Source organism: Canis lupus, chromosome 22, assembly GCF_011100685.1.
Source record: "Canis lupus familiaris isolate Mischka breed German Shepherd chromosome 22, alternate assembly UU_Cfam_GSD_1.0, whole genome shotgun sequence".
NCBI classification, from domain to species: domain Eukaryota; kingdom Metazoa; phylum Chordata; class Mammalia; order Carnivora; family Canidae; genus Canis; species Canis lupus.
In genome coordinates, this window is record NC_049243.1 from 11,280,720 (window position 1) to 11,352,808 (window position 72,089).

The 72,089-nt window shown below is 35.6% G+C and overlaps 2 pseudogenes; both read right to left on the reverse strand.

The window, feature by feature from the left end:
• Window positions 1–38,303: 38,303 nt before the first annotated feature.
• Window positions 38,304–41,122, reverse strand: LOC100685653 (annotated as a pseudogene).
• Window positions 41,123–56,455: 15,333 nt separating this feature from the next.
• On the reverse strand, window positions 56,456–56,939 carry LOC100685817 (annotated as a pseudogene).
• Between the last annotated feature and the right edge of the window lie 15,150 nt (window positions 56,940–72,089).

The following is a 72,089-nucleotide window of genomic DNA, read 5'->3' on the forward strand; positions in this document are numbered from 1 at the left end:
TGTCACTATCAGTATTCAGCTGAAAACCTCTAAGTATAAATCTCTGTCCAGTAGATTTTAAAAATCACATAATCTATCAGATAGATATATTATTTTCTTGGATAGATCTTTTCTAGAGACTTTTATATCTTTCTCGTATATCTGGACCAGCTGCTTTCTGGGTCTGCTGTATGCTGTCACCTCGGAGGACTTTGTCCTATCCTAATTATCCTATGTCCTATTTCCTAATTATCATATTATTATGCCATGTTATATTACTATACTATAATAATTATTTTAGGTAACTTATCAACATAGTATGAATGGGAAAATTTTTGAAAATGTATATGGCTAAGTTGTTTTTTTTTCATCTTCACCTCACACATGACTGAAAGTTTAACTAGTATTGAAAGCTTATTTGAAAATCATATTACCTCTAAGTTTTGAAGATAGCATTCCTTTATTATCTAGCTTTGTACTAGTGAGAAGACTAAGTCCTTAGGTTTGAGTCAGAGTGTGTGATGTCTGGTATTTTTTTTTTTTTTCCACAGATGTCCTCAAAATCTCCTTTGTATTTTCAATTATTTAGAAATTTCCTGATGATGTACTTTGATGTGGGTCATTTCTCATTCATTTTGCTGGACATTTGATAAGCCCTTTCAATCTAGAAAGTCATGTTCTTTTTTCTCTAATATTCCTTTGGTAATTTCTTTCTCTTGTTTTCTCTCATCCTATTTCTGGAGCTTCCCTTACAAAGTAAGATAATGGAAAGGAGAAAAATAGATCCTAGATCAATCTTCTAATTTTCTTTTTCTGTTTTCCATTTCTTGGTCTTTTCTGTCTGCCTGCTGTCAGGTTTCCTCAAAAAATATAGAGATATATACAAAGAACCTTTAAAGCTTTTTTATTTTCTGAATGTAGCTTCTATTTATACATTCTGTTTTTGTAACACGGATACAAAATTTTCCTCTACTTCGGTGCTTTTGCTTTGTTTTGCTCTCCCTCCTGTTTACTTTCTATTTCCTCAGTGTGGCTTTCCTCTGTTTGTTCACTTTGTTTTGTCATTCATATTAGAGGCTTTCCTAAAGCACGTGGCATTCCAGAACTTCCACTAGTTTTGTTTTGTTTTGTTTTGTTTTAAGTGAGGAGCTAAACACAGTCCAAAAACTCTGGACATGGGCAGGTCTTGTTGAGTAATGGCTTGAAAGTGGGATGTACTGGATTCCAATTGCTGCCATTAACAAATTATCCCCAATTCAGTGATTTAAATATTACCAATGTATTATTCTACATTTCTGTGGGTTAGAAATCCAGCACAAATCCCACTCAACTAATGTCAAGGTGTTGGCAGGGCCATGTTGCCTTCCAGAAGCTCTAAAGGAGAATCCATTTACTTCTTTTTTCTACCTTCTAGAAAGAAACCACCTACATTCCCCTGGCTCCTAGACCTCTTTCTCCATCTTCAAACTTATCAATGGTTAAGTGCATCCGGTTCTTTACATATTCTATCATTTGAACCATCCTTCCATACTCATACCTCCTACTGACTGCTGCCAGGAGAGGTGATCTGCTTTTAAAATTGGGGGCATCTGGATAATATAGAATAATTTTCTTATCCTTATGATCCTTAATCACATGTACAAAGTCCCCTTTGTCTTGCAAGGTAACATATTGACATTATCCAGGGAAGAGGATCTAGAAATCTATCTGATAAAACTACTAAATTAAACGTACCAAGTTGTTGGTATGCCATCATTACAATCTATCTGCATCCTTACTGAAATCTATTAACTTATCTTGATAATTTTGTTTTTTCTAATTTGATACATGCTTTACACCAGAAGGAATACTTTTATGTGTTATTAGAAAAAGAATGGTAAACAATTATAATAATCCATAGAATCTTTCACTTCCTTTTTTAACACTGTTGTAAGAATAAGTGAAATAAAATTCATTTTTTAATGTACCAAAACAATGTATTTCTCAAAATAAAAAGTAGGGCCAAATACTAAAATTCATGTGTTTTCCTTGCTTCCTTGAATTTTCTTTTAGAGCCCAGTGATATAATTAATAATTCAATCCAGTGTTTAATTTGGAAGCAAAACTTTTTGCAAGTTCCATTAATTTTAAACATGAAAAAAAAAAAAAATGGCTAGAAGGCATTGGAAATGCCCCAGGCTCAGACCTAATGAATAAACCCTGTCTGATCTCTAGGGTATTACCTTTGATAGGCTTTTTCTTTTGTTTGGAAACTTTCATTTTTCTTAAGATTCTAAAATTACAAGTTGTCAATACATATGGTACATCTTGTAATCTACAGCATGTAAACAGTAGGCAAAAAAATTTACATGGGTTTGTAGATATTAGTGAAAATAAAAGTAAACGATAGGGTAACTACTAGTATTGAAAGTAATGTTATAGAGCCTTAGATTCATGATAAAGGCAATTATAAGGTAAAATGAGATCTCTACAAAACAAAGCAGTTTAAGAAGAAAGCCAAGACCATGAATTATAGGCTGGAGGAGAAAGTATTACTTTGCTAAGGGACATTAGAAAAATTTATGTTAATGAGACACCTGGGGGGCTCAGCGGTTGAGCATCTGTCTTTGGCTCAGGGTGAGATCCTGGAGTCTTAGGATCTAGTCCCACATTGGGCTACCTGTGGAGAGCCTGCTCCTCTCTCTGCCTATGTCTCTACCTCTCTCTCTGGGTCTCTCATGAATACATAAAATCTTCTTTAAAGTTTTAAAAAAGAGGGGATCCCTGGGTGGCTCAGTGGTTTAGCGCCTGCCTTTGGCCCAGGGCATGATCCTGGAGTCCCAGGATTGAATCCCGTGCCAGGCTCCCTGCATGGAGCCTGCTTCTCCCTCCGCCTGTGTCTCTGTCTCTCTCTCTGTGTGTCTCTCATGAATAAATAAAAAATCTTTTTAAATTTTGTTTTTTTAAAATCATGTTAAATGTCCCTAAGATGTGGTTGGCTCAGGTGTCCTTCAAGTGGATGGAAACCAGGTGGGAACCATGATAGTAAGAATTGATTCCCAGGCAATACCAAGAGGATGTGACTCTGTGAAATCAGTTTTAGGTGATCTATTCACTAACAAGGCACTACCGAGAAACTATGGTGAAAAGAGGAAGGAGATACTCGGGGTTGCCAAAACTCAGCAATTAGACTTAGATGTAGGGAAGAGTATTAGAGCATTAAGTAGGGGAACTGTCATATTATAATAAAGGTAAGGGAATATCAAGTATTCAAGACAATAGATGATTAGGTCTATGTCAATGACACTGATTCCTGCCTCCCATATAGTTGAGACTTGATGGCTAATACATTTCCTACCCAGATCAGCATTTTTTTGTAATAAGTCCACAAGTTCACTTCAGATGGAAGGGTTGGGGAAGGTAGGGACTGACAAAAAAGAAAAATCCATCAATCTCTACAATGTTTATTTTCTCAGGCTTTGAATTAAGGTGTATTTGGATATTAGTTTAGTCCCAATATGCCAACAAGTACACTAGGTTGAATTTCATGATCAGGAACTGAATATTTGAGTCAGGATATTGACAAGCTCAATGGTTCTTAATCCTAGCTGTGTATTAGAATCACCAGGATCTTTAAGAAAAAAAAAATATATGACTCCTGGACCTTCTTAAATCAGATTCTCTGCAGGTAGGCTTCAGCAACACTATTTGTAAAGACTCCCCTGGTGATGCTAATATGCATCTAGGCTGAGAACCACTGGACTAAACAAACCATTAAGAGGTCATTATTTTCTCTAAGATTGTGATCCAAATGATTTTTGGAAACAAAGGTGTTCTTGAGAAATTCTGGGAAAACTGTTTAGTTCTGTAAGTTCAAGCAGAGCCAAGACCAAGGTTGCAAAATTCAGCAGTGAATAAAACTCTGAAAATCACTCTGCAAGTTTCAATTATTTTTTAAAGTTCCTATGCATTTCTATAACATACCCAGAAGCTACTCTGATGTCTCTTTTGCAAGTCCACTGAGGAAAAACAATACCTTTTTTGCAAATTGTTTCTCTTTCTACACACTAAGCAGAAAGGAGGATGGAATCTATTATGTCGATATTTTAAGGAAAAAAGATTTTCCAACCATACACTTTAAATATCTTGCTAATTGAAGCAAAAGTAGTATTTTTTTTTTCTCTTTCTTATATTATCTGGAAAACTACCTTGATTATGGACTCTGCAGGCATAGGAACAGTCTTCATCTAGAGAAGCAGAATTCATGATTTATTCACATCTGTAATGCTAATGAGTCGTAGGTCTATGAGGAAAATTCGAGTCTATCAGTTATTCCAAGGGTACTGAAAGCTTTCTTTACATCTAGCTGTTCATCTCTGTGACATTCCTGGAGGGCGTCTTTTGATAGTTGATTATTATTTGAAGTGGCAGGAGGCAGGCAACTTCAAACGAAGCAGCTTCTTCAGCCAGAACTAATAGTCTTGGGAAGATGCTTCCTATTCAAAATATACCTAAGTTTGTTGATTGTGACCACAGGAATTTAGGGGATATTATGAAACAGTGTATATTAGGGAAAGAAAAGAGTGAAGTAGTATAATCTCTAAAACAAATTAATGTGAAAAATTAGTGCCATTTTCAATCAAAGAGAAATTTGCCAAAAATACTGTTTGTGAAGGATATGACTAACTCTTTTCTTGAATGGAATGAATGAATGAATTCACCTCCCAAAATGTGAAATGGTAGTATTACAGAATAGGGATTTCTCCAAAGCAGAGGATAACCTGGGTAAGAACATAAACCATTCTGCTTCAACTCAAAATGGTCCAATTTTTATTGAATTCCATATTGGTAGTCTACATAGTCTTTAATCTGACAGAAACATTTTGCTACTAAAACAATAACTATAATAATAAAGTTTTGAAACACATTACTGGAAAGGATCCAATTAGAGTTGCTACATATAACCTTAAAATATGTATTGACACCAGGTAAACAGAAGTACCAGTGTCCAACACAAGCTACCACATGGTTAGTGCAGACTGTTCACCTCATACCATGACAAACCTATCCTGCTGGCCTTTTCTGGACTCTGTCTTTCCATCCCACTATTTATTTCCCCTTTCCTTTCTTTTCCCTGGCAGTTAACAATGAAGTGTGGTGTTAACATCCCTGCCATGACTTTGGCCCCACTGATACTCTTCTCATTCCATGCCCACTATGTGAGGCAAGTCTAGCTGCTTTTCCTTTCTCTTCATTCTAGCTCTTTGGAATCCTCGTATCTTAGTTTCACTTGGTTTGTGCAGGTTCAAAAATATTGAAGAGGTCAAGAACACAAATAAATGAGGCTCAGAGCTAAAGGCCAAACTACTACTGAGGATCCGATTTGCCTTGTTTCAGGTACTCACTAAAGTAGCTAGAGAAAGGCTATTTGCTACTGCCTTTGGGTACCTATAGAACCAGCATTTGCAAAATATTTGTGGCAAGTCTGCAGTTGGAAGGGAAGCTAATCATATTATAAACCTTATATCCAGAATGAAATTATTTTGTAAGAGGTCACAATCTGTGAACCATTTTCATCATTGGATCTGGGTGTACATCTGTTTGTCTTGGTTCACTCACAGAATCTGATTTTCTGATGACGTAACGACTCTAAAATTTAAATCACTATTAACTCACTGAAGGACTACAAAAGGACTCAGAGCTGGAAGCCACTCCAAGCAATCATCTACTCAAGCCCCATCTCATACAGATCTACCATGGAAGCATCAAAAGGATAGGGAATAATATCCTAAGAGCTGAAAATGGAAAGTGCTTCTTGAATTTAAGCTGTAATGATCTTATTCCTCTATAATCCCTTACTCTGTAATTTAGCTTTGTTTATTTTCCCTGGAGGATGTGATCAGCAACCATTTCTTACATGTTCTTTCTTATTCTGCTTTTCTTTTGCAGTGTCCTTACATCCTCATCATATACTTGCAAATATCTAGTACGTAATCATTTAGCCTTCTCTTTTACAGGCTAAACTGCCCATTATGTTTAGAGAAACTAATCCTTTTTATTGCATCAAGATATTGATTGATAAACTGAGTTGCTCCTACAGTTTCTAGGAGTCCTTGGCATGCCCATAGTTTCTGTTTTACTCGTGTCTCCTATCTGTACTCTCCTCTGCTTTCAGTGGAGATTACACACTGCTTACAGTGTGTAAATCCAAATTGAATAAATTTTCGTGACCATTGCAAAAGAAATAATTCATTGCAAATGAAATAATTACTGAATTCTGTGTTTCAAGTTGCCTAAGTTCTATCATCATTTTTAGTAAATGTGCAAGACACAGCACGCTGGACTCTGACTTGTCTGTACTTCTATTGATTTTCCACCACCTTTATCAATAGTTTGATATATATCCCTAAATGTACTAAGTTGGCCATGTGTCTGATCAACTTAATTTTGGTTTGGGTGATTCATTATATCGTTTTATGACTGCTACCATTTTAATTCAAGAACTGTATTTTAATTACATAAAACAAGGTATATTTTTATGATCTTCAGGTGTATATAACAGATAAGACATCACACTTGTTCTGCAATCTTCATAGTTAAGAGATTGCCAGCAAATTAAAAATGTTAACGCTAACCAGATTATGATAACTACTGTAAGCACTGTATAAAAATCTGTGATAAATTTTCGTGCACTTAAAATTCAATAGCAACCAGAATTTGGAAATCCTCAAATTGGATTTTTCCAAATGCTTCATGAGGAACTCACATGGTCTGTAAGCAAAGATTAACTAAAGGTCATATAGTATTGTCATACTAAAGAGACTAGAGAAGACATTGAAGATGTGCTTGGCAAAAGCAATTAACTGTGCCCTAAGGCAGACAACAGAAGCCAAGCTGTTGGCGGAGAGGGCTGATCAAGAACCCTAGGGATGGGCAATTCTCCCCCACTAGACTGTGAGTTTGATGGGTAAGGTCCTTCAAAATCCTATAACTTTACTGAATCATCATCATCCACAAAAGATATGCTTAGTTAAACTTTGTAAGCCTTTTTAAAAATAAAAATAAATTATAACTATAATTTATACAAGTTTGTGATAAGAGTTCTTTCTACACATGTGTGATTCTTCGCTCTAAAAATATTCTTAATTAATAAATAAAATCATCTGGGATCTTGATGATATGTGGACCTCAAAACGAAGGATAATGTACCACACACAGGAAAAAAAAAAAGTAACACTGGTTAAACAAACAAACAAAAAATCAGCATCTCTTAAAAATATATGGCCCAGTGAAGCATGTTCTTGTAAATGCTAATTTGCATATCCACCAATTGTCACCCCTTCTGGGAAATAGCCACACCAGCAAAGATCTTCCCCTGGCATTAGCACAGTTACTTTATTCCCTCAGTCCTCCTTTGGTTTGGAACCCCCTGATCTTAGCTCATTACCAGAGTAGAGTCAGCTTTCTCTATCACAAGTGACTTCTATTCAATTGTTGGTAACCCCCTTGTATTACAGGTGGCCCTTTTCATTTTTCTGGTGAGTGCTCCAGAAGCAGTATAAGGATAAAAAGCCTGTATTATACATTTTGTATCTCTAGAACCTCGTGCTATAAGTAGAAAGCAGCTACACTCACACTGAAATGATTTTGAACAGACTTTCATTTATATAATCTTCCTGATTCTTATATTATTTATATCAAATAGTCACAAATAAGCATTGACTGGTGTTTTCTCAACACTTCCCTAAGCAAGTGAGAAATATATTGATAACTAAAATGGATTTGGAAAACTAAGCTGTGCCCAAAAACACTGAGGATCATCCGAAGAGAACGGCACAGTTGAGTCCTATGATAGCCTGTTAACTGAAATAGCAGCAGCGAAGAATAGGCTATACCTCAAATGCACCTACAGTTCCCAGACAGTTTGAAACATTGTACTGTCATGAGAACAGAAACCTCATCCCAATTAGAGTCACTTTACAATATTTATTTTCTCACTTTTTTTCTACTACAATACATACTTCCATTTTTTGAAGAGAGTTGGCAAAGGTGGAGTGCCCATACCTCTTTGGAAGCCTATTCCTATGTAAATGAGAGTATTTGTTTTATTCAGATTCCGACAAACCTTGTCCTCCAGTAAACATTCAAAGCAGCAGAGCTGTAGACTCTAAATCACTGTGTGCCATACCAGGCACTAAAAAAGAAAAAAAAAAAGAAAAAAAAAAAAAAAGAAGTATGTAGAAACTGAATCGTTTAAAATTAGACAGCACCAAAGCAGTTGAGAATATGCTGTAGGGAACAATTTTGCTTTGCATTAGGTAGCAAAATACTACCTAATACTAGCAAAATACAGGATAAATACTTAGGTATCCTAATTTTATGATTTTTTTTTTGCCATAGTAATGACATTCTGAAAATGGGGTACTGCTTTCTTGGGAGTAGGAGCACTGCTACATCTGCTGACCTACAGAAAATTTCTAAAACATGCAAAGCCTAAGGGGAATTCAGTGCCAGGTGGCAGCAAGTATTTCTAGTTAGCGCTCCTCTCAAATGCCTGTCACTGCAGGTGAATAGCCACAGCCATTGACAGGGATCTGGAGGGCAGCTCCAATACAGACAGCAAAAGTTGCCAGCATTCTTTTGAGAATCCCTACTGATTTTTGAATATTCAAATTGTACTTCACAGACATATGCAACTTAAATGAATGGATACTATGAATTTGTTATTACTTTAGCAAGTTGTAATTTTAAATTGTCCTTGTCCTAGTGACATTGTTTACTATGGCTTTTTACAGTCAATAAGGACTTATGTTCAGCTGCCCAGTTTCTAGCATTTTGTTGAGATCTTACGCAAAAGATATGAAAGCATTTCCCTCAAGGGCCTTTGAGTCAAGTTATTGTTTCTTAACTGTTTTTAAAATATTTTTTCATTAAGGTAAAATTCACATGAAATACACTCAACTGCTTTAAAGTACATGTTTCCATGATATTCAGTGATACTCATAATGTACAGCAACCAGCTCTCTCTAGCTTCAAAACTATTTCATCTCCCCATTCAAATGCCCAGGACCCATTAAATAATCACTCTCTAAACCCCTCATTCCCTGGTAACCCCTAATCTACTTTCTCTCTCAATGGATTTCCTTGTACTAAATATACTGTGTTGGTATTTACAGAAATCATAAGTATAGCTTCTGTTTTTGGCTTCTTCCACTTAGCATAATGTTTTCAAGGCTTATCCAAGTTGTAGTATGTATCAGTACTTTGTTCCTTTTTATAGCTCAATAGTATTCCATTGTGTATATATATGCCACAATATCTTTATCCATTCATCCACTAATGGACATTTGGATTGTTCCTACCTTTTGGCTCTTATGCATAATGCTGCTATAAATATTTGTAAGTTCCCTTGTGGACATATAATTTCTCACAGTTATACAGTTGGGGGTGAATTGCTGGGTCATATGGTAATGCTATATTTAACCTCTTGCGGAACCACAAAACTATTTTCCACTGTGGCTGCACCATTTTATATTCCCACCACAGTGTATGAAGTTTCATATTTCTCCACATCCTTACCAAAGTCAATAAGCATCAAATATTGATATAACTAACCCTTATCATTTTGTAACTTTGTAGGTATAAATCAAAAGAGAAGAACTTTCAAAATGACCTGATTTTGTACCTTAAGAAAGTAGAAAAAGAAAAAAAAAAAAAAAAGAAAGTAGAAAAAGAGCAAACAAAACACAAAGGCAGCAGAAGGACGAAAATAATAGAGATTAGCATGAAGATAACTAAAATAGAGAATGGAACAAACAATAGAAGGAACAAAAATAAAACCTATTTCTTTGAAAAGACAACAAAATTTATAAGCCTTGAGTCAGAGTAGGAAAAAAGGAAAGACACAAGTAACTAATGTCAGAAACAAAATCACCACTGAACTTGGAGGAATAAAAAGGAGTATGTGATAATAATACAAACAACTATTCACCAAATTAGATAACCTAGATGAAATAGAAAAACTCCTAGAAACACACAAATCTTCAAAACTGGCTCATAATATGATGGACTATTATTCAACCATCAGGACAAATACCTACCACTTGCATCAACGTGGATGGAACTGGAGGGTATTATGCTGAATGAAATAAGTTAATCAGAAAGACAACTATCATATGGTTTCACTCATATGTGGAATATAAGAAACAGTGCAGAGGATCATAGGGGAATGGAGGGAAAAGTGAATGCAAGTCATCTGTGAGGAGGAAAAACCATGAGAGACTATTGACTATAAACTCTAAACTGAGGGTTGCTGGATGGGAGGCAGGTAGGGGGATGGGGTAATTTGGTGATGGGCATTAAGGAGGGCATGTGATATAATGAGCACTGGGTGTTATACATTGAATGCTACATCTGAGACCATATGTTGCCTATGAATTTAGATAAAAAAACAAAATAATTTAAATCAGGAAAAAACTGGCTCAAGAAGAAATAGAAAATCTCAAGAGACCTATAACAAGTAAAGAAAGTGAATCAGTAACCAAAAACCTCCCAATAAAGAATAGGTTCAGTACCAGATGGCTTCACTGCTGAGTTCTACCAAACATTAAAAAAAAAAAAAAATTTTCACACCAATCCTACTTAAACTCTTCCAAAAAATAGAAAAGGAGATGCATTTCCTAAGACATTCTAGGATGACAGCATTACTCTGAACCAAACCCAGAAAAAAATACCACAAGGAAACTACAGACAAATATCCTTATTAATAGGGACAGAGATGTCCTCCACAAAATACTGGCAAACCAAATTCAATAGCATAAGGATTAGACTCTATGACCAATGGGATTTATCCTGGGATTTATCCCAGGAATGCAAGGATTGTCTAAAATAAGAGAATCAGTTAATGTAACACATCACATTAATAGCATGAAGGGAAAAAATGATACGAAGATCTCAATAAATACAGAAAAGCACTTAAACAAATGAAACACTCTTTCATGATATAAACTCTAAGCAAACCAAGAATAGGGGACTTTCTTAATTTCCTTTTTAGCCAGTTCTTTTTGTTGTTGCTGTTTTTTGTTCCTTTTGTCAATTATTGGCAACTTGAAAGATAACTCCCTTCTATTTAAATATACATTATATTCATCAGTTATTGCCAAGCAGTGATGTTTTAAATAAAATGTCCAAATTCCAAAATCTGTAACTCCTGAAAATAATCATTTATTATTCTTTCTTAGCTGAGGATCACTGTGCTTGGCTCAAGCTTTAGGCTGGGTTCTCTTTGACCTTATATGTCGTTTTCTTTTATCTTTAACCAGTGAATAACACAGACCAGTCTAACCAGGGCCAGTTCTCCTTGTTGAGAGATCATGGTGATTCAATATTATAAATAGAAATACATGCTGTTTCTTAAGGTCTTGGCTCCAGACGAGCACATCTTCACTTTTGCTCAAATATAACTAATCAGGGTGGAAAAAAACTATATTGCAAGCCCACTATCCACAGAGGAGGCAAATGTACTTCACCCCCCCCCGCCCCCCCGTTACACGGGAATATCACATGGCAGCAGTGAATGGAGAACTGAGAAGAATAATCCAATTCACAAACAGCCCATCATAATAATAATGCAATATGGAATAAACAGCACAAGGGAGGGGAGAGGGGGAATACCAGGAATAAAGGGTGCTCTGTAAAGAAATATGTATATGAAAAATAGGCTAATTTCTGCAACATATGATCTCAAAATCTCAGTGGCTTAAAAAATATATAGCTTATTTCTCACTCACTCAGAATCAAGTGTGAATGTTCCTGATCTGTTGGCTTTCTGGGTGGCTCTCATCCAAGCAGTGATTTTGGTATTCAGGCTGTTCTCATTTTCAGGTTTATCCTTCTGTCATCCATCTTGCAGCCTAGAAGGGGAGAAGAAAAGAAGAAAAGCTTTTGCCAAAAGCCTTCAGGTTATTTAACCATCTTGACATGGAAGTGATACACCACTTTAGTTCACATTCTATCAACCAGAACAAGTCACATGATATCATCTACATGCAAAGGTAGGAGCTGATAAATACAATCCCTGGCTGAGTGTGAAATAGTCAACTACATCATTCCTTTAACAGCAGCCAAATCCCTGGTCATCTTTGGCTTAGACTAATGAAATGTAGATTTTTGACCAGAAATCCATCTTTCCCCAAAATGAGGTAAAATGGAAGCTTTTAGATGCATCTAAGCTCCATTTTGTTTTGTCTTCATAAGAAAAATAGAGGAATGTGAAAATTGGTTTAAGTCAAACCACGAGGATTTCTAGGTGAAAAATCAAGGGCCATAATAATCATTAACATCTACCTAATACTTTTGGTTTACTATTAACACATATTATTTTTCTTTATCTCAACTTTTGTGCATTTTTGTTTAGTATAAAACCAAAAGCAACCACTATAAATAACTTTACAAAGAGATACACTCAGAAACACTATAAGTTATAATGGAATCCTAAGACATGTTCTAGTAACCTACAGGAAGACAATATAAAATAAGGTACCAGAACAAAAAACAGCAAACAAAATATCAGACTTAAGTGCTAACATAACAACAATTATCTTAAACATAAGTGGTCTAAATATACCAATCAAAAGACAAGGATTAGCAGAGTGGACAAAAAGAATGATCTTACTCTGTGTCTTACAAGAAACTCACTTCAAATTAGAGGACTGAAGTAGGTTTAAATAAAAGGATGGAAAAAGCTGTACCATGCAAATATTAAGCAAACAAGTAGGAGTGAGTGGTTATATTGATGAAGACCACAAAACAAATTAATAGACATGATGATGCACATTGCATAACATTTAAAAGGTAAAAGGATAAAATCATTGCATAGTAATGCACAATACTAAATGTGTACCAAGCAAACATCAGAGGCTCAAAACATATGGAGCCAAAATTACTAGAGGTAAAAAGAGAAACAGACACATCCACAATTATCATTGGGGATTTCAACACCCTACTAGGGAAGAGTCACTCTAGGACTTAGACTCTTTCTAATTTCTATGGTAATAAACTGTAACCATGAGTATAATGGCTTTTTCTGAGTATTGTGTATCTTCTTACATATCAAGGTTGTGGTTGGCCTTTTCAATAGAAAGGTGAAAAAAAGAGAAAAGATATAATGAAGAAAAGAAGTAAATAGTTTTAAAAGAAGAAGTAAGAAAATTAAGAAGAAAAGATTCAACTACAGAGAATAAGCTGGTAGTTGCCAGAGGAGAAATAGGTGGGGGAATTGGTGAAGTAAGTGATGGGGATTAAAGAATGCACTTGTTGTGAGGAGCACCGGGTGTTTTATGGAAGGGTGAAATTAATATATTGTACATCTGAAAATAATATTACACTATATGTTAACTAACTAGAATTTAAACATAAACTTAAAAGAAAAGCAATTTATTTATTTTTGTCCTTAAAGAATTACTAAAGCAAGGAAGAATTCAAGATCTGTGCTGTCTACAGTTCTAATAGGCCTTTGCAAAAGGCTTATGATAGGGAAAGATGTGAGCCATGCACTGAAGTAATTTAGAAAGAAATAAATGATTTCTAAAGTACAAAAATTAATAATAGTCATGATTGAAGAGATAGATTTAGAGTTTCTTTGCTTTTTTTAATTTTTTTTTTTTATTTAGAGTTTCTTTGACTATCAGCCTTTACTTACAGAAAGCCTGCTTTGTTCTTACTAGGAACAGAATAAAAGTCTACTTAGTTTTCAAAATTACCAGCTAAAAATACATGTATCTTTGTCATCTCATGTTTAGTTTCTGAGGAATTAGAAACGTTCTTTCGCCAAGCACTTATTAAGTATCACTTAGGTGCTATTTTGTCATGTCATTAAGTGTGCTCAACTTAGTGCGCTCAGTTGAAGCATGCAGGGAAAAATAAGATATGGCTCCTGCCTTCAAGATTCACTATTTATTTGAGCAAATAGACATACTACTACATAGGTCTATAATTGAAGTATCAGGAACTTTGATAACACAAAGAAGCATCTACTTCTACCAAGAAAGCAGAAAGGAAGTTACTAGAAAAATAGGTGATGATGCATGTACATCGGTTCTATTTGTTTCTTGATAAAGTATGGGAGAACCACTAGGAGTCCTAGGAATGAGACCCATTCATTATCAACGACTGACCTGTTAACAAGGAAATCATACCAAATAAAGTGGCCTCCTACAGTGTCTTTCTGGCATAAATTTGTAGTGTTTATAATGATGGCAACTTAGATAATAAGAGGATAGAAGTAACAAATAGAAGTGATATTCAAATTTATATATCAATATGGTAGAGAAGACATTTCAATGGCTTTCTCCCTTCCTACAGGTCTGAGACCACGAGGAACAAAAATATTATTACAAAAAGCAAATCTAGATATGAATATACCTCTTTATAAAGCCAAGTATGGGCATATGGTTTCCAGAAAGTCAGAGTAAATTAGAAACATCATTTAAAAAAAAATAAAACTTTGCCATCACATTACTTTACCACATTCTAAAATTATACTAGGTAGAGGGAACACAAAATTAAACAAAATAGATATGGTTCCTATCTTCACAAAATCACACATAATGGAGGAAGCAGAAAACTTAAAAAGCAATTATAATACATTATGTATTATTGCATTAGAAGTGCCCTGACCTCCATAGACTGGGAATAATTATAATATTACTAAAATATGCAGCAGTAAAATAAAGCAATTATCAAAACTAACATAAATAGGACAGAAGTCCCTAGGAAATCCTTCAGAAGACTAAACACTAAAAATGGGGCTCATTCTATGATTATATTCAATTTTTCATCTCTTCCATATGCTTTATATATATTTTAAAGCAGGAAGGTCAATGAGACTTCCCTCGAGAGCACCAGCTAAGCTCTATTTGTACATATCATCAGAGAGGCAATGCTGTCATGCAGATGGCCCCCTGGTCTGGGCAGCTTGACGAAAGTGCCTTTGTGTTCCTAATTAACTAGTGAACAACTGTGCCAATTGCTTTGATACATTCAAAACCTTCTGTTCTCAGACTTTTGATGAGCTGTTTATTCAGGAGCAATACCTGCCTGCTTTATTGGCCCCAGCACACCACTTTTAAAGGGCAGAGCTATAGTGCGATTGACAAGGATTCCTCAGTTCCAAGAAAGAAGATCATCAGGAGGCACTAACCATGTTTAGCTAGTCTACTTTAGATCTTACTGACGAAAGGATAAAGTCTATGACTATAGAGTGCAAATATTTTCTGGCAGTAACTCAATAGATCTAGAGCTCACAGTTCAGTAATGAGCTGCCACACCAACTCCTTTGATTCTGGGAGTTCCCAAATCGGTAGCAGTGTTTAAAGAAGCAAGGTTTCCTGTTTCTTAACTCAACTCTTGAAAAGATTAGTAGTAAATTAGATGCTGACATAGAAAGTAAATTAGAACATCAAATGATACTAGATTAATAAATGTTAAAGAGTTTGCCAAATTATATTTAGCATGCAAAAGGAAAGATAAATGTTAATAAAGCCCAGAGTCCCAGATCACTTTTGTGCATATAAATGTGTGAAATGTATTGGGAGGGACAAATGTTAGTTGCTTTTTAAAAATTTCCGTGACTGAATATAATGTAGACAATCTTGAGGCCATGTGATAAATGGCCTTTTTCATTTATAGGTTTGAAATTTTTTAAATGACATTTTTTCAAAGTTAAAAATTACGAATCCTCAAGTATGTATTTGGAGAGTCTCTTTGTATGTGAGAGAGCTGAAGTTCTGCAACAGGATTAATGGTTACGATGAAGAAGGAAAGAAGTGATACCAGTGTCTAATCCTCAAACAGATTTGAAAAGTAGTCAATGTGTTTCATCTTAATTAAGGAGAATGTTTAAATCAAGATATTTCAACATTGTAAGTATTGACATTTGGGCTAGATAATTCTTTGTTGTGGGGGGTGTTCCTGTGCATTGGAAGATAGTAAGCAGCATCCCTGAAGTCTTCTCACTAAATACCAGTAGTACTCACCCCCATTGTGATAATCAAGAATGTCTCTAGCCATTGTAGATTGTCATCAGGGGAAAAGTTGATTAAGAATCACTAGTTTCAATTAGAGACGAAGGACTTCTAGTCTGCTGTATACGATGGTGCAAAATTGTCTCTGCCTGCTTCTGCCCTCTAAGTACAACTATAAACCTTTTAAAAGACAACAGATAACTGAAGGAGATCTTGGAAATATAGTAAGAGGAAAAGACACTGTTTAAGGATTCCAGAACTGGAGGAACAATAACACGTGGGTGAAACAGGTAAAGGGAATCAAGAGTCATTTATCATGATGACCTCTGAGTAATATATAGAATTGTTGAATCACTATATTGTGCACCCAAAACTAATATAACACTGTACATTAATTATACTGGAATTAAGAAAGAAAAATAAAACCAAACCAAAAATCAAAGAGACCATGAAGCTGTGCCATAACAATTTCCAAGTGTTTAAAGAACAGTGAACACTTAATTCTATATTTGGGAAACTGTCCTTTGGGCATTTCGAGAAATACAGATGAAATAAAGACGAAAATAATTTTTTAGAAGAAAAGTAAAACAAATTATTACTAGTAGATCTACCCTATAAAAAAAAAGTGAAGGATGTTCCTTGCATGGAAAGGAAATGATAAAACGATGAAATAATCTTGAAGAGTCAGGAAAAAACAACAGAAAGGGAAATGGATCGATATAAGAAATTACAGCTAATTATGGTATGAAACATAGAAGGGTAGAGGCATTATTTTAAAGGCATTGCATAGTGCAAATTTAGAGGATAGAGTTAGGTTTGAAAACTAGAAATATCTCTTTGTAGATGTTATAAGAGATATCCTAAGAATGGAGCTTATTTATTTGCCTTCCAATAAATCACCAAAAAATAGAACTTTGGATTTCTTGTTTCTCAGGAAGAACTGAATGAGCCAGAAATCTAACTGAAGACTCCACTAGAACTCCAAAACATTACCCATTTTTTTTAATTTTTTTTATTTATTTATGATAGTCACACACACAGAGAGAGAGAGGCAGAGACACAGGCAGAGGGAGAAGCAGGCTCCATGCACCGGGAGCCCGACATGGGATTTGATCCCGGGTCTCCAGGATCATGCCCTGGGCCAAAGGCAGGCGCTAAACCGCTGCGCCACCCAGGGATCCCGAGAACTCCAAAACATTACCCATTGATTGAGAGATTGGAAAGACATTTGTAGACAACACAGTTTGGTGCAGAATAAATAGGGAAATGAGGTATATAAGTCAACAATTGTCAAGAATAATATAATAATGAACTGCATATTCATCTTTGTGTTTCAGAGATTTTGTGATTGTCTTCATTTCTAAAAAAAAAAAAAAAAAAAAAAAAAAAAAGTATTTTATTTCTCAATCAATCCTGGCCCCTCAAACCCTCTTCCACATTCTGACCATATTACAGGAGGTATACTCGTGTCACATTGCTTTGGCTTAGTTCAGCCAATCTAAATCACTGGTGGGAATCGACAGGGGAGTGGGAAAGACACTAGGGAAATTCTTCCTCCCTCCCTGACTTAGGTGGTTTCTACAGCCAAACCTGCTCCTGTGTCTCTTCTTGATTATAGTTCCCTCTGTGTACTTTGGGTGACATTGGACACTAGGCCCCCTCTTTTTATTGCTCTTGAGCCTAAAATAGTAGTGGTTTCCTGCTGTTGTTACTCTCTGTCCTGTTTGACTCACAGATACTCTTTCACCTGTGAAACTAATTCTTTAATTGAATTCTTTATGTTGTAAACAAATTGATTTTTGTTTTCTTAGTTAGACCCTGACAGATATGCCTTAAAATCATGAATTGGAGAGCAGAAAAACCCTGAGGTCATTTAGTTCAATTCAAATCTATATGTTGTAACACATTATTATTATTTTTGTTGTTCTTTTGACACACATGTAAGTAAAAGCTAAAACGAGTAAGAATTTTTTAGAGTAAAAAAAAAAAGAGAGAGAGAGAGAGAGAGAGAACATGATTTACCATTTGTCTATGCTGGGATAAATCGGACTCTCAAGCCCAAATTCAAATGCCTTGAGAATGGACTCATCTTCTGCCAGGGTCCAGGAACTCTGATGCCTAAAATATCTACATCAAATTGTTTCTAAGAATTTTAGGGATTCTTCATTATTCCCAGACCATCCCATGCCCACATCTGATTGTCTGACTTCAACAAACATAATAGAGATTTTTTGTTATCATGAATTAATTTATCATGATTAGTAACTACAAGCATAATGGTTACCTTTTATACCATTCATTTTCTAAATGGATAAATTAAAGCATTAAGTTTTCAAAATATTTCTAAATGAACTATTTTGAAGCCTACGACTAAATAAACATGGAAAGAGAGAATTTGAGGGCATGAACTGACCCAAGTTTGACTATAGAATCTGGGGCTCCAAATGGCACTGGGACAGGAAGGAGCTGACAAAAGTAGTAGCAAGTCTACCAACATGAGATTAAACGTAACAAGGACATTTATAGACATAGATTTGTGAAAAGTTCTTAGTGAATGAAAGAAATGCATTTAAGAAAAATAAGAAACCTTACAATAAGCTACAAAAAGTGCTTTAAAAGATAGCATTCAAAATGGTCCCAAGATGACTGGTACCTCATGAATAAATATCAGAATAGCTTTTGATACCTTGATGACTATTCATCTCTATGTCCCAGTCATTAGGATCTGTAGGAAAAAAAAAAGAGCGAGCAAGGGTAACAGAGAAACAGATGAAATTCCTTTGGTCATTTCTCCAGTGAGCTCTGTTTTTCTTTTCTGCTCATTTTCTTAGGGACTTCTAGTTCCCCCATATTGCTTCTTTAATCCTCCCTCCTCCGTGCTGCAATGTTTTGTTAGCATTTACTCTGAGCCTCCTCTTCCTGAAAAACCTCAAACCTCCTTCCTTAAGCATTCATTCCCATGCAGTTGCCAGCTGCTTCCTCTCAGAAGCAAATTTTATCAAAGACACTTGTTTCGATGGATTTCTCCATTTCCTCACCTTCTGTTTCCTCTACCACCCACTGTAGTCTAGATTCTTCCCTTGTCACTTCAATTCCACTGTATGGAAGAGAACGGTTATCTCTTGGTTACAAAATTCATTGAGCACTTGAGTGTCCTTACCTTACTGGAACATTTGGAAACATTTGGTGTCACTGACCCATCTCTATATCCTGACGTTCTTTTGCCTTTGTTCCATGATATGATATCTGATTTCTTCTTGGATTTCTTTGAGAGATCTTTTACTTCCATCTGTCTTATTGGTTCACAAACTAGTCTCAGTGCATAGACGGCATGGACAAACAGAAAAGGCAGACCTCTCCAGGCTGGTACGTGGCAGCTTTAATAAGCAAGGGAATTCATTAATAGGGCTTGTCTTCCACAGCAGCAAGACAAGATCCCTGCCCCGCCCACCAGAATCTTAAAAGGGCCTTAACTGGGTTCAGCTCTACCTAAATACTGTCCAGACAGTCTCAACAGTACATTACTATCTCAAAGCTGTGTCCGTGGGGCAGCATATAGCATGGAGCAGGCAAGCTGACTACATATTTTAAAGATGGGAGAAAGGGTGAGGAACCCCTGATTGCAGAGTCCAACTCACAGGTCAATCTGAGGTCATGTTATCTGGATAACCTCCAACACCTGTGATTGCTGACATTACTTCTGGTTCAATATAATGTTTTCCCCCCTTTTCTGGGTAGTTTACTCAGTTATTACCTACTGACTGCTGAGTTGTTGTCTACATACTAATTCATCTTCTCTATGACCCTTGTCCCAAACAAACTTATCATCAACTTTGTTCCTTATTTTCTGTTACCTTCTTATGTTACTACAAAAATTACATAAATTCAACAACCTAAACAGAAACCCATACATAACAATTGACCCCTATTTTGCCCTCTCTCTTCAATGATTGAGCTTCCCAGTTTCAACTTTGGTATCCTGGAAATAGGATTCTCCATTCTCTCCAATCCATCACTCTAGTTCAAGACATTGTTTTCTTTTACCTGAATTTCAGCAAAAATCTCAGCACCCAGCCACCATTATCCAGTTTTGTTCTCCCATCTTTTAAGTTTTTCTTCACCCTACAGAGACCATGATCTCCCTGCAAACATGAATATGATTTAATTTATAAGCCTTATTTAATCATATCTTCATTTTAAGTCTTTTATTTCATGAGTAGGATCTTAATTCAATTCAGATAGTTGAAGTATAAAAAAAAGATAATTGATGTATTACTACACTTATTTGTATATTTGTACAAATATTATAAATACATATATAAATATATATAAATATACTACAGATATTAAATACATTTGAGAAACTTTTATATTTTATGTAAACAAAAACCTTATGATCAACAAAATTAAGTCATACCAACATTAAGAAGTGTGAACTAAAAAAAAACATAATTTAAGTATAAAATTAATTATCAATGCCTTTTTCTGTTTCGTAAAGCAAGTCATGGGAGCAATACTAACAGAAATGATTTGAATCTAAGATGGCTTTTTAAAATGCTGTCATTCTCCATTTATTCAGGCCATTTGATTTCTCCTTCCCTCCCAAAAATATCTTACAGAAAAATTCCCCCAAATCTTTTCTTATTAACTAAAATTTAGCCTAATCAAGCCCAACCAGCTGAGCATCTTCTCTTGGAACACAAATTAAAAGGAGAGCAGGTGTCACTAAAAGTAACTCAAGCCAATAAAAACCAAAGCCAACAACTCATACGGACATGGATATTCCCAGCCTGTCTACATCGTGGACAACAGTGGAGAGAGCACTACAGCTACCCGTTTCCATGGCTCAGGAAGGTGTTTCCCTGTTTCCTTCAGCCCTGCTTCTCAGCTCTGTGTTCCATTTCTAAGTGATTCCCATCTTCTACCTATGATTCTTCTATGCCATGTCCTAAGATTCTCCAATTGAATGCACCTTTTCACAAATATAACATTTGGTGGACCCTAGTACATGGTCTTTGAATAACCTTTATTTGCTTCACGAATGTACATGCCTTCCCCAATTTTGATTGTTATTTTAAAAACATTTCCCAGCATCTGGGTCAAATATTTTTGCCCAAGTCTTTTTTTCTTCCTGGCAAAATACTGTTTATCCAATACATAATACCCCTCCTGTCCTCCTTATACAGTTTCATCTTCTAGGACATGACTCAGTGCACCAATCTTTTACTCCCACCTGTAGACAAGTTAAAAAAGAAATCTTCACTGTATCACTGAAGTCTTTCTTGTTCATTTCCTGTTATCAAGGTCTATGTGATACAGTGGGACATTTATGATTACAGTGACTGGTTTACTGGGTTGTGTACTGGGTACTGACATTAATGGGAAATTTTATATTCTACAATTGCATTTTCTAAGTGGTACTTCCATTGTGGTAAATAATATCAACCCCAACTAATAAGCAATGGAAGGATAAATATAGTACTTTTCTAAACATCATTTTCCAAACTTAAATATGGACATATTATGATACTGTGTTTGTTTTGGAGAAGCTGTTCCAGAGAAATAATGTTCATAAGAACATTTTTTCCCCTAAATTAATAGTTTCTGATCTACTAACAGGTAGGATTAAAGTTTAACTGGGGCTGGGGTAGGTTTGTTCTTTAAGCATTTTTTGTATTATGGATTTAAGTTTTAAGTGCTAACACGTTGTTTACCATGCTCTCTTACTTTTCTTCTGACTCTGCCAATGTATTAAAATGGGATTTCCATCAGTGCAGAAAAGAGCTCCTGCAGTGACACATGATATAATAGGTCTCATGTATGAGACATAAGCATTAAGGATTTTCAAGTGTTTTTTTTTCACAGAATAACTGGCTATATTGAGTGATTAAAAAAAGATGAGAGGTGCTTCCTTAACAGACAACCTACAATATGTAGCATTAGGTTTGAAGCTGGTTGTTTGGTGGCAAGGAAATTTCTAGAGGCTAGAAATATGCCGATGCATGTCCTGCAATGACTCAGTATTTAGAAAAAGTATCATATGTGATAACTTAGGAAGGAGATACTGTACCTACTAAGCTTCATCTTTAAATGAGGAGGTGAAAAACCAGTGGTAGTAGCATGCTGTCTTGTTAATTGCACCTGTTAGGATAATGCAAGAGAGATGAACTCAAAAAAGACTTAACTATTGTGCAAGGAGAATTTAAAGAAAACAGAGAGAATACAGAGTCAAATGACTTTCCAGGTTGCAAGTTTAACTGTTACTCATCTTTACTTATTATATATATTACTCACAAAGCAATTGAATAAAAAAGACCAGTTAAAACTCAGGCTTAAGGATCAATCTCAATATCAGGGTGTAGTTATCACGCCCATTTAAAAAAAAAAAAACTCTTAATGGATATAATTTTCCCAGCAAATTCATTCAGTTGGATAAGTACAACTTAGAGAAAAGAGAAAAACAGCATTCCTCTCCGATGGAAGCACAATAGGCTTAAGTTGTCCAAATTAAATCCCAGGAAAGAGACATGGCTACAGAAGAATTGGTGTGTCTATTGACACATGAGACTCACAGCAGTCAAATAGATATGAAAAGAATTAACTTTTTGAGAGAATTGGATAAATGGACCTAAAATCATAGTTGTTTTTTTTTTAATATAGTTAAAACAAAGGCTGACCTCCCCAAATTCTATGGACAAGAAATAGGCAGAGATGATCAACTAGAAAGAAGTTCATATAATATCATTAAAATATCTCACCTTCTTATTGGCAAGATCAAATCATCTTAGAAAGTTAACCATTAATTGCAGCTATAAATAAATTTAGGTATACATAAAAATTCTTCATTATTTTTGCAATACAAAAATGTATCCTATTGCCTGGTACTTATTGGTAATTATTGATTATTTCCAATCTATATAGCATAAGAATAAATATACACACTTCTTTCTATCCATGTTTTCCTGTAATTGGAGAGGCAGAAAGCTAACAATGGGCACAGATTTAAACATTTTCCAGAATTTAAATCTTTTGTGTTTTGGGCTCACTTTCCACAAGAGATGGTGTAGTATGGAAAATTTTTCAAATGTTTTTCAAAATGCAAATTTAGAGGAAAATTTTTTTAAAAAGGAATCTTTCTATGTTTTAATGAACTGGAGATTAAAGCAATGTTTTTCATTTTCTAGGTTTTTTTTCTCACAAGAAAACATTGTTTCTCTTCAAAGTATGATCTAATTTTAGCAGCAGGTACATTAGAATATTTCAGGTGGGACATTTACGTAAATATGCCCACAATACAAACTTGAATATGTTGCTTCATGTTGCTAAGACTGAATCAGGCTGTGAGCCCCACTCTTCCTCACAGCGGTAGACATAGTAAGAAAACAGGAGACAATAGGGAGGAACAAAACACAAGGCTGTGCATCTCACTGTGTATAAAACCAGGTAAATCTGATCTCAGAACAATGCAAACTTTTGATATGCAATGCTAGCTACTCTAGTAGGGGAAAGCAATTCAGTAATAAAAGTGGAAAGCAACGAAAGGAGTAAATATCAAAGAAATAAAAAATAAGATGTGGTTTATGGTTTAAATAAGAAACCTGTTCAGACTGCATTTTTGGATGTTCAGAAAACAAGTAAGCTAAACACAGCTATATGTTTTCTTGTCAAAACAATGGTATGAAATCTATCAGTAGGGTACATCTGTGGGCTTGATTGCACTTTTATAAAACTAGTAACTTTGAAAAGTGCCTTTGACATTATTTCAAGCTAGAATCTGTTATAAGATCGTTATGTCAATTATGAATAGTTTATCAAGTAATGAATTACTTAGCCATAGACATGGAATCACGTTTGAAAAGCATGTTCAACAGTTTAAAGCAAGCTTAAAAATGAATCCGGAAGAAATTCAGTACAAGTGACAAGTATTTGCAGAACTGAAGAGAAATGTAGACTATATTTAAAAATTTTTAAGTTATACTTGAAGTGTTTTGCTTATAAAAATGATTATATTTTAAAATACAGTTACAAATTATATATTATTAATAACATATGTCTCTATCTTCCCATTCAATATTGCCACATGATAATGAAATCATGAAATTATTCATACATTAAAGGAAAAAAAGAACCAGAGATGTTTATTGGTACCTTCCTTACCATACCCCAAGCACTCTGCTAGACAGGGAGTAATAAGGTAGTATTTATACCACTGGGATGTTAGATAGTAGTAGCAGCAGAAGACAAGTAGACTACAGTGTATGAAAAGTGGTATTAGAAGAGTATTAGAAAATCTATCCCACCGGGTCTAACCACAGACGATTCCTAAGAGGGGACTGGAGTACTAGTAACTTATTCGGTTAGTGATCACTGCTCCCATAGGTCAGGGAGTAAGTGAAACAGAGAAGGGAGAAAAGACCACACAGGCAGCGCCAAAGAGCAGGGCACTGTTCGGGTCAACTAAGAGATTCTATGGTACATCTAAGGTTGTTCACCCTGGTGCCATTACTTGTCCTTGGTTAGGGTTTCTCAAGGACTTCAGGTCTGTGGCATTTCAGCCAGGCCAGCACTTGTGAGTGCTTGCAATGACACATAGCTAGATGGTATGGGGCTCAGGAGAGAGGTAAGGACATGGACAGGACAATATCAGAGTCTGTTACAGAAGTGTACCAAAATGCATGTGCCCCAAAAGAAGAATGCGATTTGGGGAGAACTGGATGTTCCTTCCAAGATGAAATTAAATGATCCAACTTCCAAAAGTTAAGTTGGATTTAGCAAGTGTGATGTAGGGAAAAATACCAAAAACAAACAAAACACCAAGTCAAAGTGCAGCATGCCACCTTCAGAAGATGGTAGTTTATTTAAAACTTTGCTTTCTGTTCTTGAGCTTGCTCTGAAAAAGGTAGATAGAAAAAGGAATGAATACTTTAAATTTTAACACAGGCCTTTCTTTTAGATTCTGTTTTAGTTGGGTATCTTGAAAACTATGAGAAGACTGTGAGAATTTTAGAAAGAGCTCTTCTTTTAATCCTTCATGCATTTTTTCTCTTTTTTTTTCCAAATATGTACTGAGCCTCGTCTCTGTGTCAGACCTTGTACTAGGTTCTAAAGATAAAATGTTTGCTGTCCCTGCGCAACTGGGGAAAAGACAAATCAGTAATTCTCAACATAATCTTTTTTTTTAAGGTGTTCTTTTTTTTAAGATTTATTTATTTATTTATGATAGACAGAGAGAGAGAGAGAGAGAGAGGCAGAGACACAGGAGGAGGGAGAAGCAGGCTCCACGCCAGGAGCCTGATGTGGGACTCGATCCCGGGACTCCAGGATCGCGCCCTGGGCCAAAGACAGGCGCTAAACCACTGAGCCACCCAGGGATCCCCCCATAATCTTTTTATGAGAGAGTGAAGGTCAGTTGTTTTAAGCCATCCATTTGTGATATTTTGTTAGGTTGGCTCTGGGATTCTAACAGGGCATCTAACTCAAACCTGAAGATAGTTGAAGAGGATGGTTGGTATTTGGAGGGAATCTTTCAAGCAAAATGAAGCAAGGTGTATAACTATCCAAAAGAGAGGGAGACAATTTTGCTCTTGAATAACACAATTTTTTTTTTTTTTCTAAGATGAAAGCCTGAAGTGTGGAGTTAAGAGACCTAAGCTAGGGAATAATATAGGGACTATTTAATAAAGGTGCTCGTTCCTTATAAGTCAAGTTCAGGATGTGAGAAATTTATCTTTGGGGCAGTAGGGAGTCATCAAATGATCTTAAACAGGGAAAACACAGAATCATACTTGAAGTTTATAAAAATCACTAGAAGGGCATTATATTATCCACAGGGGAATAGACAGGAAAGGGGGAAATCTGATGGCAGAAACACCAGCCATGGGGTTATTTTAGAAGTCCAGGTAGAAAGTAATCATTAAATAAGGAAGGTGCCAGTGGAAATGGAAAGATGTGGATAGATTTTCTGAGAGACATTTATGAACTGGAATTTTTATAATCGGATGACTGTTAAAGTGTAAAGAATAAGGAAAAGAAAGCAGTCAAGGGGGTGATCAGCTATCTGCTTGGGCCCCTACGTGCTGTGCTATTCACTGATTTAGAACAAAGAGGAGAATGAGCACGTGTACGAGGGAGAGCTGATTTCAGGCTTGGAAATATTGAGTTGAGGTGTCCCTGAGATATACAAGTGAATACATCTAACGAGATTCTGAGTATGTGGGTCTGATGCTCAAAGGAGAGATATTTGTGAAAGAGAGTTGGAAGGGAAGAATTGATCAGGGAAACAAATTCAGATCAGTGCTAATGATTAGTGGAAACTACATGATTAGTGGAAAAGAGTAGCAGTGATGAGGACTTAGGTGAGAGCAGAGATTAAAGACATATTAATGAAGTGAAATATACAGGACTTCCAGGAAAGAAGAATATTTCTAGAAGGAGGTGTGGAGATATTATGTTTTATATGTACGTTAAGAGGAAAGAACCAGTAAACATGGGCAGATTAAAAACAAAGCTGAGTGAGATCCATGAGAATTAAGGGAATTGGATTCAGAAAACAGGTTTGTTGTAAAGAATAATTATGAGCCAATGAGGCATCTTGATACCTCGATGATTCTTGAACTAAGAAACAGCAAGGATCTGCTCACTGACTGTGTATATATATAAAAGATGGCAGGCACCCTCAAGAAGATTATATCTTCATGTGCAAAATCAAAAGCGGTCCCATTTTTCTCTTTAGGAGCATCACTTAATAGTGGAGGTGAAGGATGATACTGGACTGTGAGGGTTGGAAAAAATTTGCAACCTGGAAAGATGCTTAAATAATAGAAATACCTGTATAAATCTTCATAATAGCTTTTCTAACAGCTGGGCTTGTGGTGTTTTATCACATATTCCTGGCCACTAGCAGGCTTTACACAGTCAATAGAGCTGGACTGGCTTTGGTACTTACTACTTCATCCAGGAACTTTACAGAGAGCACCAGGGGCATGGAAGTGAGGCACAGATTCCAGTGTTTAAACATATCCTGCGAAGAGAGAATACACAAGTGAATACTGGGATATAGTTGAAGGTGTAAGATTTGCATGAGAAAGAGAGATGGGATCTGATGGTGTCAAATTTCTCTGTAAGGTAAGAGGTAAGGTTAGTTGCTGAGAATGAGGGTGGCAGTAGCTGTCCATGGGCGGAGGATGGTGAATTCTTAAAATAGGTCATTTGGGACCAAAAAAAAAAAAAAAAAAAGAAAAAAAAAAGACATGTAGAACACTGCAGTGCAATTTTGAAGACCCCATAATAATTCCCTATTGTATTTGATCAGAACTGTAGTAGTTGGTGGAAAGAGGTTGTGTATTACAAAACACTGAATAGTTTGGGATTAGTTTGGGATTCAGCAAATGAGTGGAGTCCTTTGCAGTTCTGATTACTACTTGCAAATTACACTGCTGGTCAAGGCCAATAATCACTCACATGGTTGTTCAGAAACGAATGCCCATGAAATGATTCAGTACGAAAACTGCAGCTTTTCTTTGTTTGTTTTTGTTGCTCTTTTCCTTTATATTCTTCCTTTAAATTGTTTCTCTTCCTTTTTCTTTTTGTCCTTCACTTTTTAATGTTTTTCTTTCTCTTCATTGTTATTTTCAGCAAACAATATGTTTTTTTTAACCTCTTGTAGACTTTACTTTTATTATGTTTCAGATTTACATATTTGACATTTAAAAAAGTCAGGTAATGCATTCAAGCTTACAAAGAAAAGCAATTAACTTCTAGACTTACTACTATCCCAAGTTTCTTGACAATCAAATGCTTCACCTGGTTTGAATCACTGCTTCTGGTATTTATTTATTTATTTATTTAAAGTTTAGATGTTAACTTTCTCTACTAATATAGCAATCGAGGATTTAAATCTCTTGGGACCCCACTCCTCCTCCTGCTGACATAATTCTATCACAATATTGATTACATCGAATTTTATTTAGGATTTCTAAGATGTGATTATCTGAATATTGTTCTGGCCAGAAACAACTTTTTCCCCCTTGTCCAACTTTTTAAATTTCACTGTTAATAATTACCTAGATAATCTTAGGCTGAATTTTCCATGTACCCTAGCACTAACTCAGCACCAAATTTCTGAGATGAGCATACATTTCCTCTCAGGATGGTAAAACCCATCTGGTAATTTGCTAGTTCCATTTGTGTACTATTGCTTTTCTCAAACTGTCCATCTTTCTCTCCCAATGTATTCTGAGAATCTCAAACTCTGACAGCTCTCAGTTGATGTTTCTTTCAACATCAGCTTAGAGATTTTATTTATCTCTTTTCTGTTGTATATTCTACTTTGGCTGCCATCTCTTACACCTTCTTTTGGAACACAACCTATAGTTGAGTCAAAGCAAAAATTACACCCAACAAATTTAAACAAGCAGGAAGGTTTAATTCAAAGCGACTATAATAGTAGAGTGAGACCAAAATTTTGAGCTCAATTCCACTGAGACAAAAAGCTGAAAAGCTTTTAATTGGTGGGGTTGGTGGGGAATTACTAGCCATCTGTGATGGCTAATTGGTGTTACACAAAGAAAAAGAGACTTCCAATATCTTTATGACAGAAGGTAGTTTTACAACTTGGAGGAACGTGCCTGCCTAAGATAGGTTCCTACTCTGCCAGGGAAATGGTGATTACATGTCAAAGAGATGACTCCCAGGTTCTAGAAAAAGATATGCCTCCCTGGTAAAACTGCCAAGAGTCTTTTGAAAGGATTTACATCTCAAAGAAGCAGAGAATTTACAATTCCAAGTTTTCTAAAGCCAGTGCTTTAAGAAAGGAGGTCAGAGACCTAGAGTAAGGAAGAAGCTTGTCTAAATTCTAGTGTTGCTTGGCGGAGATGGTAGGGTCTTCTTAGTTGCCTTACAGAGGGACTTGGTTGGTCTTTTGAAACATTTTTGAAACTCTTTTGAAATATTATGTGTCTCCCACTTAAGTGACAGTTTGTTTTGATGTAGAATTCTAGAATGAAAGTCCTTAACTCCTAAGAAGGCGTTTCATTGTCGTCTAGTTTCGATACTATTAACACAGTATTGTAAGCTACTCTCATTTTATATCCTTAATACAAGCATGGTTTTTTTTCTTTCTTTCTGTAAGTTTTGGTCTTATTTTTGCTCCTATGATTCTGAATTTTCATTCAAAAATATGTTTTTTGTGTGAACCCCATTTAACTCATTACGCCAGGTAAACTGTAGTTTTTATGATGAAAAATTACATCCTTTAGATTAAGGAAATGTTCTTACATAATTTCTTTGATGATTTCCTCTATAGTTTTTCCTGTTTATTTCTATATTACTTGAAGTTGAAACTTGTGAATTATTTTTTTAAATCGTTTTTCTTTCTAAATGTACATTTAAATTTTACTGTTGTTTTTCTAACTTTGTGATGTCTATTCTCAACTTTAGCTACTATTCTTCTCTAATTTTGTGGTAGTTGTGAAGGTGTCTATTTTTTTAAGTTGTTCCCTTCTTTTTGTAAATTCCAAGAGTTCTTTCTTGTTGTTTTTTTTTTTTTCTCATCGCTCTTTTTTGAGTACTAAATATACGATGGTATCTCTTAGCTCTCTCAAGATTAATAGACATTTTGAAGTTTCCTACTACTTCCTACATACTCCGTGTTTTCTTCTAAATTATTCTCTCTTTTACCTATTTTTATCCGCATGCTTGTTGCTTTTTGTTTTGTTTCATTCTTTCATATCATTGGCTTTCCTCAAGTGTTTGCTGATTATTCTCTGCCATTTATATTTAAGTGCGAGGCACTGAAAAGGTGATGCTCAGCTTTTTGTGCATGAGTAAGCTTTGTTTATATCGGGACTCACTAAGGGTGATAATCTGGAGACTTAGCAGACCCATTGGGACTTCTTCTAAAGGCAGGGATCTATAGATCTTCTCTCTTGGACTCTCCAATATTCTTGGTTGGGGCAGTGGGTTATAAGTGAATATAGTGACTTTGACCTTGACTTACTACATTGAATACTGCATCTCATCTCTACTCTTAAGTCTACCCCATACTCCAGACACAAGGGCCTCTCCAGTTTACTCTTCAGATGCATAAACTCTTATTGGAGGTCTGATTCCCTCTAAAGACTTTCATTTAGAGCTAGCTGTTGCTTCAATTAGTGAGACTTTTTCAGGTTTGCTTCTTGTTGATTCTCCTCTGTGGTCCTGTAGATAACCATTGTTTCCTTTTTTGCCAAGTCAGGTATCACTTGTCTGTCAGCTTGCCATCTTCCAAATATGTTCGACATCTGTTTTCCACTCTTTTCTCTTGTTTACTTAATGTTAGTTTTTCTACAAAAAAAAAAATATTTTTTCTGTGTATTTGAAGAAAAATTGTACATAAGCACATGTATTCAGTCTGTGATGTTTCAATTCAGAGAGACATTAGTTTTATAACACACTCAAAACACATTACCCATTTGCTTTTCAGATTGTAGTAGATTGTGAATTGAGATATCTACCACATAGTCTATTTAGGCTATACTGATTTGTTTGAGAGTTTTTTGGCTCAGGATGAAATTATGATTTTTTTTTAATATTTCAGGTAGAAAATATAATTGTAAGATTTTTTAAAAGTATTTCAAGTACTGGCGAGATTGAGATATTCCCACTATGTCTTGGAGTGAACTATAAATAAGAGGGAAAAAACAGGAAAAAATGAATATGTGAGACTGGAACTAGACAATAAGTATAGGTAGCATTTTATTTTATCTATTTTATTTTTTCATAAGTAGCATTTTAAAAGTCCTTAGTAGAATACTTGAAAAGTTTCTTCTTTACAATGATAAATATAAATACGGTAATTAATCTCATTTCATATTTTTGAAAAGTTTTATAGTATAGGTAACTGTATCTATACCTATCTCTCACTATATATAAAGTACACACTAAACCATAATTATTTTTATATACATACATATACTCTTTATATAGTTATATAAGATTTATAAAGGAATGGCATATAGTATCAAAATTTCTACAGTTATAGTTCATACATATCTTAAACAACTGTAACATGAAGGCACGATGTTATTGTACTTGAATTGGAATATTAAGAGGCAGGAGGAAATATAAAGAGAACATTGAACAGTTAGCAATAAAAGATATATTTTACATTTTTTAAATTAAAAAAAAACAAAGATGATTTGCTAGCCAAAAGAATATAATTTGAAGTTTCTTTACTTTTCAAATTGGCTTTTATGCTTCAGAAAAAGAATTTTTTTTCATGAAGAATAGAGTACTATGCTACAATTTGCAATGTTTCATAAAATTCTTACTAAATTTTATATAGTAGGGCAACCCTGTCAAGACCCCTCTCACATCCGAGAGCTTTCCCTGTATCTTTACTTAATAAACTTCTATTCTTTTTCTCACAAAAAAATTTTATATAGTAATGTTATAAAATATATTTTAGTTAAAATTTTATATAAGATTGTACATATCTACTATACACATGTATATTTTCATGGACTATTGGAAATATACATAAGATTTGAACTAATTAGGTTTCATAATCAATACTTTGTCATCCACGCAATTTTTAAAAACTAGGCTACTTGGGAAATACATCAAATGTGTCATATTCTTACATTACCACAATTACATTAAAGTAAAGCCAGAAATCATTTGCCAAAATCTGGGTGCTGGTTTTTTTTTTTTTCTTAATTTTTAATTTTTATTTATTTATGATAGTCACAGAGAGAGGGAGAGAGAGAGGCAGAGACACAGGCAGAGGGAGAAGCAGGCTCCATGCACCAGGAGCCCGATGTGGGATTCGATCCAGGGCCTCCAGGATCGTGCCCTGAGCCAGAGGCAGGCGCTAAACCTGCTGCACCACCCAGGGATCCTAGGTACTGGTTATTTGAATCCTTGTTTTCTATCTCCTCTATCAGCACGTAGTTCTATACATTGTTTATACATTTGTCTAAACAAAATGAAAATTTTGGGTGTCATTTACAATTCTCTTTATCCTTAATTGCATTGTATAGTTTCTAACCTCAAATTACAGTTACAATTAACTGAAACTGTAATACATATGAAGAGAGAAGCTGAAACTAGAGATTTAAATTAAATAGAAAATAAATAATGTTTTTAAAAATTAGTATTTTTACAATAAATATGATACCTATAAGGCTTTAGTAGGAGAAACTTAAATTGTGGTTTTATGGTTGAAATAACTGAAATTCTAGTGAATGGAAAAAAAAATGTAAGGCTATCATGAGAAAAAAAAATTGCTATTTGAAAATCAATAAGAATTCTCTTTGCAGATAAATGATCAGATATAAGCTGAACCAAAAGTCATATTCAGACCAGAAAGCCTACTTAATACTTATTGCTATGTGAGCAGTGCCACCAATTTGCATCACTTCCATGTCATTTTCAGATACCTGATATTGGTCTACTCTTTTGAATCTAAAGATTCAATGTAAAGACAAAATTTGACTTCTAGACATGAAACGTCTGTAAATAAATTTTACTTTATTTTTTGTATATTTTTTATTGGAGTTTGATTTGAGCACCCAGTGCTCATCCCGTCAAGTGCCCCCCTCAGTGCCTGTCATCCAGTCACCCCATCCCCCTCGCCCACCTTCCCTTCCACTACCCCTTGTTCATTTCCCAGAGTTAGGAGTCTCTCATGGTTTGTCTCCCTCTCTAATTTTTTTCACTCATTTTCTCTCCTTTCCCCTATAATCCCTTTCACTATTTTTTATATTCCCCATATGAGTGAAACCATATGATTGTCCTTCTCCGATTGACTTACTTCACTCAGCATGAGAGGGCCAGAGGGCCAGAAAGCAGTGTAAATAAATTTTAAAATGCCCTCATGTCTGTTTCCCTTGTGATCATTCTGCTCTTGTGTACAAGATCATATACATCCTGCTTTTTACTTTTGACTCTGGAAAGGAGCTCATGAGGTTGATGTTGTGCAGTAGCTCATCACTCACAGCACGCCTGGTGAAAGCTGATTGCACAGTATCATTTCCTCCACATATGGCGAAGGGGATACCTCACTTGTCAGAGGCTATTGAAAGTCATCAGCTTTCATCAGTGGATCCTGACAACATGGAAGGAATGATTCACCTGAAGGAAGCAGAGGGCATAGCATTTCAAAAGTGATCTCTAAAGACTGATTATTTCTTGTCCTTGACACCCTGCCAAGGGCTAGATACATCGAACATTTGGGATGTAATGGAGCCTACAAATCACTAGTTGCCTAGAGTCTCCCTGGGCCTACAAGAGGATAGCATGCTTGACTTTAGTTCAGTTTTTATTACATGTTGTAAACTTTTGACTGCTCTGAAATGCCTTGTCATTGATGTGTCAGGATTGGATTGTGACAGGGTGTCTGACCTGATTGAAATCAAGAATGCTCTATTGGATCTTGTAGAAAATAATGGGAAATCTTCTGTTGTGGGACCTGGGGCAGTGGAATACATTTCATAATCATGTCATTGAAAAAACAGAGACTTATTTTAAGAGCATTTTAGTAGGAGTGAAGGGAAGGGGCTTTTCTTGACCTGCAAAAATTATAATTGAGTCATACATTACAAGAATTCAAAAACTATAAAGTTACAAGTTATATACATTTTCCTTTACCAAAAGGGCTAACTTTGATGGTGGAAATTTGTCCATCCAGTACCTGCTGTTAAGTGGTGTTTTGTTGTGATTGTTTTACTGCAGTTGATGTAAATGATTTCTTTAGTACACAAGAGAAAGCAAACAGACTTTTATTAAATGAAAGATAAACTCTGCTTTTGTTATTCCAGTATTCAAAGTGCTCACTTGATAATATTTCAGAGTCCTTTATGACTACTTCATGAAATGCAGTTTCGAACAATACGATCTCACTCCATAAGAATGCTATCACTGATAACTGGTTTACCCCGTGGAGAAGGGATTGTGGATCAAACCGTTTTTTTTTTTTTTTTTTCTTCTCCAAAGATATTTCCTACTCAGAAACAGCTAGTAAACAAGACGATAAGGGCACTATTTTAGCCGCAGTAAATCTTAATCAAAGTACCGGAGTACTGGTGGGAAGGAATAGCTGCAAAGCATGCTTCAGGTTGATTCTCTAATTTTTCAGTAGGAGAGCGCCCACTTGTAGATTAAAAGATGTAGTCCATCACCGCCTGGCAAAGTTGATATTTTGAAGAAGTTAAGTAAACTCTCACATTCCTCCCTTGAGTTTAGAAATATTGGCAAAGCAAATAAACACAGCTTCTATGCTAGTATTTGAACAAATGATCATATTCTAAAAAACTTCTTTGCAAAGAGTCCTTTAAATATAGGCAGAAAGAGTGTGGGTTTTTAAAAATTGCCGTTATCTTCAAAACTCATTCCTTTCCTCATGCTTCTCTGTCTGGCATGTATATGGTATCAAAGTAAAAAAAAAAAAAAAAAAAAAAAAACCACCAGAGCCTGAAAGTAGTTAAAGCAGTAAAAACAGACTTGATTCAGGGACTGTTATAATAAGGGAAAGAGACCTCAGTATAGAACTGGGCTCAATTCTGAATTTAAGGGCAAGAGATGATTTGTAGGTGGGTGGGTGTTTGTGGCGGGAGGTGGTTGGTGGATGGAAAACTACTGAGAAGAGGCATCAAAGTGCCTCTAGGTCAGATTAGCAAGTGGCATTCTTGCTAATCTGACCTAGCAGGATTCTTGCTGAGGACAGGCCAGAGTGAACAGATACAGCTTGGTAGGGGCTTTGTGTAGGGGGGAGATGGTAGACGTGAGGAACTTGATCAGATATTGAGAACGATCAGGTATTCAAGAGTGGAGGCTTCTTTCTAAACTGACTTAGTAGAATTCTTGCTGTAACTGAGCTATTCAGGCCTGGCAAGGATGGGGCTGAGACTGAGGCCTTATCAAGAAGAAAACTCAAAGCTGCTTGACTCAAGTTTGGTCAAGTAGATAGTGTTCATGAACAGTAAAAGACTGTTCTTCATTGGCCATAAGTATATGGGGTATGCCAATTGTAATTTTTTTCTCTGCTACCTTTCTTGTCATAAAGTATCACCCTGAAGTTAACTGACATCTACCATAATTTTCTGAGACCTATAGGCATCTTCTGTGAAAGTCTAGTACCATTTTGGAGAAAGCTACGTATTTATCTAAAGTTTACATTGCATGGTTGAAGCATTTAAGAATTGACTACAAGTTTTTGGAGTAGTGGTTGAGAGGCAGGCTTTAGAGTCAAAATTTTCCATCTTGACTCCATTGTTTGCTAGCTGTATAAACTTGGACAAGTTACTTCCTCATTTTCAATACCTCGGTCCCTTTAATATCAAGCACAGATATCATATCATAAAAGAATGTTAGAGGATGACAGAAAAATTAGGTATGTGCTGTCTCACCATATAATTAATGCCAATATTCAAAACAAAGATGAGTAGATTTATTTAAATAATTCTATTTAATTGGAAATGAAGAGAAACAAGGTTTTTAGAATTGAATAAAACTCTTTAAAATTCTGGACTCTAGAGCCTGTCATTGCAGAGTGCCCTCTCTGTCAATTGTGGTTTTAAATCTGTTACTTATACTTGTGTAGCTCCTCAACATGATAAATTATTCAAAAATATACAACATCTACACTTACTTTAGGTTTGGAGGAGGTAAGGAAATAAGGCAGATGATTTTAAAAGAAAAAAAATGCAAACTTAGTTCAGAAATAATGATTGGGACAATGATTATAAAATTACAGTGATTTATGAAAATGAAGAAAAAAAGACATACAGATGTAAAAGATCTATCAGCTTAGCTAGTAATCTACTTGTTTTTGCTAAACACAAATATAAGTGTGTATTTGGGTGTGTACGTGTGTGTCTTGTAGAGACTTTTGATTCTCATTTTAATTTTCTCATGAAATTGAATTTTCTTGTTTCCCTCGGGAAGCAGTTTGCTACAGTCTTGAATATTTCATTCAGAGATATTCATCCATCTCATTCAAAAAAGTTCACCTATATTCGACTTCACTTTCCTTATTTTCAAATTTGATTTGGCCCATCTTTTTCTATTATACTCCACTGCCAAGCCCTAAAATGCATTCTTCTGAATTGGTAACCAGGACTCACACTACTGCAGTATTACCTAATTAGAAGATGAGAGTCATGTTAATTTAACACACATTTATAGTCGGTGACCCATGCTGCTTTACTTTTTTTTTTTTTTTTTTTTTTTTTTAGTTTGATCAAAAGATGCTGAAAACCGGCTGTTGTTTTTCTTTTTCATGTTTACGAAAGTTCTTTTTTAATTTTTTTTTTTTTTTATTTTATAAAAATCACAGAGAGAGAGAGGCAGAGACATAGGCAGAGGGAGAAGCAGGCTCCATGCACCGGGAGCCCGACGTGGGATTCGATCCCAGGTCTCTAGGATCGCGCCCTGGGCCAAAGGCAGGCGCCAAACCGCTGCACCACCCCGGGATCCCGTGTTTATGAAAGTTCTTATTCAATCTTAGAGTGTTTGTTGTTCAAATCAGAAATTGTGTGAGCAATACCCAGAGGATCTTTAGCATTCTTTAACACAGAATCACATGCTAGGCACTGCTAAAATAATCCTTAACATTTAGTATGAACAAATGAATTTAAATTAAAAAATATATATATATATCAGCACCTATTCTGTGCATCTTCAGTATTTACTGCTGTTCCACATATTGGAAACTGACTGCAACTCTTATTAAGAACACCAAACATGGGATCCCTGGGTGGTGCAACGGTTTAGCGCCTGCCTTTGGCCCGGGGCGCGATCCTGGAGACCCGGGATCGAATCCCATGTCGGGCTCCCGGTGCATGGAGCCTGCTTCTCCCTCTGCCTGTGTCTCTGCCTCTCTCTCTCTCTCTCTCTCTCTGTGACTATCATAAATAAATAAAAATTCAAAAAAAAAAAAAAAAACCACCAAACATGGTAGACATTGTCAGGGGAATGCAGAGCACATTCCAATGCAATGACCGATGGAGACTTTCATGAGGCTGTCCCTTGGATTTCCAACAACACAGATGTCACCCAGTTGTAGGTGAAATGGAAATAAGATGGCTCTGCCAGCTTAGAGAAAGAACCCCTTTGGGGTTGTTTAGGGATGATCTTTTTCCAGTGTAACATGATCCCATCAGTGAGTAACTCCATAGCAAATGGGCATTAAAAAAAAATGTGTATTGACCTTGCCAATTATCTTGTTGTTTGTTACATGAATATTCTCAAAGTTTGGTGGAGACAGGGAGATTGGCACCAAGAAAAAGATGGAATTCACTCAGAACACATATTAGTTTTGCTGAAAATTCAATTTATTTCCTAATTTTATTGAAGAACAAATTGGGAACCAAAAGTGAAGTGATTTATGCAAGGTCATACACAATGAAGTATAAATCAGTCCCTCATTACATCACAAACTCAAAGTATATCATTTTATTTCATTTTGTCTTCTGGTAAAATGTCTTCATATCACATTGAGATAACATGAAAAGTCTTTATCTTCAGCTTTGATAGCTTCCATAGCTGTAAATTAGAATAATCTTCTAAGGGAAGGGATATTTATTTCTTCATAAAAACATTTTTAATGCATCACAAAATTTGTGTTTTGTTTTTCATTCTTTTAATTTACCATCTTCCTTGCCAGCTGTGCTCCCAACCCTCCTATCAGCTTTGGTGATGTCCATATTTCTTCCCATCCTTTCGGAGTCATCCTTTAACTTCTCTCCTTCACCTTGACTTCTAATGAATGAATGAATGAATGAATGAATAGCAGCATTAACATTTGTTTGTTTCCTATGGTATACTGTATGCTCTTTGGGGGAAATAAGGTCAGTCTTATTTATCTTTGAATAAATAAATTTAGGGTTTGCTAAACTTTTTTACACATGATAAGTAAAGCACTAATGGGTATGAAGCAATGGATGAAACTAGAATCTTTTATTTATTTATTTTTAACACATTTATATACTACTTTCCAAACAAAAAAATCCAATATGTAATATGTAAGATAATCAATCAAACTCTGCCTTAGTTCAAACCTTCCTCAGGTCTCTTGTGGTTTTCCTCTGGGCTATGTAAATAGTTTCTTTTTTTTTTTTTTTTAAGATTTTATTTATTTATTAGAGACACACAGAGAGAGAGAGAGAGGCAGTGAGAGAAGCAGGCTCCATGCAGGGAGCCTGACGTGGGACTTGATCTCAGGTCTCCAGGATCACGCCCTGGGTTGAAATTGGCGCTAAACCGCTGAGCCACCAGGGCTGCCCTATGTAATAGTTTTTTAACTGTTTTTTCTTCTACTTAATTGTGCCTCCTTCCACATTGTTCTTATGTAGATATCTGCACTTCTGAATAATTATTATCTGGATACCATTTAATTGATTTATAACCCAATTTCTTCTTCATTTCAATAAACTCATTGGTATTTCCACAATACCAATACCAATTGGTCTTCAGATCAGGTCTTACAGAAAAATAATGCTCCTTATATTCATTCAACCAAGCACGTGCCAGCCTCAAAGAGTTATATATCCTGGTGTCCTAACCTTTAGAAGATCCATATGGTTGCATTTTTTAGAAAACATGTGCTACTGTAGAGCAAGGAACAATGAGGAGCTTACCACCACACATTCAGATCCTAAGTGATATTTCTTACTCTTCTCATGCGCATATTTACATGCTCCTGTCATACTTCCCAATATTTGAAATAGAGTCTATTCATGGCAAACAATCCACCAGTCATAGTGGGAGACTTTACTGGTACATTATTTCCATCTGGTCCTCGGAGCTCAGAAAGAGGAATCACATCCCATCTGAAGTGGAGCCCCAGCTGAATCCTCCCTGTACCAGACAGGACAACAAGCTGTAGACAAGCATATCTGCACTGATAATATCAGTTGGTGGGCAAGCCATGGTCTGCCAGTACTCCTAGATGACAGCCAGCAAGGGTTGCAATTATGGCACATTCATTTCACAGTAGCTATCTAACAAGACCAGAACTTTTCCTATAGCATGGGTTGCTCCAATCATTCTTCCTTGAATCAATCCCTCACACTTTGTATTTCTTACTACTTTAACATTTCCAACAAGGTATTTGGGGACATATTTATCCAGCTCTCCTTTCAAATCATCAAAGTCACTATCATTATTCATGGAGGCGATTTCATGAAGATGAGATGCTGGTATGCTATCTATGACTGTGCACTGTCTTGCACAGTCTACTTGACCAGATAGACTTTTCTTTACATACTGCATTCCTTAAGTCTGGCAAACCTTCATGGTAGGTCAAGAAGTTACATATTAAAGTATGTATCTGAGAACCTAAGTCTCTCAATTTGTGATTACTTTCATTAAAAATTATATCCAACTTAGTTTTTTTTAATCTTTTAAAATTTTATTTATTTATTTAAGAGACAGAGAGAGAGGGAGAGCACATGCAAGTATGAGCATGATGGGGGGAAGGGCAGAAGAAAAGGGAGAAGCAGGCTCCCCACTGAGCAGGGAGCCCGATGTGGGGCTCAATCTCAGGACCCTGAGATCATGACCTAAGCTGAAGGCAGATGCACAACTGACTGAGCCACCCAGGCACCCCAAAAATTATATCCAATTTAGAAGAGAATTTAACATTTTTACTGTATCTTCAACATGATTATCATATCACAGTTTTGTCTGCTTTGAACTATGACTCTAACACTGGACTTGGCACTTGCATGAAACAGGGATAGAATATTTTAGGGAATTATCCATAGGGCCCAGACCCCTTTATAGGCACATTCTTAAGGAACTGAATAATTTGACTGAAGTTGAAATAAACAAAAAGCAAAACCATCCAGGTCACAGATGTAAAAAGGCACCTGAACAGAAATATTGAACAGTTACACTTAGTGTTGTATATCTAGCACAGCTGAAAGGACTTTTTCAATTTCTTGGAGCAGAAGCTGCTGGAGCCAGAAACAAGGGCTGAAGGCTGATTGTGGACCAATGTGAGAGTAAGAATCTCCCAGATGCATTTGGGAGGTGGGAGTGGGGATACTTCTGTGGGCTTTACCTCTAGGTAGCCCATGTGGTCCTCATGTTGAAGACCCCAAAAGGGGGATCCCTGGGTGGCGCAGCGGTTTGGTGCCTGCCTTTGGCCCAGGGCGCGATCCTGGGGACCCGGGATCGAGTCCCACGTCGGGCTCCCGGTGAATGGAGCCTGCTTCTCCTTCTGCCTGTGTCTCTGCCTCTCTGTCTCTCTCTGTGTGACTATCATGAATAAATAAATAAAATCTTTAAAAAAAAAAAAAAAAAAAAAAAAAAAAAAAAAGACCCCAAAAGGATACAGTATGACTCTGAAAATCAGCAGCCCAGGATTAGGCCTTCAGAGTCTCTGGCCGTGGCACCCTTCCTCTACCTTAGCCCAGGTCAGATGGAAGAACCAGGTGAGAGCGGCCCTGGGAAGGTGAACAGTCCAATTTCTCACAGGATAGGACACATTGGTATCCACCAGGACCTGGGGCCTTGCACCCCCATTATTTCTTCTCCCTTTCTCTCTCTTTCTCTCAAAGAAATTAGCCAGGCTTTTAAAATTAAATAAGAATTTTGGGGTACCTGGATGGCTCAGTTGGTTAGATGTCAGACTCTTGATTTCAGCTTAAATCATGATCTCAAGGTTCTGCAGTTGAGTCCTGTGTGGGGCTCTGCATTCAGCTCTGCACTCAGCAGGGAGTCAACTTGAGATTCTCTCTCTCCCTCTCCCTCTGCCCTGCCCTCCCACTTGCATGCCCATGTGTACTCTCTCTCTCTCAATATATAAATTATTAATTAATTTAGTTTAATTAAACATGAGTTTAAGAGCAGGTCTTGGGAAATAGCAAGGAAGAAGTTTGAACAGTTCCATGTTTCTCCATTCCAGTTTGAAGTGAATGGCGGATTATTTAAAAAAAAAAAAAAAAATCCAAGTCCTAAGTGAAAGCAAGACAGAAAAGGAGAAGAATAAGGCAAAATAACAGTGCTCCATTGGTAACTGGCTTTTTTTTTTTTTTTTTTTTTTTTTTTTTTTAGAACCTGAAAATCTCCCTTTTGGATTATTTTTTATAGTTTGGTTTCTGTCTTCTAGCATGAAACTGGTATTTACCTTGAGGCCAAACAGCTCCTTTGATGTCCATGACTGCATGAATATATCTTTTCTTATGCAGAAGTAAAGCATTGTGTTTAAGCATGTGGCATACTGATTAGCAGATAGAAGGTGCTAAATAAACAATTTCTTGACTTAAATTGAACAGTAAGCTTTTGGTTTATTTTGAGATGCCTTTGGGATTTTATTTATGTTGGCTATATAAAGTAATTGAAAAATGTAAAAAAAATATGATCTACCTCAGAGTTGCTGGAAGGATAAAGAGCTAATATTTGCAATGACTTAGTTCATCTTTGGCATGCAGTAAGATCTCAAAGTGTTTATTACTTTTGGTGAGCTATTATCAGTAATGAACCCACAAGTAATGGTACTTCTGTTTATATGTGTACATTTTGGTTTCTATACGTATACATTCATATCTGTGCACGTATTTTAAGATAACTCTAGTATCATGATTAATATGTATCTATAAATTCACTTAAAATTATTCTTGACTTCATCTTTGAAATTTAAAGCATATATTTTTTAAGACATTGTACATTATTACTGCATAATGTGCTTTTTAGGGAATTTTTGAAGAGCTACTCTAATCTTTATAGCTTTCAATATTTTAAAATCTATCTTTAAAATGTGGGATTATCCCCTTGAGTCTATGAGAAAAAGCTCAGTTTCCAAAATTGAAAGAATGTGTGTCATTTCTATCTAGAGCACTGGCACATGTGAATTTTACAGGACTGGGAAGATTAACTAGGAACTCGGTATGATGTAAAGGCATCTGAGAAGCAGTAGGAGATGATACTTGACCTTTTGAGGCTTCTCAGGGGATTGAAGTTAAAGCAACTCCAGGTGGTCTTCAGAATCACTTGACATTTCCCGTAAGTGACTGGGCCAAACAAGAAAAAAGCCAGAGAAAGTCAAGAGTTACAATAAAGTTCCATTTCACCAATTTATGGAATATATTTATTTAAAGTATCTCTTTGGTTCTACAGTTAGTATATCCAAAGTGCCCGACAATACCCAATATGGTACTTGTATTTAATCAGTTTTCATCCTTGTGTCTTTTGTCTTGTAATAGCCTCCCCCTCAGAGCTCTCAGTCAATTCCAGAGTTTCAGCAATTGCACTGTGTTGGTTACCTAAATGCATGTTGCCAGTCCCAATGTTTCCTGAATTCAAGATCCATTTATTTATTTAGTGCAAGGGTGGGGGAAAGTCTGAGAGTGAGAGAAAAAATCTCAAGCAGACTCCACGTTGAGCGCACAGAGTCTGAGCTCAACATGGACTCAAGTCTCACAACCCTGAAATCATAACCTGAGCTGAAATAAATAATCAGATGCCTAATCAACTGAGCTACCCAGGTGCCCCAAGATCCATATTTTTGATACCTACTTTATATCTACATTTGAATAGCCTATCAGTACCCAAGACTCCGGTTCTCCATTTTTCAAGATGAATTAGCATCTACTATTTGATGTGCTCTGTATTTAACTCTATAGATACAAAGATGAAAGAACAATGGAACCACTTTGTAGGAGAGCTTGTCTAAGCCATAGGTTGATTGTTTTTTTTTTTTTTTGTTTTTTTTTTTTTTTTTGGAAAAGACCAAATAAACCTAATTCACAATAGGAGTTAGAAAGGCTTTTCCAATATACAGGGGGAGTAAACTGCCTCCCCTGCTTTGTGACCATTTTGTACCATACACACTCTCTTATTATACCATTTAGCACATTGATTAGAGTTGTTTCTTTGTACCAGGAGTCAGCGAACTACAAACTACAGGCTAAATCCAGCAGTGGACTGGATCACGAAGGGTGAGTAGTTTACAAGTTGTTAGAAAACCTGATTTTTACTTACTTGCAAAAAAGCTCCTCACCTGAATTTATTGTTTCTGATAAAGAATATCACTACCCTCTGTGATTGCCAAACTAAAAACATAGGATTCTCTCTTATGTTCCAACTGACTTAAATTGTTTACTTGCAATGTCATATAGATAGGGGCTAGTCTAAGCTTTGTACACTTAGTAATTTATATGGTGTGTGGGATTTACTTAAGTAAAGAATTTCCAATTTCCATGCATTATTCAGTATAAGCCTTGGAGGGGATATACAAGTGAGAATCTGTGACACATAGCCTTTATGGTAAATCCTATGTCCACATGCTCCTTTCTGTTTCTACTTCCTCCCTCTCTAGTTCAGACCTTTATTATGCTTCATTTGGTTGTCTACTATTGTCTCTTATATTGATTTTCTGAGGCTGACATAACAAATCACTGTAAATTGGGTGGCTTAAAACAGAATTTATTCTCCATTAGTTAAGGAGGACAGAAGCTTGAAATCAAAGTGTCAGCAGGGTTGGTTCCTTCTGGAGAATCTAAAGGAAGAACCATCCCATCCCCTTCTCCCATGTCTGGTGGTTGTAGGCAATCTTTCACATTCTCTGGCTTATAGATACATTATAACAATCTGCTTCCATCTTCATATCACTGTATTTGTGTCCTCTGTCTTCTCCTCTTCTATAAGGACTCCTGGTAAGAGCATTTAGGGTCTACCGTAAATCCAAGATGATTTCATCTTGAGATCCTTAACTAATAACATCATCTGCATTCACATTCTGAGGTTCTGGGTAGACAGGATTTTTTTTTCATCTCCCAAATACAATTTATTTTATTTTATTTTATTTTTACTGGAGTTCAATTTGCCAACATATAGCATAACACCCAGTGCTCATCCCATCAAGTGCCCCCCTCAGTGCCCATCACCCTAGTCACCCCCACCTCCCCGCCCACCTCCCTTTCCACCACCCCTTGTTCTTTTCCCAGAGTTAGGAAGTCTCTCATGTTCTGTCTCCCTCTCTGATATTTCCCACTCATTTTCTCTCCTTTCCCCTTTATTCCCTTTCACTATATTTTTATATTCCCAAATGAATGAGACCATATAATGTTTGCCCTTCTCCGTTGACTTATTTTACTCAGCATAATACCCTCCAGTTCCATCCACGTCGAAGCAAATGGTGGGTATTTGTCGTTTCTAATGGCTGAGGAATATTCCATCGTATACATAGACCACAGCTTCTTTATCCATCCATCTTTCGTTGGACACCGAGGCTCCTTCCGCAGTTTGGCTATTGTGGACATTGCTGCTATAAACATCGGGGTGCAGGTGTCCCGACATTTCACTGCATCTGTATCTTTGGGGTAAATCCCCAGCAGTGGAATTGTTGGGTCGTAGGGCAGGTCTATTTTTAACTCTTTGAGGAACATCCACACAGTTTTCCAGAGTGGCTGCACCAGGTCACATTCCCACCAACAGTGCAAGAGGGTTCCCTTTTCTCCACATCATCTCCAACATTTGTTGTTTCCTGACTTGTTAATTTACCCCATTCTCACTGGTGTGAAGTGGTATCTCATTGTGGTTTTGATTTGTATTTTTCTGATGGCAAGTGATGCAGAGCAAAGCTATAGTAAGAGATGAAGAGGGACACTATATCATACTTAAAGGATCTATCCAACAAGAGGACCTAGCAATCATCAATATTTATGCCCCAAATGTGGGAGCTGCCAAGTATATCAATCAATTAATAACCAAAGTTAAGACATACTTAGATAATAATACACTAATACTTGGTGACTTGAATGTAGCACTTTCTACAATTGACAGATCTTCTAAGCACAACATCACCAAAGAAACAAGAGCTTTAAATGATACACTGGACCAGATGGATTTCACAGATATTTACAGAACTTTACATCCAAACGCAACTGAATAGACATGTTTTTTTTTGTGAGATACCATTCAACCTACTACACTTCTCAATCCATTAGTATGCCTTCACTTATTGTGTCGCCAGAATATCTTCATTATGCTGAGTTCCAGTCTTGTTACTTCACTGCTCACCCATATTCATAATTTACCCAAGCTCCTCGCAAAGGGCATAAACACCTTTTCTTGCTACTTAATAGTTCTCCATTGCTTCAGGATCCATCCTTTCTTTCTCTGTGTTTTCTTCTAGAACTCTAAACTTGAGCTAAAGTAGCTTACTTCCTTTCTCAAAAAAAAAAACACTATGCTTTCCTGCCTTCTGTCTTTTGGTCATTCCTTCTTTTAACTAGAATGCAAGACCTATCAAATCACTCTTACTAAAAAAATATCTATAATTCTTTTAGCCTCCAAACACAGACAATTTAACAAATTAATTTACTAATTATCCTCCCACCAGGAAATTTTATTGTCCCCTCAAATGTATATGGGATGTTATTTCTCCCTCACTCAAATAATAACAGAAAAACAATTTATTTTCCTTTACATAGATCCTTTTTGCTTATAAAACACACACAGATCTTTGATACTGACTCACATTCACTCCAAATATTATTGAAGTCATTTTTATACTTACGTAGTTTTTCTTAGGTTTAGAGCTAGGTGAGCGCAATGACTGTGTTTTGGTCATTTTATAATTTTGCAGTGGTTAGCATAGGGTTTTAGGAATAATATAATACCACTACACAGAAATTATTGTTCTCTGAGGGATCATGCTAAACTGGTAGCATATAGCCTTAGAATTATGGGACTAATTGTTAGTAGAGATCTACCTCCTTGAGGATTTTGTCTAGAATAATACTAATGTCATTTTTAAAAATCTCAGAATATTATAAAGATTCAATCAAATAATTAATGATAACACCCAATTTATATTACATAGCTAAAAAATAGAGTTTATTAAATGTGATTATGGTAGATCCTTAGAGAATTGTTCCTGAGACAATCTCCCTGTACTCACCATGCAAAGGTGTGTCCTTTTTAAGGGAATAGAAATTACCACTAAACTGTGGTTATTGTTCCAATTAAAGTTATCACATCCCTCCTTATAGGATATAGGAACTGAAGAAAAATAAATAATTCATACAAATGCCTTCCTCAAATATTTATTTCTCTAATCTACTTAGGGAGATGTGTCCTTTACTAAGACAATGACTTTTGCCAGAGAATGGTCAATAGAATTAGTCCATTGGTTGAAGTTGTGGATAGAGTTACCTGATGGCCATATTTCTCTCTGAGATACAAAATAAAAGTTGCTAAGAAACCTTCTCCAGTTTGCTAAGGCAATAGCCAGATAGTCTCTGCCAATGCTTTGGTGCTTCCTCTGTAGTTGGCTCCTAATTACAAAGGAACAATGCCAGGTTGGGGGCTCAGGATTTTCAACCAGAAATATTCTCCTCTCATACATAGTGGTGAATACAGTGTAGATTTTAGTTAAATATATTCTGTCTATTGAAATTGAAAGAAAAGGGCAAATATAATCCTTTTAACAGGTTTATGTTCCTTAGTATCCTGGAATATTGCTTTCATTATAATTAAAAGATTCAAAGTATAACTTTATCGAGAAATAGAGTCAATCTAACTTTGTCCTAAGAAAAAAACACAAATAACTGAGGTAACATAAGCATGAACTAATGGGTATAAGCATAGTGCATGAATGTTGGAAAATGGAAACTTCCAACCTTCCCTCCTTAATGAAAGAAGAAACATGGATAAAATAAAAGCATTTTGGACATGATGCCACTTGATATCTTTTCCTATAAGGTTTATAATGTAATATAGAGCAAGGATAAGGCATATACATTCTAAGGCCAAGTTTATTTGTAGGAAATGGGTTGGAGTTTAAAAATAAAAGATAAAGAAATATATCACACATATTGGATGTGTATCTTTTCAAAAACATGGTATTGCTTTGCTATGGCAAATATGTTTAATGGATTTCAGATATTGTGTAAGAGAGGACCAGCTATTGCCAACTATAGCTCTTATTCATGTACACTTTTTTTTTTTTTTTTTTTTTACCAAAGGTCATGATTTCTTCCCTTTTCCCCCAAATCTACAAGGCTCTGTGATATTTACCTGAATGCTTCTATGAAGAACTATAAGTTGAATCACACAAAATTAGTTGTAGGGAAGAAATTCCATGGGTCTTATCTAATATTTGGGCTGTTGTCAGAGTAAAGTACAATTTCATTGGAGAATAATAGGTGGGGAAGTATCTAAAATAGGGCAAGAACAAAGGTACCCAACACTTCCTGTCACCAGAGCCATTTGAGAAGCATTTGTTGTGTCACAGTGAGCCACAGAAGCCAACCAGGCTAAAAACAGGTTGATCCCTCTGGTAAGTGCTGGAGATGTGCCATGAGAGACAGAAAAGCAAGGGATCTGTCATCCATGTCATATTTTCTGATATCATCGAGAATCTCTGAACTTTAATGTGGTGTCCAATGGGTCCTAACCATATATGAGCCAAGCCCTAGATCCTATATACGAGCCGGAGTGCATCTCTGCCCCCATCTCCCTGCATCCTCCCTGTGACTTATGGCCACTAAATTCATAGAAAAATTGAGGTAAGAAGCAAAATGACACTCAGAATTGAATGTCAGTCCTGAGCAAGATGGGATGTGAGGCAGGCAGCAATGACATCAACCCTAGCACTGCTCAGAAAGTGGAATCACCCAGACATTTCACTGGGAAACTGTACTGAGTGCTATTCAAATATATAATTCCAGCTACTCTTAAATGCTCTCAAAAGCTATCAGCAAGACTAGGACCTGGAGAAGACCTTTACTAACTACTAAAAGAAAATCTAGAATCACATTTCTGCTTGAGGGAGAAGAGGCAGCTCTGTAACTGATTTGGATGGTTAGGACTCTAGATACAGATGTCCAGCCTGAGGTCCTGGACTTTCAACCAGATCAGAGGTTCTGGATGGGTAATGAGGCAGACAATGCAGTCTTTCAGTATACTTTGAAGTAACTATGTCTAATTCCAAGTAATCTTTTCTTTTGTCTTCTCAGGTTCAACAGAACCTCTTCAGTTACTCCCATGGCCTGTCTGCCATAAAATGGAAGACCTCTCATTTCAGAGAATTCATTTATAATTAAAATTCTCAGTCTGTGATTCCTCCAAGATTCTCCATAGTGCCAGCAAGCCTAGTCAATGTTCAAGATCTATTCTCTCAATGTCTACAAATGGCAGGCTGAGACAGGAAGACTCCTCATAATTCCCATTTCACAGACTCTTCTATGTAATCAGGAATATGTGATAGACAAGCTTTAGGTGATCCTCTGGAAATATATTATTTAATTAAATCCTGATTATAAAAGAAGTACAGTTATATTTGCATCCTTCTGATTTTTCCAATTCATATCATTCAGGGAATTATAGATCATTATTCCACTTTAGTTTTGGTGAGAAGGTAAACTTTCCTCAGGAAAGTCCAACATGAAAAGTTCTCACTGGAAATAAATCCATGTTAGATACATACAACTCCTTTAGCCATCCTTGTATCTCCCATTCCTCATTCTCAAGACTGCATTATGACTATGGATTATCACTATTCAACATTTCATAATTACCATTTCATAAGTTCCTATTTAATCAAATTAAATAATTTGTGTTTATTTATATCTATAGTAAAAACATAGCTGAATAAACACCACACCAGAGTTTTGATGAAACCCACCAGTGAGTTCTACCTAGTGAGGAGGCATGTGTATTATTTCATGATGAAAGCATTGATTTGCAAAAGGCATCATATGAAAAAATTTTAACAAAACTTCTCAGAAGCTTTATAAGTCAAGAGGATGTAATTTAATGAACCTCTTGAAATATATCATTGAATTATACCCTGAAAATTGTTTTATATCATTACCAATTGTGCTTATTATTTTTTTTAATTTACAACTAATCTAATTATGATAGGTTTAGGAAGAAAATCATAAGGATGAAGATAAGTTGGGTCTTTGTCTCAGCAAATTTCTTGATGCTGGAGATTATATTTTCCACTTTCTTTTTTTTTAAAGATTTTATTTATTTATTCATGAAAAACAGAGAGAGAGAGAGAGAGAGAGAGAGGAAGAGACACAGGTAGAGGGAGAAGCAGGCTCCACGCAGGGACCAGACATGGGACCCGATCCCTGGACTCCAGGATCAGGCCCTGGGCTGAAGGCAGTGCTAAACCACTGAGCCACATGGGCTGCCCCTATTTTCTACTTTCGTACAAATTCTTCTTATCCATACATAAGGCCTTGAAAAGACTGAAGTAAACTTATTTCATATAGGAGACATTGGGCTTATTATATTTTTCCTGGTTGATTGCAACACATAACCACTTTAAAAGGTACATATTTATCTTAAATAATATTGTGTTAGAGAAATATAATTAAAAATTAAATATCCCAACTCAGAAAGCCTCTCCACAAAGGTAGTGGAGAAAGAGAATACTTTGTTAATGAATAAATATTAAATAAGAATGTGATGTGCAAAACAAGTAGTCCATTAAGAGACCACAAATTGAGAAAGAATGTCCGTCCCCTTACATAGGCAAGCAGGTATAATTCATTACATATATGGATTCAAGAAAGATAGTAACAAGTCCTCAAATAAGAGGATTCAACAGTACAATTTATTAAACAAATACATCCTAACTTTACCTGGTAATTGTGGTGACCATCAGTGTTAGCTAACTGACTACTAAAAGGAAAACAAGTATATCATATCTTCAGTGCAGGAGGTAGTTTTCCAACATGGAGCAAGATACCCACAAAAATTAAACTTCTACCTTCCCATAGAAACTGGGAAATAGTGACATATCTCCCTTGATGTTTACATTTCAAAAAGCTGGCTCCTAGATCTTTGAGAAAAACATTACTAGGTCATAAAGTTGACAAAAAAACCTGTCTAGGTTTCTAAAGGTTTACACACATTTCAAAGAAATGAGAGGCATTTAATTACATGTTTTCTAATTTAAATGCTATAAGAACATTGGAGGAGAAGGAGTAATCTCTTCCTTTATTTGCATGGTGCAGAATTAAGCCACTTTTAATCTTTACTCGTCAGTACAGTCATTTCCATGGCAGCCCATAATACTCAAATAAGAAAAGGCGTAGTTTTTATCAATTAATTATAACTTAGGGTTCCTTTCAAAATTCACTAATTTTCCTTAAGTACTACCACCAAGGGTGCCACTGTAAAAATGAACACAAAATTAACGGAAAAAAAAAAAAAAAAAAAAAAGCCTGAAAGGCAAACAGGGTAGCCATTTTCTTAAATGAGGCAGCTATAGCATGCTCTGCAAGAGACTTCTCCAGAGTCATGGGCCTGGCATATTTCCAGTTCCACCACTAGAGTACCCTTGTTCAAATTGTTCAAAAGCTATAAAACATAGGCTTGATCAGATTATTTTTGACATTTGGTTCCTTAATAGATTTTGCTGCCCAAATACACATACATGCTAACCTTCCTCTAGTATCTCTAAAGACATTGCTGTCACCATCTTAATATCTTAATAAATATCTCTGAAATGTTTTCCTTTTCAATTTTCTTGGAAGGCATGATAGATATTTTTACTCTCAGAGCACCAGGGGTTAGACTTTCACAGTGGTACAGGCCCAACACTTAGGACCTGGTTTTCATGTTTCTGACATTTTTCTCTATTATCATTCGTGTATTTTCTTGTGGGTTATTGGGAAAAGAAAGCTCATGTTGCAACCAGGATACAGAAGAAGTAAAGAGGGAAAATTCAAAAGGTCAATGGAACATTGGGCAAGTGTTTTCATCAGAAAAAAGCAGACAATGGATCCTTTTAGCAGGGCCAGAACTGTCAGTTTCTTGTGTAAAACATAAAGTAAAAGAATAATACTCTAGAGAAACAAACCTAATGGTAGAGAGGGAATAATAAGAACATACCATTTAAAATGCTCCCTGAGGGAAAAATATAAATACAAAGGTAAAAAAAATGATGTTCAAAGAGCTCTTTATAACTTTTATTTTAAAAAGGTAAAAGTGAAAAACAATATGTCCACTTCAAGCTTGTTTCTGACAACACTTAAAGAATAAAATGCTTACTGAGGAAGTATTGAGCACCTGCACACTTTCCTATAGTGGTCTCATTCACCTTGAAAATGAGGTCAAGTTACCTTGACAACTAGGCGCAGCGTTCTTCCAAAAGAGGTGCAAGAGAGCCCATTGTTTTTTTTCTCATACCTCAAAGGTTATTTAATTGAATATGGGAGAACACTTTAAAACTCAAGCAATTTTGCTAGTCCAATGAGGAAAGTTACAACAGATACCACATAGTTAATTGTGTTTTCCATGGTTTTAGGAAAAAGTAGAAATATGTTGTTAATAAGAAGATAGCTAAGATTGCAATTTTTTAAACTAAAGTCTAAATTACTCATTTACAAAATATTTGAGCATCTATGTTCCAAAATATATGCATTCTAGTTTTATAAATATGTATATTTGAATATACATATAAGCATTTATATTACATAATATATGCATTTATATTATATATACATATATATTTACATTTATCACATAATAAATATACATATATACATTGATATTACATAATATATAATATAAATATAATTATATTATATTTATAATATAAAAATATAAAAATATTGTATAATTATGTAATATAATTATAATTATATAATTTTATGTATATATTTAAACTTCTATAGTGTCTTTATCTCTAATATGTAGTCACTTCTAATTATATAAATAATTACAAGATTGATTTTAAAAATCTAAGATGTAAAAATACTAACCTTAAAAAATGTATGATTAGAGGTGAAATTATGCAGAAACTATAGATTAGAAAAATGAACAGAAAAGCACTACACTGTCTGCTGTTGTAAATACTTCAGACTGCTTAGTCTGGTAAGACTATGTGTCAAAGACCTTGTAAACATTTTATTATTTAACCTTTGTAACATTTCTGAAACAGAGGCATTATTTTTTTCAATTTTACAGTAGGAGGAAATGAAATCCAGTGAGCTTTGTTATACCTAATAAATTCTAAAATAATTTTAAATAATATGTGTTGAATCCCCTGCCTCCTCACCAAAATCTTTGTACAACCTGTCCTCTTGAGAACGCAGTTGGCATTCAGCATGGCAACAAACACTCTTCCAGCAGAGAGTCAATCTCCCGTTCAGAAAAATCTTATATACAAAAAAAAAGAAAGAAAAATCTTATATAAACAAGAAGGGGTCAGATTCTTTAGAATTATCTTTATTTTGTATAGTTTAACAAATGCCTACTCTCTTATCTGGTCCTCATTTGCTAATGAACGCTATTTTCCTTGTAGCTCCTCTGTCACTTCAGGTTGTTCCACTCCTCCAGGGCCTTCACAGGGGCCTCTCCCTCCACCAGGACAGCTCTTCCAGCTCCACAACTCCAGACTCCCACTTTTATCAATTACTAGTCATTGTTCTAGTCCCTATCCCTATTCCTAGTTAATTCTTAGTCCCTATCATTCCTAAATCAAGTGTAATTTCATCAGGTAAGACTTCCCTAACCTGCGAGAGGGATTAGAACTCCCTTCTGCCTTTCATAGTATGCTATACATTTCTTCAAATGGCTTATCAAAATTTTCAGTAACTCAGTTGATATTTATTTATTTAATGTGTGCCTATTCTGGGCTAAAATGTAAGTTCTATGAGGGCAGGGATTGAGTCTATCTTGTTCACTGCTGTATCTTCATTATGTAGCACAGGGCCTCGTGTTGGCTGAAAAGTAAGTAGATGAATAAATAAATAGGTAATCTAAAATTCAATCACAAAGTTCAAAGTTTTGACTCCAGACTGTATACCTTTAACTGGTAAGCTGGGCTAACTTCTAGAACAAAACCACTTAGCTCATATGGATTTAAGAAGCAGTATCTAATTCTAGGCTGAGTTCTAATTGCTTCCGGGAGATTAAAGTACTAGGAACAAAGCTTTGATTTCAAAATATCTTTATGTTAATGATCACCAATATAATTGTTTTTGGTGAGACAAAAACTACATTAAATTAGTCAATGCACCATTATTACTACCAAAAAGAAGGCCAAAGGGGTTCGCATTCAGCCTGACAATACTCTTCCAGCAGAGATTCAATCTCCCATTCAGAAAAACTTGATATAACCCAAAATCTGGGGTCAGATTCTTTAGAATTATCTTCATTTTGTATAGTTCAACAAATGCCTACTGTCCTATATGGTCCTCATTTGCCAATGTTAGAACAAGAAATATATATTTCTCTGGTGCCTGGAAAGATTACATGTGACTCTAACCACTCAGGCCAATATGGTTGCTGTGGCTCCCCATGAAACCAGTGCGTGGACAGACATTGACCGTATGCTACATCCCAGGTTAGCATTTATTTGTATGAATTACTGCCACTGCCATGTGTATGAAGACTAACATAGCAAATGAAACAAGAAAGATACAAAAGTCTGTTTTTTTATATATAATAAAGCAAAATACAAAGGTATGAAGATTGATGTAGGCATGCTCAGTGGTAGAAGATGTGACTCTTGATCTTGGACTCATGAGTTCAAGGCCCACATTGGGCAAACAGATTACTTAAAAAAAACAAAAACAAAAAGATTGATGTTGAGTCCATGGAATAATTTTAACTGTTTCTGACAGCACAGGGTAGCTTATTTAGAACAAAGGTTTTATCATCAGTTTCAGTTGGAGAGAAACTTCTCAGAACACCTAGAGCAATGGGACACATGGATGGGTCAGCAGTTGAGCATCTGCCCTCGTCTGGGGGTGTGTCCCGAGTCTGGGATGGAGTCCCACATTGGGCTCCCTGCAAGGAGCCTGCTTCTCCCTCTCCCTATGTCTCTGCTTCTCTCTCTGAGTCTCTCTTGAATAAATAAATAAAATATTTTTAAAAATCTAGACTATTAATGGTATCCACTTAAATGTTTTAAAATGTTAAAATATTTATAATTATTACTAATTTTTATTGCATACTGGTTATGATAATACAGGACAAATACATGGCACAAAAGAGTTGTTTTATTTTGTGTTTAACGTACATTTACAACATAGTGACATAGCTTATGTGATGTCTGTAGCAGTTATCAGTGTCACCTCACAAATTCAAATTCTCACTTCAGTATATTTGTTCCCAATGATAAGGTGACACTTCCACATCTTCTACCTTATGGTGAGTATGGAGTATGATTTTAAACTTTGTTGATAGAGGACGCTGGAAAGACACTGCGAGGGTAAGGGAGCTTCTCTTTCCTGGTTAGAATAAATGGTATTTTGTTTTCTCTTGCTCTTGCCACACTGCCAGACAAGGGTAGGTAGGTGTGTAGGGACATTTGGCGTTGCTCTGCTCCATCTGTGCACCCAGAGCACACAGTTCCTTGGTGACCATGCAACCCCAGTCCAGAGGTTCCTTTTTTTTTTTTTTTTTTTTCCACTTGCTTTATATCTGTAAACTAGCTTTAACTCAGACAATCCAACAAACTTCACTGTTCAAACTAGGTCTTAACACTATCCTGGCAGGGGTGAAATATGTCCTAAGTATGTCTATTTTTTGGTACATTTCCTTAGCTCTAGGAGAAGATGAAAAAGCCTTTAGAACATACTCTTCTCATCTTTTTAGTTATGACTTTATCATAGCTTAATAATTCCTAATATAAAATTTTCTTTATTTGAATTGCTGTGTGGCTTTATCTCCTAATTGGACCAAGACAAATACTTACTCCATACAATATAATGAAGAACATCTTAAAAACTTGCAACTTTTTTTTACCTGTAAATGATTACTATATATATAGTCATATTAAGTTCTCTATCAAAGATCCAGGTCAGAATTACTAGCTTGTAAATAAAAATATTACACACATCATGGTCATATGCTTTATTTCACCGCATCAAAGAGAAAAGCTATGGCTTTATATATAAATAGGTGTGTCATATTTTTTTTTCACTGTGAGAATTCTATTATTTAGAGACAAATATAAAAACTACCCCTTTCACTTAAATAGTGACTTTGTGAATAGACACATATTAAAAACATTGAGATTCAATTTCTGAATCTGTGGCCCTTACTTATTATTCTTATCAAATACCAAGGAGAAAAAACAACACAAGTATTTTCTTATAAGATATTTAAAGGGGTAAATTTTTATTGAAACTGTATTAAAACAATGGATTTATAATGCACTTTTAGTTATTGGAGCAATATAACTGCCTCTCTATTAGCTATCGTCCAGGAGCTGTTCTCCTCTAGCCAATATACGACTTGGTAGTGGCAGAAAGACCTTAAGTTGGATACATGTGGGAGACTAAAAGCCAACATTGAGATAAAATCAGTTCTTGCAAATTGAACAAGAATCGAGTGATGGAAATCCAGCCAGACAGGCAAAGCATTTATCTGGAGATTACAATGGTGAGTACTAAACAATAATGGGTCATGACAGGTGGACAGACAGGCAGGCCGTCACACTAGTGTCCAGGAATACCAGCAAGAGTGTAAGGGTTAGGTTTAAGTAACTTAAAACTAAGCTAAGTCAGCTAAGTGCTAAAGCAAAGATTCTAGAGAGGATTACAGGGACACCAAAGAAATTGGAGAGAGGTAGCATAATTCCCACTGCAGGGCTAAAATTTTCATAACAAGATTGGAATATAGAATCTTCAAGGACGGATTGATACACAATCCTGGGTGAATAGGGGAAATGTACAGGAAATCCAAACCAGGACCCAACATGAGATTAAACAAGGGACAGAAACTCAGTTACTTGATACAGAATATAGGATGGCTTCATCTCAAAAATCAAATGTGGAAGGAGAAGTCACCACAAGAAAAAAGTGCAGTTATCAAAAAGTTGCCTCGGTGTGGAAAGGCAGACCTGCTGGCTTGGAACTTGTAAATTTCTCTGACTAAAATCTTTCTTGATCCTGGGGTTGGATTAACTCTAGCTCAGAAGGCAGCCTGAAATTAAGTGCTTCCAGTTCTAGTTGTAAGGGATGACAGTGAATGGGGGCAGAGAAATAGGGCATTAAGTCTTTTATTTTTATTTTTTTTATTTTGATTTATTTTTCCACAAGAGACACAGAGAGAGAGAGAGGCAGAGACACAGGCAGAGGGAGAAGCAGGCTCCATGCAGGGAGCCCAATGTGGGACTCGATCCCGGGTCTCCAGGATCAGGCCCTGGGCTGAAGGCGGCGCTAAACCGCTGAGCCACCCAGGTTGCCCTGGCATTAAGTCTTTATTATAGAAATAATGTATTTCTATTTTTTTTGTATTTCTATTTTTTAAATGAATGTTTATACATAACAAAAAATTAGAAAATTAAAAAAAAATAAACTTAAATAGATACATGGATAATAGTTACAGCAAAGCGTATGCTCTAATAATGGAGTAAAAGCTGCTTGGATCTCCATGGTACCACCAACTTGGGAGATTTTAGTTCTAAACAAGCAGAAGGATGATACAGTCTCTTGCCATGATTAAAACTGTATAAACCACCATAGATGTGCTCCTCAAATAGTTTGCCAAGTATCTTTCTAGGGCTACTATAGCTACTGCGTGAATGGATTGGCCTGAGTGGTTATGTCCTTAATGTGCACACCATCGAGAAGTTGACATGTCTTCTCACACACTGGTAACTACTCTAATTCATTTAGAGTCTTCAGAACATCTATTACTTTTCCAAATACTGTATATTTCATGTCCAAATGTGACTGCTTGCCATAGGCGAAGAACTGAAATCCACTGGTGTTTGGGCTATTGTTAGCCGTAGGTACAACACCTCTAATACTGTGCTTAAGAAAGTTGCTATATTCATCCTCAAATTCCTTGCCCCAGATACTGTTACCACCTCTTCCTGTACCTGTCAGATCTCCTGTTTCAACTGTAAAACCCTTGATATGTCTATGAAATATGCAGCCATTGTAGTAATTACTGGTACTAAGAGCCAAAAAATTTCTCTCAAGTTTTGGGTGTCCTCTCACAGAAGCCTTCTATTTTAATATCACTCACATCTGTATGCAGTGTCACTGACATTTTTCTTCTTGATGGTTTCAGGAAACATTGTTGCTAATTTCTCACAGTCTTATCAAGAGAAGTTAGAAAATGAGTCTCACTTCGGGTTGCACAGCTGTTGTTAAAACAGAAAAAGATGTAATCTCAGATGCCCGTGATTCAAAATTACTGTCTTCAGGCTACCCTGCATTTCTATTTTGAAGTCCACTGAAAATTAGAATTCACCTATATTTATTATCTCCATATGTGGGCAGTGTCTCAAAGTATTAAATAACAGAAGACAATCAGGTAAAAGGAAAGAAACAGAGGGATTAAAAAGAAGCATGCTTGACTTTCATAAAGTCAATTATTTGATTGCTAAACATTGTAAGTTAGCATTATACAGAAAATTCACTTTGTTAGGACAATAAGGTACAGCGGAAATAAGAGGAAGATATGGTCTCTGGTTTTATACCACAATTCTCCCCTACATTACTGCATAAACTTGTACAAATCACTTCACTTCTCCTTGCCATAATTTTATCTATTAAAGATGGACCTTTAAAGGAGAAGGTGTATGTTCCAGGTATCCATTGCTGTGGAACAAAGGACCACAAAACTTAGTGGTAAAACTCCTTCAACCATTCAACTGTGTCACACAAATTTTGTGGGTCAGAACTTCCAGCAGAGATCAACTGCATAATTCTACTGTTCCATGTGGCGTAATAGAGGCCACTTGATGATATTCAACTATTAGTCTTATTGAAAGGTGCGAATTGCAAAGTCCCATATCATCATTTGGAGGGTATATCTGAAAGGCTGAGCTCAACTGGAATTATCAGCAAAATGCCTAAATGTAGCCTCTTCAGTATGGCAGCTGCACCCTCTAGTTAGATTTCTTATATGGTAGGTCAGGGTGTCAAGTGAAGAAGGTGGAAGTTGAGTGATATTTGACAATCTAGAACCACTCCTGCCATGCTCTGGTGGTTGAAGCAATCTCAACCACATATGTATTCAAGGAGAGGGATCATTAACCCTCATACCCATAAGAGAAGTTTCAAATAAATAATTTGCTTCCACACTTAAACCACTGTAGTACATGCCCTGCTTATAACAGTGTTGATCTTCCTCCATGATGCAAGAACCTCCGAATGTCTCATTCTGCTGTATTCCGAAGCTCAGGTTCAAGATCCAGAATCACCATTTAAATCATATCTAGCTATAAAAATATCTTGGTTTTGTGTTTTTTTCCCCCGCTTGGATAACTGATACTCTTAGACTGTAGATCTATGGAATGAAGAGACAATTGATCTGTCCCCCAGCCACCTAATGTCCCAAGATGAAACGGGCACAGGGTAACCTTAGTAAATATTCCTTTTCCAGAATGGAGAAAATAAGACATAGCAAATCACTATCATGTAGCAATTCTTAAATAGAATCTGGCAGATGTTTTCACTTCCCAATTGAAGTTTAGTCTTGGTCTTTGGGTATAATTCTATGTAGCTTTTGGCTTTGGTCCTACCCTCTAAACACTTCCTTTTCTATAAAATCTGTTTTCCATAAAATCTAGTTTTCTTAGAATGCTTCTTGTATATAGAATTTTGATTATCTCAGGGCCTTAACTTTTTTTTCCCTCTTTCTGTCCTGTTCAATGCTAATATAATTCCTTTGAAATCTCATGAATGTTTTGTGTGTCAATTTCTAATCTGCTCCATTAGACAAAACTAAACCCATAAATCTTTTTGAGGTAAATCTTTCTCTATCTTGATTTCCCTATAAAGCTGTTGTTTGTGCACTAAGCACTGTGGTCTGTCTTAGAGTATATAATATGGTATGCCTTATTTATTTTTATTTCTGAGAGGGTACATTTGATGCAGCCTTAAATCCTTCTGAAAGTCTTAAAGGATCTTACAACCACAGAGTGTGTTCTACTGACAGTGCATTAGCTTTTAACTCTACCCTAAGACCATCTCTTAGAGGACCACTCGCTGGTTGGAACAGTTGTCCTAAGCCCTTTACATCCCCTCCATGTTCAATTAGTAGTAGATTATTTCATCTCTCTTTTCTCTCATTTTTAAAAAGACAACTGGAAGAAAAAGGTAGCACTTTCAACCCTTAGTCCAGAGATCATCTTAACTAGATTATCAAGTTTATTAAATATATTATATATTTTCTAGATTACCTGGGTAGAAGTAGTGCCAAGCTTTCTACCACCTCTTAGTAGTTTTTAAATTTTTTTTTCAATCTCCTTTAAGTCCTCTAATCCTTTTAAGGCTTGTCAGACTTTTGCCTGTTGCTGGCCCCCAGACAAAAGCCACACATTTTAGATTTTGTAATGTTAGCACAGTGCTTCCATGGACCAAATTCTCTTTACCTACTAGTGTGGTAAAAATCAAAACAAGACAAAAAAAACCTATCCAAAAGTTAGTTGTTTGGGGCACCTGAGTGGCTCAATCAGTTAACCATCTGCCTCTGACTTAGGTCATGATCTGAGCATTCTGGAATCAAGCCCCACGTCAGTCTCACAGCTCGGTAGGGAGTCTGCCTCTCCCTCTCCCTCTGCCTGCCACCCCTCCTGCCTTGTGCTCTTTCTCTTTCTTTCTCTGTCAAATAAATAAAAATAAAATCTTTTAAAAAGTTAGTTGCTTAAACCAATAATTATTTTATTATATCTCATAATTTTATGAATCAGTAATGCACCTGCACTGAACTGGGCAAGTGTCCTCTTGCATGTTTTGATGGAAGTCACTCAGTTGGCAGTTGTGCTGGAGTGGAGGATCCAAAACAATTCTGGTCATGTGATGCTTCATTGGGAATGGCAGGAGGCTAAACTCAGCCTCCAATGGCGGCTTCTCCAGCATGCAATCACCTCAGTGTGTGGAGCTTCTCATGGGGAGTATCTCAGAGCTTTAACAGCAAGGGCTCTAGCTACCACCTCTTGATGGGAAGAGTGAAAAGAATGTGTGGTCCTGGTTTAAAAATGCCAAAATTAGGCAAGATGATCACTCACATCCTTTTTGTTTCTAAAATATTTGTTTCAAAAGCAACAATAAAAGTTTAGAATAGATCTGAAATAAAAGGGAAAACATTTTAACTTTTCACAAGTTATAAGCATCTAAACCTGCTGAAGCATTAAATAGTCTACAGCATTCATCTCTCAAAAGATTTAATTCCAAAGATAACTGTAGGTGATAAAGACATTTATAGCTGAGATCGGATGGAAAATATCTAAAAATATATAACTTTATATCTATGTTTCTATAAAAAATGGCTACATTGCTTATTACCTCTTGTCATGAAATGGTTTTCTCCACTAAAGCCTATAAACAAAATCAAAACATTTCATTCTTAAAGTTGTATTTTCAGCTATTTTGATAATATGTAAAAGATTATTGCCAGGGAAGTTTTAAATGCAATTTGTTACTTAAGATAAAGTTATCCGAATCAATAAGTGATATTCTCTTCTTGATATGGTTCTCTGTGGTACCTGAAATAAAATAAAGCCATAGAAATGGGAATAATCTTAGAGATCATCTTGACTAAATCTTTTCAGCCACAGATGAAAGAACCAAGCCCTGGAGGGACTATGAAGCTTGTCTAAGGTCTCTTAGCTGGTTAATGGGTAGAGTCAAGGGCTTTTCCTATGACCATGATGCCACTTGTGACAACAGTGCCCTTGAGAGAAATAAGGTTCTCAAATGATACTATTCCCTTGCAGTTATTTTTCTTTAACACCTCTTTCTTTATCTGTTGTACATAATGTTTAGATCAACCTTACTGAGTTGAAACAAATTCTAATCAGACTGAATTAATAAAAATTTACTGTTTTGACATATTTTAAAAAGAATAATAGATGATGTAAATATATATACATGTCTCCAAAAGAGGCGCTGGTAAAGAAAAAAAAAGTGTTTACTGTTATTTCATCCAGTATCTAAGGAGTCATGGATTTTCTGCATAAGAAGCTATCATAAAGCCTATCTGTACTTTTGTCCCAATTTATAAGTATCTTGTGAACCATTCTGAAATACATTGTGAGTTTGAATACTTCTAGTGACAGGAGCTCATTATTTTTAAGAAGAAAAGAGAGAATTTTGGTATGATAATTATAAACATTATTATATACTACGTTTTAAGGGACTGTCTCCAACAATATATGTATATATGTCTTATTAAAGATTTAAAGATAAGATTTGGTCTGGTTTGGTTTGGTCTATATGCCATCACAGAATATGTCACCATTTTCTTTTAAGATGAATATCTTCAAATATTTGAAGAAAAGCATCAAGTTGTGACTGTTTCATAATTTAAATACACCATTCTCTCCATTGGTAAAGATTCTAAAATAGAATATATGCAAAAGGATGGTGATTAAACTATGCTGGGCATCCGACTAAGAGGACAGCATTATGAATTACATCTATTTCACCTCTACTCTATTTCTCCCTATTCCTCTAACAGAATGCTTTTATCACTTATATTTATTTTTTAAAGGTTTTATATGCCTTTATACTTTGCATATAGGTCTATAAAACTAAGATTTATATATTTTTTAGAATTTATTTAGAATTATTTAGAAAAATATTTATATATTTTTTAGAAATATATTTTGCTGAAATTGTACATTAGGGAGGCAATATTTTTCATGATAAGATTTGAAAAGTGAAGCCTTGTAGATTACCCACAAGTTAGAGATATGTGGCAGAATGAGAAGTCAGAGATACTTAAAGCATGAGAAGAACCCAACCCACTGCTAATGGCCTTGAAGGTGGTGTGAAGAGGCCACAAATCAAGGAATGCAGGGACACAGGAGTTCCCATTCAAGATTATAACATAGGAGTTTTCATGGACAAACTGAATCTACAGCTGTGCATGGAACAATTTCCTTTGAAATAAATCCAGAAACTAGCTGAGAAACTCCTATACATCAGGTGAATGTACAAGAAAAAACAAAACAAAACAAAAAACAGCAGAATGGGTCTTGACACATTCTCGATTACTGGGAGCCACTAAAAGTAAAGAAGGCTGCTTGGACAATCACAAAGGTTTGAGAGGCAACCAAGAGTTAGGGCCAGGCTGATTAAGTTTAGGCAGTATGCCTCAGATATTAAGATCCCACAGATTATACAGTACTGACTGGATGAAATGACTGAAAATAAACTGTTCCAAACTGGGGAAAAGATTGCATTTGTAGGACCATACTTCTAATCACTTTGATGATTTTTTAAAAAATAAGTGGGTTTTCCTTTTGACTGAAGAAAAGTTGTTTTAAATTGGGAATAATGCAGTGTGCTCATAAAACCAATATACGAGCTAGTCATCTGTGAAAGTTATTACTTTGAGTAAGTAGGTGCTGGCATTGTCTGCTCGCTTGATGCTATGAGCATTCTGGAATCACTGGATTTACTAAGATTGTAGTACTGACTGACCTTTGTCCTCATTGCATTACCCCAGGACGTTAGGGAAGTCAAGAATATAGTGGATTGAGGGATGAGTCCAGATAATAATAATACTTTCAGTTACCCTATGTTAGTATGTTTCCCCAAGTCAACTGCATTCATTCTTGGTATATGTGTCCTTTATACATTTCTCACATGCTTGAGAGTTGTTTGTCTATGGATCTGTTATCCTACATTATCAAAGTTCCTTAAGGATAAAGATTCTATTTCATATATCTTTGTAACTACTCAAGTGACTCTAGCTAAGTGAAAAGCAGTAATTTTATTTTTTTATTTTTATTTTTTTTGAAAAGCAGTAATTTTAAATAAAATTATTGCATTTAATTTTTTAATGCTTTTGTATTATTTAAAGTCATTTTAAAAGTCTGTTGCCCAGAAGTGGACATATAACTTCATGTGAGATCTGACCACTACATGATATTATTGGATCATTTTCTCCCTTTGAAACCTCAAATACATATTTTGTTTCACTGTCATAAGAGTAATATGCATGTATAGTATTTTTAGTATTTTCTTACTTTTTATTTTTTTTTAATATTTCAAATTTTTATTTAAATTCTAACTAGTTACCATATTTTATAATGTTAGTTTCAGGGGTAGAACCTAGTGACTCATCATCTACGTCTAACATCCAGTGTTCATGACAAAAGTGCCTTTCTTAACACCCATCACCTGTTTAGCCCATACCCACCGACTTCCCCTGAAGCAACCCTCAGTTTGTTCTCTATATATAGTTAAAAGTCTCTTTTATAGTTTGCCTCACTCTCTCTCTCTCTCTTTTTCTTTCCCCTATGTTCATATGTTTTGTTTCTTAAATTCCACATATGAATGAAATCGTTGGCATTTGTCTTTTCTCTGACAGGCTTATTTCACTTAGCATAATACTCTAGCTCCATCCATGTCATTGTATGGCAAGATTTCAGTCCTTTGATTGGCTAAGTAATATTCCATTGTAGATATATACCACTTCTTTTTATGAATTCATCAGTTGATGGACATTCGGGCTCTTTCCATAATTTGACTGTTGTTGATAATGCTGCTATGAATATCAGGGTGCAATGTGCCCCTTCAAATCAATATTTTTATATCCTTTGGGTAAATACCCAGTACTGTGATTGCTGGGTCATATAGTAGTCCTATTTTTATCTTTTTGAAGAAACTCCATACTGTTTACCAGAGTGGCTATGCCAGTTTGCATTCCCACCAACAGTGCAGGAGGATTCCACTTTCTTCACATCCTCACCAATATCTGTTGCTTCATGTGTTATTAAATTTAGCCATTTCCAACAGGTATGAGGAAATATGTCATTGTGGCTTTAATTTGTATTTCCCTGATAATGAGTAATGTTGAGCATTTTTTCATGTGTCGGTTAGCCATTTGGATGCCTTCTTTGGAAAAATGTCTATTCATGTCTTCTGCACATTTTTTCAATGCACTATTTGTTTTTGAGTGTTGAGTTTGGTAAATTCTTTAGAGATTTTGGATAGTAACCCTTTATCAGATATATCATTAACAAATATCTTCTCTCATTCTTTAGGCTACCTTTTAGTTTTGTTGTTTCCTTTGCTTCTTTTGCTTTCCTTTGTTTCCTTTGTTTATTTGATAAAACTTCTGCACTCCAGTAATTCAGTTTTGCTTTTGTTTCCTTTGTCTTTGGAGACATGCTTAGTAAGAAGTTGCTATGGCCAAAGTCAAAGAGGTTTCTCCCTGTGTTCTCTAGGATTTTGATGGCTTCCTGTACCATATTTAGGTCTTTCATCCATTTTGAATTTTTTATTTTTTGTATATGGTGTTAAGAGAGTGGTCCAGTTTCATTCTTCTGTATGCTGCTGTCCAATTTTCCTAACACCATTTGATGAAGAGACTATATTTTTTCCATTGGATAAAGGGCTTAATGTGGCTAATCTGAAGTCAGACTTTTGCTGTGCTTTACTTTAAACCCCAAGCTCCTATGCATAAGTGTGACTTCCCTTCTGGGAAAAACCAGCCCCAGTCCCAGTGCAGTAAGACCATTTACCAGATGACCAGCACGGGTCCATTCCACTCCAGGTCCCTAAAGTCTGAATTTTGAATCTCAGCTGGTTGCTAGAGATAAAACACAGGTGCACTGCACTGCTAGGCAAACAGATAGCCCAGACACAGACAGGATGAAGGATTGAGGAATGCCTGGGACACAAGGGGAGATTGTTTGCTTTTCTGTGAGGGCTTCCTGGGAGCAGCGGGCATGAACTCCCCTCTCCAGGGAAAAGGGAGAGTACTGGCACCATTTTTTTCTCCCCCGTTCATCAGGATCTACTGACTTCAGTGAGCAGAATAGCACCAACAACGGAGGCCTGAACCACTTACACCACAATCTGCCCCTCTGTGTCCTGCCCTCAACCGGGAGCACCACTACACCAGGATCCACACCAAATGACCACACAGACTTCTAAAACTTCAGTCTTTGAGCTCTGTTGGTTGTAAACACAATAATCATCCCTTTTCATTTTCTCAGTAAATGATTTCAGGGAAGTGTTTTTCTTGTGCAATCCCTGTGTACTGTGCACTTGCTCCCTCCCTCTCCCCTCCCTCTTTTTCTCTCCTCTCAGCATGATCCAGGCATCCTTCCCTCTGCAACACTCCTGATCCTTTCCTCCCCCAAATCATGTCTCTGCACCTCCTACCTTCCACCACGTGGCCTCTTCTCTTCTACTAGTTATGCAGTTTGTTCCCTCAGTCTTCAGATCGATTTCTTGGGTGTTCAGAATGATTTGATATTTACCCAGATGTGTTTGAGGGATGAGTCAAGCATATGGTCCTCCTATTACTGTACCATCTTCTAACCCACCTACCTTTTTAATATTTTTTTAGTTCATATTACACTATTCATAGTTAACTAAAATTCTCAGATTTTATTTCCAAGAGATTTTTTTCATGCCTTCTCATCACGTGTTTCTCAATTTTCCATTAATTATACTTAGTACCACCCATAATTCCTCTGTAAATTTATTCCTTGGTATTTAGAGTAATATAAGTTTTCTGTGTTATTTTACTTTATTCTCCATCAAGTATTTCTAAGTTTTAAATCTTTCATTTACTTTCCAAAAGTTGAAACCAAAACTTATTACCTGCAAACAACTATGTCCATTAGAGATGAGTATTTTCTTTCATTGGGCACAGGTAAATTTCTTTCGGCATAGAGATGGACTTTTGTGATATTGCTTAGTAAAATGCTATATACATCAAGTACACTAAAATAAATGTTTGATCTTAGAATATTGGATTTTTGGTAAATGTCAGATTGGAATGGAAAATAATATAATAATTTGTGACTGATTTAGGGTATGGGTGGCAAAATTTCTCATTGTCTAGATACTTAAAGATAAGCTTTTCTGGTTTACTTTTTAAAATTTCACACAAATCTTTTCCTTGCAAATGCAAGTGAATATTTACCCTCTTTAAACAATGCACAGATGATGAACAGAAAAATTAGATAAATATACCATCTTCAAAGTCTGTTATAAGTAATTTGATATCAAATTCAATATGTGAATGAAAACTTGATTATATGCCCAAGAGATCCGGCTGAATAGTACTTTTTTTTTAAGCTATGCATTTTTGTAAGTACCTTTCTTCAATGATACTTGCCGATTAGATTCTCAAGTTGCCCTTACATTTCTGTTATTTTCCATTAGGGATCAACTTGTCCATTTTCCTGTACCCAATAACACTTATGATTCTACATGAATTTTCTTCACCATCTCACCATAAAATAAATGCAAAATCATTTCACTGTTGTATTCCCACAATTATATAATAATGATAGAATTACTAAGATAGCTCCCTTTCTCATAGCTATGAGTCACTATCAAATACTCATTTTTTAGCAGTTACTATAAACTGATGGGAAAACAATTTACCACAAACTCTAATAGATGATTTTCAGGGAAACTAATTCCTAAAATGTGTAACTGTTACTTTAATATGCATTTCTTTTCTATCATTATGATCATTCTTTTTTCTTGCTTTATATATATAATACATAAATATATGTATATTCTTATATATGCATAAATATGTATATATACATAATATACATAAATATATGTATATTAAGAGTCTGTAAAGGGTATGTCACCTGAAGTTGAATTTTGAGTGTTTCCTCAGAAACAACTATGCTGGAAACATCCAGCTCAATATTTGTTTAGGAGATGAGTTATTGTTGCAGAAATAACCACACGTACATCAACTGAGTATAAGAACTAACCTAAATACATGATGTGCATATGTAAAGTCCAGCAGTAGTAACTTCATTTATTAGTTTAGGAAGAGTACAGCAGTAGTAACCTCATTTATTAGTTTAGGAAGTAGTGAGAAGAAAGAAAGCAGCTATGAAAAGACATTGGAAATTCAGCTAAAAAAAGAAAAAAAAAGAAAGAAAAGAAAGAAAGAAAAGAAAAGAAAAGAGAAGAAAGAGGAAAGGATAAACAAGAATAAGAATACAAGAAAAAACAAAGACAAGAAAAAGCCAAAATACAAGCAGAAAGAAACAGACAAGAAAGAAAACCCCCTGAAAACCCTCCCCTCCACGAACACCCCACCCCCTCCCTCTCCCATCCCCGCCCCGCCCCGCCCCGCCCCGCCAAGCCCCGCCCGCCCCGAAAAAAAGAAAAGAAAGAAAATTCAGCTGAAACTGGGAAAAGTGGGTAAGGGATGAGTGACTTAGAATCAGAAGAGTTGGTAACCTATGGAGGAAAGTTGCCCTGGATAGAATTATGCATGTCTGGTTCTGATTGTCAAGACAGTGGACCCCTGTCATTTTGAGTGCTCTGGTTGGTGGTAAGGTATGCTACCTTTGAGAGATTTGTAGTCCTCTTAACAAAATGTAACATATTTCTTTTATTACTAGTTATTAAATTTTACTCTTATTCCTTCACTTCCTAATCTAAATAATTAGGAAGTACTTTTCAGATTTTATAGAAAGAACAGTAAAACAGGTCTGGGAATGCTGACCAATTTTATCACAGAAGACCAAATTTCTGCACAGTGAAAAAGCTCATAGTTCTATGATAATTGTGCTGAAACTTGTTTTATTTTGTTCTTTGTCTTTATGATCACAATAAATTTAAGATTTTTGTTATTATTGTTTATCTTCTTTGGTTTGGTCATTATATATTATAAAATAGTACTTATACTTCTGAGAAACCAACTAATATATATATATATATACACTCTATATAGGAGATATATATATATATATACACACACATATATACTATTATGGATTATTACAGTATCAATTCTAATAGATAAAAGGGGATTATAAAAATGTTTCATGCTTTTTACCATCCATATTCATTCAAATATATTTATTGGTTACTATTAAAAAGATAAATATTTTAAATACTTAAGAGTATCTAATAAAGGGGCACCTGGGTGGCTCAGTTGGTTGAGCATCTGCCTTCAGCTCAGGTCATGATCCCAGAGTCCTGGGGTATAGTCCCTTGTCAGGCTACCTGTCTGCTTCTCCCTCTTCCTCTGCTGCTTCCCTTGCCTGTGTGCTCTCTCTCTAATACATAAATAAAATATTTTTTAAAGAGTATCTAATAAAGATTAAACCTAATAATTTCCCTCATGGAGATTTTAGTCAAATAAAATAGCATCAAATAAAGAATTGATCATGCAAAAATTGAGCATCTATATACAGTATTTAGGAGAACTTAGAGATAAACCAATATTTAAGTGGTTTTACATCTTCATTTATAAAACGTATATGCCATGCTGTTTTAAAAACAAAATAAATATTTAAGATTATTTATAAATTCAAGTGAAAGTTGTAAATGCCTTATTGAAGAGTGAAAGAATGTTGGGTTTTTGAATAAGGAAAAAATAAACCATGTTCTCATTATGGCTATATCAGTTGCCTAGCTAAAGGATTCTGAGAATTATGACCTTTCAATTTCAGGTTTTCTCACCCATTAAATTCTGATAACAATAACTTTACCAACCACACAGTATTTTACTTTGGGATACAAGTTGTATTCATATATCAGTTACCCAAGCCATGAGAAAACATGTCATAGTAGAAGTTAATATGATGTTCTTCTAATTTCCCAAAAGGCCCCAAGTCAGTTGTTTTGTTTTGTTTTGTTTTTTCTTTTTTTAATGTTCTTCTTCCATAGTGTATTGTAGCCTTTGTGGAGTTGTTTTTTTTTTTTTTTTTTGCATGAATTAACATAAATAAGCATGAACATACCTTCGTGGCCTTGTCTAAGATAACAATGCTGGATTTTTCTATTTGTCTGCTTGGAATATTTATTGAACAACTATGTTTGGGCCTTGTTTTTCTCTTAAACAGAAATGAAAGAGCAAAAGTAATTTTTCACCATATCTCGATTTCCTGTTAATCAGTTTCAATATGTCAAAATAATATTTCCAAAATAGCTTTTTCTGCTTTTAAAGTAATGCATGCTTTTAAAGGAATCATGGAGGGACACCTGGGTGGCTCAGCAGTTGAGCATCTGCCTTCGACCTAGGCCATGATCCTGGAGTTCAGAGATCAAGTCCAGAGATCAAGTCCCACATCCGGCTCCCTGCATGGATCCTGCTTCTCTCTCTGCCCATGTCTCTGCCTCTCTCTCTGTGTCTCACATGAATAAGTAAATAAAATTTAAAAAATAAAATAAAAGAATACATGGAAACAATAATCCTAGAAAATGCATGCCAGGTCTTTCAGGTAGCAGATAATGAAGCTATTAACTAATATTTAACAAAAATATGAGTATATTTCATTTGTCTCTGTATTATAGGGTTTACTATTCCAATTTTATATCCTGAAGGTCATATAATCTTTCATTTAGTATAAAGAACTCATTAGTTTATTATATAACCTTAAACCTTAACTATAATACATGAAAGTGCTTTACACAATGTGCACTTTTTAAAGACTCTTAAAAAAAAACTACCTAGATAAAAATTAATCTAGATAAAAGTATAAAGATATTTTAATATATAATACTATGCTTTCTCTCTATCATATAACCTAAAGCTTCAAGGAACTGGAGCAAAGTAAGAAGTGAGATTATACAGATAAATCTTTTTTAACTTATGATGGGGTTACATCTGATATCCATTGAGAATTGAAAATATCATAATTTAAAAATGCATATACCTCACTCATCGAGTATTAAAGTTGAGCCTACCAAAAACATGCTCAGAACACTTACATTAGTCTGCACTTGGGCAAAATAATCTAACATAAGTTTTGTTTTATAGTGAAGCATTGAATATCTCATATAATATGTTGAATAGTGTACTGAAAGTGAAGAATAGAGAAGTTGTATGGGGTACAGAATGGCTGTTCGTGCGTTGGTTGCTTACACTCATGATCACATGACTGGGAGCTGAGTTGTGACTCACGTGTATACACTTCAAACATAAGTATACAGATCCATAGATAATTCAGTGCATATAATATGTATGATATAATATGTATAATGGGATATGTGTTTATATATAAAACACCTATTAATTTAACCTACCACAAGCTGCAACTGGTAATAGAAGTGTTTCTAGCAATCTTGGGGTGGAGACTTTTGGGTTTTCTATGTAGAGTATCATGTTATTGGCGAAGAGGGAGAGTTTGACTTCTTCTTTGCCAATTTGAATGCCTTTAATGTATTTTTGTTGTCTGATTGCTGAGGCTAGGACTTCCAGTACTATGTTGAATAGTAGTGGTGAGAGTGGACATCCCTGTCTTGTTCCTGATCTTAGGGGAAAGGCTCCCAGTGCTTCCCCATTGAGAATGATATTTGCTGTGGGCTTTTCGTAGATGGCTTTTAAGATGTTGAGGAATGTTCCCTCTATCCCTACACTCTGAAGAGTTTTGATCAGAAATGGATGCTGTATTTTGTCAAATGCTTTCTCTGCATCTAAAGAGAGGATCATATGGTTCTTGGTTTTTCTCTTGCTGATATGATGAATCACATTGATTGTTTTACGGGTGTTGAACCAGCCTTGTGTCCCGGGGATAAATCCTACTTGGTCATGGTGAATAATTTTCTTAATGTATTGTTGGATCCTATTGGCCAGTATCTTGTTGAGAATTTTTGCATCCATGTTCATCAGGGATATTGGTCTGTAATTCTCCTTTTTGGTGGGGTCTTTGGTTTTGGAATTAAGGTGATGCTGGCCTCATAGAACGAATTTGGAAGTACTCCATCTCTTTCTATCTTTCCAAACAGCTTTAGAAGAATAGGTATGATTTCTTCTTTAAATGTTTGATAGAATTCCCCTGGGAAGCCATCTGGCCCTGGACTCTTGTGTCTTGGGAGGTTTTTGATGACTGCTTCAATTTCCTCCCTGGTTATTGGCCTGTTCAGGTTTTCTATTTCTTCCTGTTCCAGTTTTGGTAGTTTGTGGCTTTCTAGGAATGTGTCGGGGTGGTAGAAGGGGAGGAGGGCGGGGGGTGGGAGTGAATGGGTGACGGGCACTGGGGGTTATTCTGTATGTTGGTAAATTGAACACCAATAAAAAATAAATTAAAAAAAATAGAAGTGTTTCTAAAAAAGAAGCCCAGCGTATCTGCCTTGCAATCAGCCTTTGTAAGCTAGAAGTCTTTGGAATGGATTGTGCTTACCTAAAGATTCATTACCTTGTTAAGTTGCACTGATATTACCATGTAAATATTAAGTCATTATTACTGCAAATGATTTTGTGCCCTCTGCAAAGCTTCAGTAATACATTTTTCCTGATTTGATCTAGTCATGAAAGTGAATTTAGGAGGGTAATTAAAAATATGTGTACTTGAAAGATTTAGGTTTTACCGGGTTAAATAAATCATTTATGTGAGATTTTCAAAGTCAAGGAACTCTACTTAATGAACTAGTCAACATAAAACTAAAATTCTCCTGTGATGCTTTTGTTCTCATTAAATATCTTCCATGAGCTATTAAATCTGCTAGCAGTTGTTGTGTAAAACATTAACAGTGTTCTCATAACTATATTATTGGTGGTCAAAAGTTCAAAAGTGACTGAAAAAGGAAGTGATGGAAGAAGAGGAAGATGCAACCCAAAATCCCCGAGGTTTGTCTCTCTTGAGGTTTGGATAACGATTATGATGAATGGGGTAATCACACAACTATATGTACAAGGGAAGAATCAAAGATGCTATTGAGCCTATTGCCAAACCAAAAGAAGAAGAAAAGGAAGAAGAAGAAGAAGAAGAAGAAGAAGAAGAAGAAGAAGAAGAAGAAGAAGAAAAGAAAGAAGAGAGAAGAGAGAAGAAAGAAAGAAAAAGAAGAAAGAAGAAAGAAGAAAGAAAAGAAAGAAAGAAAGAAAGAAAGAAAAAAGAAAGAAAGAAAGAGAAAGAAAAGGAAAGAAAACAAGTTTTCATTTTGCTTACTAAAATACAAACATTTGGACTTCTATAAAATTTCAAACGAAGAGCTTCTTTGGAAAATTTGTTGCCAGAGCAATTAAAGCACTCCCAATGAGAAAACAGGGTATCCACTCATGCTCTGTGTCTCATTGATGACTTTGCTATGTAAGGATCTTACTAGGTAAATGCAATAACCTAACTCTCACATAACATCAGGGAGAGCTCAGAGAAATGAGTAAAATTTTAGTATTCTACTGGATATGTATGTGTATATTTGCATACAAAGTATGCACATATAAAGGAGCAGATGATATCTACTTTGGCAGATATCTGTATCCTACAGGTATTCATATATATATATGAATATATATTCT